Source organism: Leptidea sinapis, chromosome 6, assembly GCF_905404315.1.
Source record: "Leptidea sinapis chromosome 6, ilLepSina1.1, whole genome shotgun sequence".
NCBI lineage: Eukaryota > Metazoa > Arthropoda > Insecta > Lepidoptera > Pieridae > Leptidea > Leptidea sinapis.
Genome location: NC_066270.1, coordinates 7957998 through 8030086, shown reverse-complemented (window position 1 = coordinate 8030086; position 72089 = coordinate 7957998). Strand labels below are relative to the sequence as shown.

Genomic DNA, 72089 nt, shown 5'->3' with positions numbered 1-72089 from the left:
GAAAATAGTGGCCATTGAGTTTCTTGTATGTTCTTCTCACGAGCTCTGCTTTTTCGGGTTGGACTTAGTATCCCGTAGCACGAATTAGGTGGTAAAAAATATTGTAGTTGATAGAGCTTTAGTCCACGATTATAATGATACCGCTGCTCTTACAAGGTAATGCACCGTTTTCAAGAAAATAACGAAAAATATTCTCACCTCTAAAGCCTTACGCCGCCATTTCAGCGGTTATGTAGCGTTTTATTTACGTGTTTTAACCGTTTTAGGTTCGAATTTTTAGTTTAGTTATTTTCTTGAAAAGGGTGCATTACCTTGTAATAAAAGTGATAGCATTATAATTGTGGACTAAGCTTAAAGGCCGGCAACGCTCTTGTGATTCCTCTGGTGTTGTAAGAGAATGTGGGCGGCAGTGATCCGAACATATGGTGGATTCAGTAATTAAAAAGAAATATGTATAGTGATAATTCAAAAGCGCTTAACTTAAGCCTAATTAAATAAAGTTAATTTGACTTTGACTTTGAATACCTTTTGGACGTTAGTGGTTTGCTCTTGGGTTTTCACAAACAGCCTCTTTGGCAACAGTTCGAGGACCACAAACGGGTCACTCAGTCCGTTCGGGTCGAGAGGGATGACGTCCCTCGCCGAAAGTACCTCCACGCATAATGAGTCATGGTTGAAGTAAACCCTGAAAAAAAGATTAGTATCTAACATTACCCGTACCATATTAAAGATTACTTTAAATTTATTAAAAATATTTTGTTTAAATCACCTCACATACGAATTTTAAACTAATTTATCAGGCACATATTTGGGTGTATGTATTAAGAGTACACTTTATTATAAAAAAATAATTAACAAAAAACAACCGACTTCAAAAAGAAAAAAAAAATATAATATGCATTAAAATGTAAAATAATTGCGTATTCTTCTACAACTTAATAATCAAATAATGTAGTTACAATTATTGTTATTTTTTGGGGTTGGTGTCTTCCAGCCGCGGCCTCGCTCTCGCATCTCCACGCGCGACGTACGACACAAGCACATCTCACCTATGACTATGTATGTAGTTAAAAACCTACCTTGGCTGATACTGACTCCAAATATAACAATAATTGTAACTATATTGTTTAATTATTTAGTTGTAGAATAAAACGCAAGTAACTTACATTTTAGTGCATAATATTATATTATTGTTTTCCTAAAATCACCCAAATAGACTTTTCGCCATTGTTTTGAAGATCATTGAAAATTAAAATTTAGGAAACAGTTCCTTACTAATATTACTAAACTGGTCAATAACTTTAGGCACGATTGCAAATTTGAGAAATGGCCAATCCGCTGTGTCGGCACAGAATATAAATTGTGATGGTAGGTAATAATTTAATGAAGTTAAAAATTAATTTGATGGAAAAAATTTTGGGAAAATAAAAGAGGTTTAAGACTTTCCTTTCCTAAAGGTGAACGCGTTACAAATTATTTTTTTGGGGAGATAATAGAGATATCACCAGCACCTAAGGAGTCATGCGAGTGTTGAGGAAGAAATACCAGAATAGTTGTAGGAGTTATTACGAGTCTATATGGTATCGTATTCATTGCAGGGTTTAGTTGTAAGTACAAGTTAATTCCAAGCATAATGCAACGATGTATCCACGCAACAGTCATGCCTTTCATAAGGGCTGCGATGTGTGACAGGAAGCGGCAGTACAACACACATTAAACTGGCCCGCTTGCATCAAGTTCTTCATTCATCCACTCTAGCAAACTGGAGCTCAGAAAGAATGTAATCATATTTTATTAAACCGCTCTTTTTTATGACATTAAGGACTCCCACAAGCACACAGCCGGTCTGAGGTTCGAGTCTCCTTAGGAGACGCCCCGCGACTGTTGTTGCGTAGTCTTTGCGGCCTCCACGGCCCACGTTCTACTTCGCTGTGAAAGCCAGGGCTGCTAACAGCACAGAGGAGGTTTTAGTCGGTATGGGGTGTCCGCCTAAGTGGACACTCGAGTCCGACATATTACGCCCCGTTCTGGGGCGTAAATACGTAACAGTATTTCCTCCTCTAAAAAAAAAAAAAAAAAGACATTAAGGACGCGACGAGCATGTTGTTCAGGATTTTTGAAAAACCCAAAAATTCTGCATTCTTCATCTGCATTCTGCATCTTCATTTGCCCAGTAATTTCACTAGCTACGGTGCCCTTCAAACCGAAACACAATAATGCTTATACATTACTGCTTCACGGCAGAAATAGCCGCCGCTGGATCATGGGTACCACCCATAATCTAGGCGCCATGCTGTGCAAACGAGCTTCCGACTGATCTGATGTTCTAATCTCACTTTTAAGTTTAAGAAACGAACTGCAAACCTTATCAAAATGGATCCATATGGAGACGGCAGTGGGGTGCGCGCCTGTTCCTCCAGTCTGTCCGCCAGCCACAGCTCTATGAGCTCCTCAGTGGGCGCCTGGTGGTACTGCATACGTTGTTCTAGACGTTTCCATTCCGCGTTGTGGACTTCAGACATTGGCAGACCTTGGTTCAAAGTAATACAATGTTTTCATAGAGAAATAATGGTATATTTATAACTAGCCAGACAGACTCTGTTTTGTCTAAATAAAATAATATGATGTAAGTATTTTGTAATGATGTACCCCCTTATTCATAGTAGTCTGCTAACTTAAGGCATTGCTAATTCTCACTCTGTCTCCTTCTATTGACCTAAGTCAGAATGAGAAAAAACACTCCTTAGCGGCTGTTTTAAGTTAGCGGACCATTATGAATAAGGGGGGTAGTTTAGACTACCTTTATTAGTATAGACTATTCATAATGCCATGGGAAATATGCATTCAAAGTTAATGAGTTAAAAGAATAAAGATTTTATTCATTTTCTATTATTTTATTAATTTTAGAAAAGTAAGTGAATTGATGTTTTTTTTTAATGTTTTTTCTTCTTTTTATTTTCATTAGATGTTTAATGTAGGTAACAATGTAAATGTTAGTTTTTAATTGAACATTTGTGAAATATATTTAACGACCACACTTTTGATTTTTAATTTTAAGTGTGTGTTTAATTTTTATGGAACTTTAAGTTTGTTTGTGCTTTATTTAAATTTTACTATATTTTGTTAATAACTGTTTGCTTTCCTGAATAAATAAATAATAGTAGATTGTTAACCTAGGGTTGAAAGAATCAATTACCGAGGTATTTAGCCCGAGCGCAGCAAGGGAGCCTATAGTCCGAGTAGGAATTGATTATTTTACCCGTGTTAAACACTCTACTTTTCATTTAGAATATGAGGCAAATAAAACTAGTTATTTATCTAAACTATTTATTGATATTAAATCATGATATAAGCAGTACCTATTTAAAATTTATTGTCAAATTAAGACAATTTATGACGACTTTTTAAATTTTAAATATGGAACTCTCCGCGTAATTTTTGCGGCTTATTCCGCTCAAAAAAGTTTGCGTTAAGTTCACATTGGCTGTTTAGAAAGTCACATGGCCGCAGCTTTTTTTTAATTCGTTTTTTTTTACATAAAACTCTTCATAGCTGAAAGCAGTTCTAGTTTTGAAGTTCATTCCGGCCCTTAGGTGGAAAGTAATTTGTATGAAGTAAGCAGCATTTTCCACCGAATAATCAGATCAAGACAACATTACTTTCCGAGTATGAGAAATGAAAAAAAAAAAGGGGCTTTCCTCATCTCGATGGTTTGCATGAGTTCGCGTTTTTGATTCACGCGGCGTAGAAGTTCCACATTCGTGATCTTGTCAGTCCAATTAAGGGCCAACATATATCTATATGCCCACATTTTAAAGTTTCGATACTTTTTCTGAGGGATTCTAGAATAGTACACGCCTCACATCCGTATAAAAGTATGGGCCATATGTAACAGCCCAGCGTAAACGAGTGCGCAAGGAAATCTTAAAACCGCGGTTGCAAAGTACTTTTTCCTTTTTATACGCATTATATTAGCTTCACTTGTATGTTTGTATGTATGTTTGTAACTTTAGACGCGATTTTGACCCATTTTAAAAGGCCAGATTTCATTCAAACTTTGTAGATTTATCAAGGACCGATGACAATACACTAATTTGATAAGATTATTCCATTATTCAATTTGCAAACTAAGATTTTTGTCAATTTATATAATTTTTATCTATAGTCGATAAGGCAGGAATTGATGTTAAAGTACTTAATACTTTTAAAAATACGCTTTTATAGAAAATTTAACTAAAAATTAAAAATAAATAATAAGAAGGATTATTATTTTAATAATATCTTAAAAGCACCTCAAGCTTTTTTTTACAATATTTTAAATTTAAATTTAATAAAATTTATTTTCTATTTTTTAGTTGAAAGCGTGCTTTTTAGTTTTTTTAAGGACATTGACCGCGTATAGCCAAAAAAATTTAAATATGACATTACCAAATTTAATCCACAACAACGTAGAAGTTAAACAAATATTACAAGTCATATTTAAACGGTCTTAAATAGTATCAAAACCATCCATTGGTACACGCATTTCAACTAAAGAAGAAATTTATAGAGAAATTAACATTCGGCCGTTACCTAAAGTATTAAGGATAGACACGCTCCGTAGAGGATGATTGTACAATATTGTTAGGACGGTCTGCGGTCATGACGGGAAGGATCAAAGGATATTATGGTTTCATCAATTTTGTTGTTACGAGTTTCTGTCGAATAATAGTTCTCCCCATCGGATATGGGAAAGGAAAATGCAAGGAACGAATTTTTTAAACAATATTGCTTTAATCAGTCTCCCAAGTGATGAGCGTGAGGCTTGCTTAATGAAAAAAAATATTGGATTAGGCGTTTTTGTTTCCTATGGCAAATATTCAAAATGTAATTTATGCACCAAGTTTTCGTTTTTTGAGAAGTTAGGTTGCTAGTTATATAAAATAATCAATTCTTTACAGCTGTGGATAAGATAAAGACACCACGGTCCAAATATGATGCGCCCTGCTCATTACAATGCAGTGCCGCTCAGTATTCTTAAAAAATCCAAAAATTCCGAGCAATTGCGCTCGTCTCCTTGAGACATAAGATGGTAAGTCTCATTTCATCCAGTAAATTCATTAGGTACCCTTCAGACCGAAACATGGTAATGCTTACACATTACTGCTCCACGGCAGAAATAGGCACTCTGTGAACGGCTGGATCACTTGAAAAGGAGGAGAAACGAGTGGACGGGCCTGGTGTTAAGTGATCACCGCCGCTTACATTCTCTTGCAACACCAGTGGAATCACAGGAGAGTTGCCAGCCTTTAAGGAAGGTGTACGTGCTTCTTTTTAAGGCATTCATGTCGCATGGTCCCAGAAACACCGCACAAGGAATCTAATTCCACAGCTTTGTAGTACGTGGAAGAAAGCTCCTTGAAAACCGCACTGTGGAGGACCGTCACACATCCAGATGGTGGGGATGATATCCTATATTGTTAAATTATATCATCTATATTTTCCAAAAAATACATTTTTAGTTTCATTATATTCTGTACTTCTGTACTATTGAACTTATACTTCGTCAGTGAATTTCTAGCAGTACGAAAGTTAGTCACAAACAATATAATCAAAAATATTATGACTGTTTATTGTCAGTACATTTATGAAAATTTAATATATGTTCACAAAAATCGTCACCTTTTTGCTCTTAATAGTGATTTTCATTATTATAACACTAGAAATAAAGGATTGCTTCTAACTAGTTCTAGTAGGCTTCATAAGATACATAATAGCTTTCAGGGTAAATGTATACACTTCTATAATAAAGTCCCAGCCATTGTTCAGGCATTATCTATAAATAAATTTAAATGTTTTATAAAAAAATGGCTCTGTCGTAAATCCTATTACTCCACTGCTGAATATCTAAATGATCGGACAGCCTGGGACTAGATTGTGATTATTTTATAGCGATAGAAATGACTGTACAATATTGTATATTTTTATTGAAAAGAGCGCAAAAAAAGAATGCTGGGAGAGTTTCTTACGCCGCTTCTTCTCTCTCAGAGCGCCATTTGTTTCCGAAGCGGTAGTAGTAGTAGTATCTAGTATATTAGAAATGACATCAAAAAGAATTCTAAAGGAATCAATTTTGAGAAAATAAATGCCTTGTATGCCTTTAACATTTTTTAATTCTGGTAAATCTCTTCCTTACAGGAGAGATGATAAACAACATAATATTGTTTCGCTCAAAGTTGACACTCATCTTAATTTTAGTAACTCTCAATATTGTGTCATCTTTGTATTATTTTGTAAATGAAGAGTAGGGGCAAGATGAGTCATCTCATATGGGAGAAAAGTGTCCAGCTTATGCTGTGAAAAACAGTTCAAAAATCTTCCACAATGGCGCTGGTGTAGGCACAGGGTATGGTGTGAAGTATGGTGAATGTAACAATTGTAAATATATTGAAGTATACCGAATTAAAAAATTTAATATCATTGTCGACTAAAGTAGTTAATTATTGAAAATTTCAACAACTTACGTTGTACAAAATAATGTAGTAAATATATATAAAGAATGATTGTGGGGAAACGTGCACCTAGAGTGATTAGTATTATATTAAATTTGGCGTTACTTTTAATATTTATCCTGATGCTACTGTAACGCCACCCTAATTTAACTCATTTTGACGGACACTTTTCCCAATCTCGGATCGAATCGGATCAATCTGTTACACCCTCCAAAATAAGACTAGACACTGAACAAAATTTACAGATGATTTACCTTTTCCTTCAGCATGGAAGAATTCCGCAAGCAAATCGAGTGCTTCTTTCAATCTCTGATGGTACACCCTGGGTTTCTCTGCACCCCCTGAGTCTGCTTGACTTGAGACTTCCTTTAGCACAGAGTTCCAACAGGCAGCCAAGGATCTCGAAAAAGCGCGCGGCAGTAGCCATGTGTTTAGTGTAGATAAATGCTGGTCCAAAAACTCCAGAAGGGGTGTTATTGCCTGTTGAATAAAATGGATTTTTTTTAATTAGAAGATATAATATTAACTATGGTTGTGCAAGATTTTAAAGGTAGAAACTCGATTATCCGGCCATCAGTTATGCGGATTCGCGATTATCCGGACTACCAGTGGGAGGCTAATTTGCACAAGATGCCGGCTAGATGATGGGTACCATAACGGCACCTATTTCCTCCGTGAAGCAGTAATGTGTAAGCATTATTGTGTTTCGGTCTGAAGTGCGCCGTAGCTAGTGAAATTACTGGGCAAATGAGACTTAACATCTTATGTCTCAAGATGCTGAGCGCAATTGTAGTGCCGCTCAGTATTATTGGGTTTTTCAAGAATCCTGAGCGGCACTGCATTGTAATGGGCAGGGCAATTACCATCAGCTGAACGTCCTGCTCGTCTCATTCCTTATTTTCATTAAAAAGTCGCGCTATTAAAGAGATAATAGTATGCTTTATGCAAATTAAAATTTGTAGCCAAATTTTATGAACCATGCGGGACTCAAACCCGCACCTCTCGGGTTCCGTCCGAACGCTCTTACCAACTGAGCTAACCGTACGAGTGACGCATGGTTCGTAAATTTTGGTATGTCTTGTTCAACTCTCAGGTTGTGGCTCCATCAACAAGATCTACTTGATAACCTGCTCAACCTCATTAATTGCATACTAGGAAATTGACTTCATTCATTTCTTTACACGCTAACTTCAAAACTGACGTAGGAGTTTCTTTGCCCAAACAAATTTAGTGCGCTAAAATAATAAATTCTTGATGAACACCAATGACAGTGAATTTATTGAAGAAACTATGCACTTTATTTCAATTGCCATTAATTAAAATACATTAAATTTTTTATTATACTTAACATGTTACATTTAAACGGTTTAAAGTAGTAGGTAGTATTAATTTCTTTTAATAGCAAGAATACATACGCCATTGCTATTAACAAGCCGGTAAACTTGTAAATATATAGCCCCACGCACACACTTCCACTAATACAAGCCGACCGGCCGCCATTATGAGATTTGCCATTATCTGTGACAGATCAGTTTGCGTCGCAATAACATGTTTTAAAAATGCCGTTGTGCGTTGTGAAAAAGTGTAATAACAATAATATAAGAGTATTTGTGGATATATGATTATTTAAGGGAGAAAAAATTGTGTAACTGGTATACCCCGTAATCGCACACACACTAGCATAAAGGTGCTTCACTTGCTAATATCACGGCGCGGAGTCCTTCTTTTTTTACTAGTCCGTGAATACTAAACACGAATAAAATATATTCGTGTGTCTAACGAATATGTTTTATTCGTTAGACACACCTTAAACAAACTTGGACTCGTGATTTAAGGCTAAGCCATGTCTAAAGATTGTTGAACGCTAAACAACCGAAAGATACAGCTTTTTAATAGAACTTTTTTAAAAACAAGACGTGTTCAACACATAAATAAAATTAAAAAAAACAAAATTTTATGAACGATGACGACCTCCGGCGTTCCGTGCCGGTGCTCTAACCAACTGAGCCAACCGATCGAGTGACGTATCGTTATAAAATATTGTACGCTTTGTTCAACTCTCAGGTAGTGGCTTCATCTACAGGATCTACTTTACAGTTGATAACCTGCTCAACCCCAATATTTGCATATTAGGAAATTGACTTGAGATGTCGCTCTTGTAAATCTAAACAATTTGTTATGTTTTTAAAGTGATAACCCTCTTTTCTAGGATTAATACACAAATAAATATTTGTTTAAATAATATATAAAAAAAGATTTAACACATGTTTATCTTTTTTGTAGCACTTTAATACGACAATCACTGTGAATGGCATGTAGGTAGTCATATAAAAGTACAACCTCCAATGTCAAAACATTCACTTTATAAAGTTTGAAATAAATAAAAAATAAAAACTGAAAGATGTGACTTTTAAACGGTGAAAATTAAAAACACTGTTGAAGGCACAACGCTTTCAAAAACTTAAAATTGCTTTTCATTCTTGTTTAATGAACATGTATTGGAAAACCATAATCGAATTTACTTTTAAAAGCACGATGAAAAGCTTCCGTCAGAACTTCAACAATGTACAGGCCAATGAAGAAGTACTTTCGTAGAATAAAAGGGTTTTAGTTCTAGTATAAATTAATTTTGTAAATTAAATGTGGAAGCTCTATAAAATAATTGACTCCATAATTTACTATAACCTAGGTTTTTTTATTTATTTTTTATGACAATAAGAGACGAGATCAGGACGTTCAGCTGATGATAATTGATACTCCCTGCCCATTACAATACAGTGCCGCTCAGGATTCATTAAAAACTCAAAATCTCTGAACGGCACCTTGAGACATAAGATGTTAAGTCTCATTTGCCCAGTAATTTCACTAGCGACGGCAGCGACGGCGCCCTTTAGATCGTAACACAATAATGCTTATACATTACTGCTTCACAGCAGAAATAGGCGCCCGTTGTGGTACCCATACATCTAGCCGGCCTCCTGTGCTAGGGATGCTCCCATGGTACTCTATGATTTAATTTGTGACAATTGGCGCTATTAGAGAAAAGATTCAATATCCAAAAACTAAGGTATTAAGTAAAAGAACTTTATTTTAAACGTATTACTAACCCCGCTCGAATTGGCTTGCTCTAAGTAATAAAAATTTGCTCTTAATAGTGATCTTCATTATTATAACACTAGAAATAAGGGATTGCTTGTAACTAATTCTAGTAGGCTTCATAAGATACATAATAGCTTTAAGGGTAAGTGTATACTTTTATAATAAAGTGCCAGCCACTGTTCAGGCATTATCTATAAATAAAATTAAATGTTTTATAAAAAAAATGGCTCTGTCGTAAATCCTATTACTCCACTGCTGAATATCTAAATGATCGGACAGCCTGGGACTAGATTGTGATTATTTTATAGCGATAGAAATGACTGTACAATATTGTATATTTTTATTGAGAAAGAGCGCAAAAAAAGAATGCTGGGAGAGTTTCTTGCGCCGCTTCTCCTCTCTCAGAGCGCCATTTGTTTTCGAAGCGGTAGTAGTGTCTAGTAGTTATTAGAAATGAAATCAAAAAGAAATCTAAAGGAATCAATTTTTGAGAAAATAAATGCCTTTTATGCTTTAAAAGTGATATCATATTCTGTTTAATAAATAAAAATAGTGCCTCAACTACTGCGGTTGCGCTAATGAAGTCGATCGGCGTGGTGGTACCGATTTATAAATAAAATAAATAAAAAATAAAAGGTATTTATTTCAGGCATAATAAAACCCATAGCTACAAAAAATTTTAGACACTGTAAAGGGGTGCCAAGTTGAAATTTAGAGTAACTAAAACTATATACATTGCACATCTTTGTGGAGTCATTTTTTGTTCTTGTCATTTATTCTATTGAATTCTGTGCATTGCGTTCTGTTACGTGGGTGACACGGAAAATGTTTAGAACTGGCCAGTTAGAAACATTGCTAATGAGAACTTTATTTGAATTTCAATTTTAGAACTCTTTGGTAACCTTATGTAGTATATTGCATTCATTTGTCATTTGTTTTTGTGAATTGGCGGTAAATCTAAAACTCTTGTTACACGTGAAAATGTACCTAACGCGATTTTTGCCGTTTGTATTTTGCACCGAAAATAAAATCACGCGCATAGTCACTGCTGATGAAAGGTAGATATTGCTATGTTTCTATAAATATTCGGACGACCGAGCCTTGCTCGGATTTTTAAGAATGTACAAAACTTGATAAAAAAATATCACTAATAGGACATTTGGATTCAACCCGGGGTCTTCAGCTTTCCAAATCACCCAATGTCCCATCTTTAAGCCTAGCAAGATCGAATTTTCGCCCTCGAAACTACCTGTAGACTAAATTTCATTAAAATAGTTGGAGCCGTTTCCGAGATTCAGATTATTAATACATTTCTCGGTAAGAAACATTCATATTCATCATATAAATGATTGCCTAGCTCAGTAGGCAGGGTCACTAACCTCTGGGCTATAGGGGTTGTCAAATTAATTCATATATTTTTGCTAGAGAGTAATAAAGAGTACGAGCAGTTGAACCATTTGACCAAGAATGATATCATCGGTCAATCACTGATATAATATTATCCTAGTGATTTGGAATGCGGACAAGCCTCAATCTAAGTGATGTCATATTGGCGTCACACCCAACGAAGAGCGGCTCGAATCATCGATCTCTGATTGGCTTGATGCTTTGGCATTTCGTAGAAATGTGGGTTATCTCTACATCATTGGCCATTATGAATAATTATCACAAAATAAAATATTTAATCTGTTAAAAATAAAATTAATCGATTGAAGTTCCGTGGTCACTTGGAAGAGTAGGCGAAACTGGCCTCTAAAAAGCTTGGTGTACTCAGTAAGGCGGAACAGTACTTCCTTACAAGCCACTATATAACTACACTATAACTATATAAGAAGCAAATTCCGCCTCACATGGAGTACCTACTGTTCTCACCTCTGAGCGGGTGCTCCCCAGAACCAACTTCTTCCATTTGACCGCATACAACGAAGAACGGCTCGAATCATCGACGACCAAGTAAACTTTGATCGACCTAATTCTTAAGCGTTGCGTAGGGATGTGGGTTCTCTCTGCATCTCCTACCGCTTTTAACACGGGGAGTGGTCAAAGGAGTTGTCTGGGTTAATACCAACAGCTGAATTCCACCCGACATAACGTCAAACTGCTTCCACATTCCGCATTATGTTAACGTCCGCACTTTTTGCGAGTAAATTCTTGCCTAAAACACCTTTTTTTGTAATCAATTACTAACTGCTGTTTTCCAGAACCGATAGGATTAAGAGATCGTCAATAGTCGATTTTGCTTATTCCCCCTCTGATATAAAAAAAACATCCAGGCAAACACATCAACACTAAATCACTATTAAAACTGAAGCTGTAATGTTCAAAGAACATAATTGAATAAGAAAATTTATTGAAGTAGGCGTTACTTTGCGGAGATCCACAACTATACAAATGTTTTGAGTTTTCTTTGGTGTTAATTCCGCCAATTTATCTTTAAACAATTCGACACGTGTTTCGCCTCTAGACGAGGCATCCTCAAGGGATTTTGACTCGCCAAACTCTGGCACGAGACAGTCTTTGACAGACATCGTAGCCGTATATTGATGGAATTAACACTAAAAAAAACTCAAAATATTTAGATAATTGAACAAAGTCAAATATTACGTTACCTGCTCTGTGGGCAAGGAGTCTGGAGACCAGGCGAGATGAAACACGGCTTTCCGGAGAGGGGCGCGCGCTCGGACTGCCAGAGGAACCGCTGCCCGCATGGAGCGACATTCAAGTGTCCCCAGGGCTCCACGCACCAACTGACGAGAGTTCTCATCGTTCGCACTGTGTAACATATCGCAGTTTAATAATGGCTAGCGGTAGATTTACAGTAGCAGAACAGACTGTGCCTGAAACAGAGGCGTAGCATGTCTTGTCAGGGCACCGTATAAAAATTTGCGTGGTATGAAGATATCTCACAAAAGAAATAAAATAGTTTAAAAAAAAAACTAAAGAACACCCTTTATATAAAATTCAACTAAACAATAGAAAATAAATTTAAATTGAAAATAGTGTAAAAAATATTATTAATATTATTAATTTATTTTCTATTTTTAGTTGAATTTTATATAAAGCGTGTTCTTTAGTTTTTTTTAAACTATTATTTATTTTTCATTTTTTAGTTATTTTTTTAGATTGAATGAAGGGATTTTAATATTTGCGAATAAAAATATTTTATTTATATTGAATGATCACTTAATTCAGCTAGCCCGAGATCCCCGAACTAGCTCTTATAATAATTAGCTCAGTTAAATATTTAAAAAAAAAAACGCATTAATAATTTCTAATGGAAATATAAATTCACCGCCATCTATTCGCTTCTAAACGAATTAGATACTTTAATTTTGTGGAACTGTCTTGACATTTTTTTTATGGAATAGGAGGACAAACGAGCGTACGGGTCACCTGGTGTTAAGTGATCAGCGCCGCCAACACTCTCCTGCAACACCAGAGGAATCACAAGAGCGTTGCCGGCCTTTAAGGAAGGTTTACGCGCTTTCCTTGAAGGTACCCATGTCGTATCGTCCCGGAAACACCGCACAAGCAAGCTCATTCCACAGCTTCGCGGTACGAGGAAGAAAGCTCCTTGAAAACCGCACTGTGGATGACCGTGGGTGATATAAATGATATAAACCGTGACACATCCAGATGGTGGGGATGATATCGTAACTTGTGGTGTGTCGTGCGAAGGTGAAATTCGGCGGCAGGAATCAGGTTGAACAGCCCTTCGGAACACTCCCCGTGATAAATGCGGTAGAAGACAGACAATGAAGCGACGTCTCTACGCAACGCCAAGTGATCTAGCCGTTCACAGAGTACTGGGTCCCCGACAATTCGAGCTGCTCTGCGTTGCACGCGGTCAAATGGATCGAGCTGATACTCGGGTGCGCCAGACCAGAGATGACAGCAATACTCCATGTGAGGCCGGACCTGCGCTTTGTAGAGCGCTAGAATGTGGGCCGGCTTGAAGTATTGCCGTGCTCTATTTATGACGCCCAGTTTCTTTGAAGCCAGTTTGACTTTGCCCTCCAGATGGCCACGGAATACTAGGCGAGGCTTTAAGGGAAGTGTTCTCGAAGAGCGGTGATACGGCAAATGGGGTTTTTTTAGTGGTAAACGCGCAGACTTGAGTCTTCTGGGGGTTAAATAGGACAAGGTTCAACTTACCCCATTCCGTGACCTTCTCAAGAGAGGACTTGATAGAAGACACAGGTTTCTCCCGGCACTGGTCGACGTTTTCCCGAGAGAGACCTGCATGGCCCGTGTATACGGCATCACCAGTGCTGTCGTCCGCATAGCAATGTATGTTGGAGGTGTCCAACATATCATTGATATGCAGAAGAAACAGCGTAGGAGATAGCACACAGCCTTGGGGCACTCGAGCATTCACGGGCTTTGGGTTCGAGCAATATCCGTCGACAACGACCTGTATGCTGCGCCCAGTGAGGAAGCTGGAGGTCCACTTGCACAAGCTCTCGGGAAGCCCAAATGATGGAAGTTTTGCGAGGAGCGCCTGGTGCCATACACGATCAAAGGCCTTCGCTATATCCAGACCAACTGCCAGGCCTTCCCCCTTGCTTTCAATAGCCGCCGCCCATCTATGTGTTAGGTAAACTAGAAGATCGCCAGTCGACCGACCATGGCGAAAGCCGTACTGCCGGTCGTTGATCAACTGGTGACCCTCAAGGTATACCAAGAGTTGGCGGTTAATTATGCTCTCCATGATTTTGGATAGTAGGGAGGTAATAGCAATAGGCCTGTAGTTTGCCGGATCCGAACTGTCTCCTTTTTTTGGGATCGGATGGACAAGGGCTGACTTCCATGAATCAGGGACTACGCCTTTTGAATAAGAGTGCCGAAATAAACGCGTTAGCACCGGCGTCAACTCAGGGGCACACGTTCTAAGCACGATTGGAGAAATGCCATCCGGCCCGCTCGACTTCCTGACGTCCAACGAAAACAGAGCTCGCCTAACAGTTTTCTGTCGGAACTGTACTTCAGGCATGGAGCTCTGACACCGCGGGATGGTCGGCGGTGTTTTTCCGTTTCGTCAAGAGTCGAGTTGGAGGCAAAAAGAGTGCACAGGAGATCGGCTTTCTCTTTTGCCGTATGGGGCAGGGTGTCATTCCTTATGTGCAATGGCGGCATGGACGGCTGGTTGAAGTTACCAAGAGCAGCTTTCGACAACGACCAGAACTTACGTGTTCCGGTCGGGTAACTGGAAAGCTGCTCGCCAATTTTGACGACGTGTTTCGATTTCGCACGGGTGATTTGCCACTTAAAAAATCTGGAGGCACGGTTATATTTCCTCTTCAGAACTTTGCAGTTCGGATCCTTTGAGCCCAGCGCCGCAACCCAAGTTCGATACGCCTGTTTTTTGCAGTCAGATGCTGCTTTAACTGACGCATCGAACCAGGGCTGTGATCTGCCACCGATCGGTACTACAGAGCTTGGTATAAAAATATCCATGCCCTGCAGTATCACATCGGCTACTGCAACGGCGCAGGCACTAGGATCATCCGAAGGGAAACAAACCCTGCCCCAAGGGTAAGATGCAAAAAAGGAACGCATCCTATCCCAATCTGCTGACTTGTAGTGCCAAACGCGGCGGTTCGCTGGTGGTCTGCGACGTTGGCGTCGGATAGGCACTACACTCCTGACCAGGCAATGGTCGGACGTTCCGAGAGGGGCGTCGACAGAGACCTGGTAACCATCGGGATGTGTAGTCAGCAGAAGATCTAATAAGGACGGCATGTGGCTATCCACATCCGGGAGCCGCGTCGGCGACTCAACCAATTGGGACAGACCATACGCCAATGCAAAATTATGCACAGATCGCCCTGCGTAGTTTGTGGTACGTGATCCAAGCCATTGTGCCCGTTGAAATCACCCAAGACTACGATTTCAGCGGAGGGGATCTGAGCAAGCACGTCATCAAATGCTGCTTGAACGCAGCCCATGAGGTGATCCGTTTCTGCGTTACCACTATGGGACCTGTAGACACACGCATAGATGCGGACGCGGTCCTCTAATTCTACGCGGAGCCAGAGAGTAGACAGGTCCCTACCCTCAAAATTGCCGAGACGGCGACAGCAGATATCCTCCCTAACGTACACACATACCCCGGCATGAGGCATGAAATTATGCTCAATTTTGTACCCGGGGTACGTTAAATATGACGTATCGCTAGGTCGAGATATCTGCGTCTCCGTAAGGAAACACAAGGCCGGCTGCGCCGTCTCAAGGTGGTGGTGGACGGCGTTGAAGTTGGAGTGAATTCCCCGGATGTTACAAAAGTCCACATTAAGCGTGGAGCGGGGTGCCGTGGTGTTGCTGCCCTGTTTCTCCTGTGAGTACGCGGTACTGTGCCCTCCCCAGAATACGAGGGGCAGCCCGAGCGCGAATGCTCGGGGAGGGATTCTCCGGCTCTACAAGAGCCGGTACCCTCCTGGGGTAATTTCTCTTTAAATACCGCTCTCATATTTTGTTGGGGGGGGGGGGGGGGGAATGGCCTCCGGTCCTCGACACTAACCTATGCGAAACATAGCGGCACTAGGCCGCTACTTCACGCCGGTATTCTGTGCGAGTTTGGTAAATAACCCGGACGAGTCTGGCCCGATTGTGCTGACGTCATAAGACAGCAGCGTGACTCTCCCACTTTCAAAAAGCCCGTAGTCGCCTCTTACGACACCCTTGGACCTGGGACTACCCTATTCTTTTTACGCCCCGGGGCAGCACAGGGCAGGGACATGTCGCGCGTTTCCTTTGTAGTTTACAATAAATTACTGGATTGCGCTTATTAGTGATTTATTTATTTAAAAATTATATAAATTAACAAAAATCATATTTTGCAATTGAAAAATTTAATAATTTTATCAAATTAGTGTAATGTCATCGGTCCTCGATAAATCTACAAGTTTGAACGAAATCTAGCCGTTTAAAGTGGGTCAAAATCGAGCCCAAAGAAGTCGGTTACAAACATACAAACATACAAGTGAAGCTGATATAAAGCGTGTAAAAATTTTTTTTTGCTTAAAATCAAAAGAAATATCTATTCATCATAATTATTTATCTGTCACTTTTTCCAAAATTTTTTACAAACAATTCAAATTGTATATACACTCTCATTGCCATTTTTTCAGCAAGCAGCAAAAGTTTTATTAATTTTTGTTTACGCACGTCACCCTTCTCATTGCAGATACGGCGGTAGCTACGCCCCTGGGCTGAAAGAACATATTTTTATAAGCTGACATGAGCAGGTTACATAAGCCAGGTTTTTTTTAAATGAAAATAAGGGACAAGACGAGCAGGTCGTTCAGGTGATGGTAATTGATACGCCCTGCCCGTTTACAATGCAGTGCCGCTCAGGATTCTTGAAAAACCCCAAATATTCTGAATGGCACTACAACTGTGCTCGTCACCTTGAGACATAAGATGTAAAGTCTAAATTGCCCAGTAATTTCACTAGATACGGCGCTCTTCAGACAAAAACACAGTAATGCTTACACTTTACTGCTTCACGGCAGAAATAGGTGCCGTTGTGATACCCATAATCTAGCCGGCATCCTATGCAAAGGAGCCTCCCACTGGTATGGTACTGGTAAGTAATGCTTCCAACTATTTATATATAATGCAGAGTGTCCCACGGCTGTGCCACATGTAGGGGATATATATACCTTGAATTAAAATAATTCAAGAAGAATGTTCTTATCAATAATTGGATGTTTTTTTTTATGGAATAGGAGGACAAACGAGCGTACGGGTCACCTGGTGTAAAGTGATCACCGCCGCCCACACTCTCTTGCAACACCAGAGGAATCACAAGTGCGTTGCCGGCCTTTAAGGAAGGTGTACGCGCTTTTCTTGAAGGTACCCATGTCGTATCGTCCCGGAAACACCGCACAAGGAAGCTCATTCCACAGCTTCGTAATACGAGGAAGAAAGCTCCTTGAAAACCGCACTGTGGAGGACCGCCACACATCCAGATGGTGGGGATGATATCGTAACTTGTGGCGTTGTCCTGCGAAGGTGAGATTTGATTTGAAAATGGATGTGTTTGATAACCTTTAGGATGCATAAAAAATCAAATTAAAAATATTTTTAAAAATCATACATAAGACGCATGTAAGTAATGGCTTTCTTATATGGCCATAAAGTTTGATGAGTTTTCCTAATTACTAATAGATATGATCATCAAATCTGAATGGTATATAGTAATATTTTCAATTATTATATTTAATATAATATTTATCTATATACATATAAGAGATTTCCACGTATATAGTCACTCATCACAATATCTCTGGAACCATAAGGAGTAGAGACTTGAAATTTGGTAGAAATATTCCTTTCGCCGAGTAGAGATCAGCTAAGAACGGGTTTAAAGAAATTCCATCCGCAAGAGTTTATTTTTAACAGAACAACGTCTGTCGGGTCCGCTAGTAAATAATATTTGTTGTCATTAAATAACTAACTAAAATAATATTAGAAATTACAAATTTAAGCAGAATCTAAATCTAAAAACCTTAAAAATTATAATATGATAGCTTAAATTATTAAAAGGAGTCCCTTTTGGCAAGGTTCCGAAGGTACTGGCAGCGTTCCCCCTTTGAATACCTAGACTACCAGTCCGCTCAAGTAGATTTGGCACGTTGACGGTGACAAGGGATCGGCGTATGATCGTTAAGTGCAGCATGTCTTGAGGAGCGGCCAGCAATTGTTTAACCTACTTCAACAAAGGACCTCCTCCTTCATCGGTATGTTCTTTTAAATTTATGTTTGTTACCTCAAAATTTTCGACTGGGTGAGCCGATTTTGATAATTCTTTTTTTATTTGAAAGCTGATGTTTCCCGTGTGGTCCTATTATAATTTGGTCAAAATTATTGTAATTTTTGGAGTCGGTGTCATCCAAGATATAGGTGAGATGTGCTTGAGTCGTGAGGAGGCGAGAGGCGAAAGCAGGTCGCGGCGCTAGGGCACTGATACCAAAAAAAACAATAATCGTATCTAGAATTAGATTAATTAATTAGATTGTATAAAAATACGCCATTACTTTTATACTTTTTATTGCACATTATATCTATTGTTTTGGAATAGTGTATTAGAAGTCGGTTGTTTTTTGTTAATTTTTTTTTTGGCTTGACAGTCCGTGATGTCTCCTAGCTTGTCGACATCACTGCCACATGGACATTTATGAGGACCGCAGACCGGAACCCCAAGCCGTAGACATGTTGCGGTTCGGAGCGTGTCTGGCTCAAGAAATGTTCCTGTATTTGACGAAGGGTACGCGTGTAAGTAAGTTTTGAATATCGGAATTGTTTAACTAAAATATAACCATACTAATTAACACCTTAATTAATATCACCAATAAATTTCTGTGTACTGAGGTAGTAAACATAAAAAATACAATCCTATTTTGAATTTTTAAAATAGATTGAAAAGATAAATTTTCAAAAAATATTTACTATGTTAATGCAAATGTACTTTTTGTTAAAATAAATAAAAAGGACCGTCTCCTAAACGGATACAATAATGAATGCACGACACGAACCTAACATAGTTAGTTTAGCTTTACAAAGCACTCGACAGCATTGTACTGTTTTAAACAAACATTACATGAAAGCGCTTGTCCATTTTAAAATGAAGCGTTCATATTTTTTAATGCACTGACCTCTACTATATACCACTGTACTGGCGGCTGTCAAAGTGCTTTTGTGCCTGTTTGATATTCGCCATTTTGGCGCTGTTGGCTATGTAGCGAGAGTCTGCGGTACTAAAACTAGTGATGACAACCTCAGCAAACATCGATAGATGGTGGGAGACTATTTAAAACAAAAATTGTGTACTTTATTACGTTGCTTCTTGAATTGTAAATAGCACGGAAAACGAACAAATTTAATTCAAAATGCAAAAATACTTCAGAGTATTGTACGGTCCTTCGCAGCCATTTGAATTATACGTCAAAATAAGTTCTCTGGACGCTCGCGAGTGGCGCTTCAAATAGGCACATAAATTTGCTGTCAAACATATGGAATAGCCTGTCCAGTGGTATTTATTGACTCATTATAGTTTCCGTCGCAGCTTACAATATTTCAGTGAAAATACATTAATTGGCTGTTTTTTATGTAAAAATTTTATTTTTATATGTACAAAATAATCAATATTTCTCATGTAATGCATAACGAGGCAAATTATATATTATTATGTCGTAACCATATAATCATAAGTGAAGACCGATCGTTGATTCACCAACTTATAAAAAACAATTTCCAAAACATTCGTTGAAAATTAATCGCATAAGTTGTCGAATACGTATTAATATAAAAAAAGTTCATTATTCAACGCTTGTCAGGAAGCTATGCCACTATGGTATAAGAGGATCTGCACTCGATCTTCTGATCTCATATTTAAATTATTGGATTCAGAGGGTCGAGGTGAATGGCAGGAGATCTCCTGGGACTCCTCTCGATATGGGGGTACCATAAGGGTCTATTCTTGGACCCTTCCTCTTCCTAATTTATATAAATGATCTACCTAACCTTGTACAAAAAAAACACAAGGTGGTATTGTTTGCGGATGACACTTCACTTATATTCAAAGTGAAACGAAGCCAAGTTTTGTATGACGAAGTAAACAATGCTCTATCTGACATCGTCTACTGGTTTAGCGCCAATAACTTAATGTTAAATAATCATAAAACCAAATATATTAAATTCACCGCGCCAAATGTCAAAAATGTAGATGCGAATATTTTATTAAATGGAGAGGTGGTAAAACCGGTGGAATCTGCTATATTTCTTGGCATTACTCTTGATTCCAAATTGCAGTGGGGCCCCCATATTGAAGGATTGGCGAATAGGCTTAGTTCTGCATCCCGAGAATAACTTGGCAAAACGACTAAACTTTTTTTTACAATTTTCAGAATTAAGCAGAGGAAGTTCCTTTCGAAAATCACTACTGTACGCCTTCTCATTTTTTTTTAAAACGGAGGTGATTCGATTTTATTCGAAATTGATATAATGTTCACTAAAAAGTATAAAAATAATTGCGTATTTTTATACAATCTAATTAATTAATCTAATTCTAGATACGATTATTGTTATTTTTGGAATCGGTGTCCTTCCGCCGCGACCCGCTCTCGCGTCCTCACGACTAAAGCACATCTCACCTATAACTATGTTTGTAGTAACAAACCTATCTTGGATGACACCGACTCAAAAGATTACAATAATGGTATCTAGAATTAGATAAATTAATAAGATTGTATAAAAATACGCAATTATTTTTATATTTTTTAGTGCACATTATATCTATTGTTTTGGAATAGTGTTTTTGAAGTCGATTGTGTTTTGTTAAAATTTATTTTATTTTATGATTTTTAGTGAATTTGAAGTACACTAACTAACAATTTGTCTAAATATGTGTAGATATACTAAATTTTTCAATGCAGCAATGAACGTAATACATATTATAACGATAGCATAAAAAAGAATCGGCTGAGTATCGTTAATTTGCTCCTAAGAATTGAAGAGTTCCGTTACTTTGTCATAGATTATGTAATCAGAACCTAACCAAACTCTCACCAAAGTATCCTTGAAGTATACCTTTCTAATAAAAAAAGAATCACCGATATCGGTAGGCGCGATATTGAGTTATTCGTAAATTTATCATGTACTTTGCTATACGTATGTATAGCAAATTTAAGACTTTTATGGTTTTCTCATAGATGCCATGGACCAAATTACAATGGGACCACATGGGAAGCACCAGCATATAAATAATCAAATAAAAAAAGAATTATCAAAATCGGTTCACCAAGTCGAAAGTTTTGAGGTAACAAACATAAAAAAAGACATACGAATTGAGAACCTCCTCCCTTTTTGAAGTCGGTTAAAAACATCGTGCATGAGCGTTCGAGGCGTGCACTTTTGGATTTTCCATTTTTTTTTAATTAATTATTTACCGCGTGCATCAGTCATTAAAATGTCGGTGATATAAGATTTTCCTCTACAAAAATTGCCCAATGCGGCTAAAGAAATTTTCACTTTCAAAAATGTTACAGGTTAAAGTTTACTAACTACGTACTAGCTTAATATAATTCAGAATTAGTGGGGAAACAGCGTGCTATTGTCTCAACCAAAGACTAGAACAAGATTTAGTACGGTTCCTAATAATACGAAGTCGGCGGACAACAGAGCTGATTGTATCGAACATACAGTCTTTGTTCTATGTATTTAACACTTTCAATATTTAAAGGGTTAAGTAAAGGGTTACGCCAACAAAGGTCTGTTGTTTAAGTGAAACTTGATAAGAAGCTATGCACATGTTCAATGATTTGGAAAGGTGATAATGAAACATAATATAATGTAGTACATGTTAAGATGTCTAGAGCCATGGGTAGACGGCCATTTGACATATCATGTCAAATCAATTCAAGAAACTTTATTCATGTATATCTCGCAGGTATATTGTCAAAGCCGTGATATTACAATTCCACTAGTGATATTATAATTAACGGATCAATCGAATTCATTTCTTACAATTTAACGGCCTGGTTTTTAGTGACATTGTAATGTCACGGGTACACTTAATAGCGATATTGTAAGACAATGATATTTTGACTAACTTTAGTATATGAGGCCGATCTTTGATTGGTTTGTTTTAGTATTTATTGTATAGTGTTTATTTTTTGTTATGCATTAGTTTATTCAACCAATTGTCTTTTAAGCGAATCGGCCTTTTTGTCAATCAATTGCGAATCAGCCGTTGAGTGAACAAGGAATAATTTCAGATGGAAAATTGCATACGGCGTGTATATATATATATATATATATATATATCCGGCGTGTGTATATATATATATATATATATATATATATATATATATATATATCCAATGTTTACTATTTATTCTATTTATAGCTTTATTTCCTTACATCTATACATAAAGATATTTACTTATAAATTGTATTTGTTAGTTTGTGTTAGTATTTCACTGTTTTAAATAAAAATACAATTTTGTTAGTATAATTAGTTATTTATTTCGACATAAGGACCGCCTTTAGCGGTTAAAGCCACCTCCATTGATTTCCACTTGTTCCTGTCTCTTGCAATTCTTGTCCACATCTTTCCTGCTGTTTCTACTATGTCATCGCTCCATCTCTTATTAGGGCTGCCTCGATTTCGTTTCCTATTTATAGGGTACCAATTCGTTACTACTTTGGACCATCTTTCGTCTTTTGTTCTGTTATATTACTGTTTTGCAAATTGCGTATAAAAAAAAAATCCAATAAAAACGCTCGACGTCTCACGCCGCTTCATTCGTAATATAATTACCTTGATCTATAATCATCTTTCGTCTTTTGTTCTGTTATATTACAGTTTTGCAAATTGCGTATAAAAAAAAAATCCAATAAGAACGCTCGACGTCTCACGCCGCTTCATTCGTAATATAATTACCTTGATCTAATATAATATCACTGTAGTGTACCAATGATACTAAAACCTGGCCGATATATTGTAAGAAATGAAGGCGGTTGACAATATACCGTTTAATTATAATATCACTAGTGGAATTGTAATATCACGGCTTTGACAATATACCTACGACATATACATCGTATGTCTCAAGGTGACGAGCGCAATTGCAGTGACACTCAGAATTTTTGGGTTTTTCAAGAATCCTGAGCAGCACTGCATTGTAATGGGCAGGGCGTATCAATTAGCAGCAGCTGAGATTAGTTCTACACGTCTCGTCTCTTACTGTCATAAAAAATATCGGCAAAGGAAATGGTACTAATAAATGCCGAAATTTTCTTTCTATATTTACCACCACTTTAAAAAAAGTTGAGCTTTAATGAGAAGGCAAGAAACTCATTGCCTCTGTTTTATATCAACATTTACATCAATTTACAAATCAATATATGTAAAGTGATGACAAAAAACCACATAAATATATAATTTAATAAGCAAACCAAAACATTTATGTAACTGCCAACTTCCGCAGTAAAACAATTAACGTTCTACGAGGCGTTATCGCTTTGTGTTTACTGGTTCTAAGATTAAGTACTCCTTTTACTTAATGTTAATATGAACGCTTGTTAAGCAGCTACAATTGGACACTAAAGCTACACGGGAACTGTGGGCAACTTTACCAACAGTAGGCAATATATTTATATGACATTTATGTCATTTATTTCAGGTACTTAAAACTCTAACATAGAATAAGATATAACAATAAAATTACTATACATGACAGTACTTAATAAATAAACTGAAAACTAAAATTGCCCCAAAGGAGGTTCGTACAAAGAGTAATGATAAAACTATATTCGGTTAATGTCACGATGCAGCGAAAGCCAGTAATGGAGTATAATATTCTCTGGGTGGTCAGAGCATACACTGAGAATTTCGTTTTCGGATTCGCGAATGCGAGACCAAAAAGCAGCAACTCGTGATCTTATTACTGCGAAATAATCGAGGACTCTGGCGTCGGATAACATGCCCGATGCACTGCAATATTTGGGCAGTCTCATCAGAGTGCGGTATGCATTATTATACTGCACTCTGATGCTGTTTCGTGCACTTTTAGTGCAGTTGACCCAAAGCTGACACGTGTAGCAATAAACGTTGCATGCAATTTTTGTGCTTTTAAATACGTAAATATGATCCGAATCTCCCACCGATCTTAACAAATTAAAAACTGTACATTAATTTTTTAATGACAAAATTCTTGCAGTGTGTAAATACCCGACCCATATAGCCGAATGGTTAGTGACCCTGACTACTAAGCTAGAGAATGAATATGGATGTTTGTTTCCGAGTCATGAATGTTTATATGTATTTATGTATGTTTAAGTAAGTATATTGTATAAGATATATCGTTGTCTTGTGCCCATAGTACAGGTTATGCCTAGTTTGGGGCAAAATAATCTGTGTAAAGTTGTGTAAGAAAAAAAAAAGTATTGATTAGCCATTCTTGTAAGTACCAAACATATATTAATAAGAAGGATAAATAAAATTTGAAAACTAAATTTTATGAACGATGCGGGACTCGAACCCACGACCGACATCTCGACACAAGAGCGAAATCTCAAGTCAATTTCATTAAATGCAAGGATTGGGGTTGAGTAGGTTACCAACTGTAAAGTAGATGCTGTAGATGAAGCCACAACCTGAGAGTTGAACCAAGCATACAAGATTTTATGACGATACGTCACTCATACGGTTAGCTCAGTTGACAGAGCAATGGCGCGGAAAGCCAGAGGTCGAGGGCTCGAGTCCCGTATCGTTCGTAAAATTTTGTTTTCTAATTTTATTTGTGTATTAATCCTAGAAGTGAGGGTTATCACTTTAAAAACATAACAAATTAATAAGAATCTTTACAATGAAATCAAATCAAAGAGAATAAAGTGGATAACCCATGATTTCTGAGAGAACAACATGGACAAATCGTAATATAAACATTATCAACAAAATGGTAAAATTCTTTCAGTTACTCGTGTCAGATAAAACAATTATTATAAATTTTAAATACAAAATTTAATAGTGATTTTCATTAATATAACACTAGAAATAAGGGATTACTTGTAACTAATTCTGGTAGGCTTCATAAGATACATAATAGCTTTAAGGGTAAATGTTATACACTTTTATAATAAAGTCCCAGCCACCGTTCAGGCATTATCTATAAATAAATTTAAATGTTTTATAAAAAATGGTTCTGTCGTAAATCCTATTACTCGACAGGTGAATATCTAAGTGATCGGACAGCCTAGGACTAGATTATGTTTATTTATAGCGATAAAAATGACTGTAAAATATTGTATATTTTTATTGAAAAGAGCGCAAAAAAAAAAAGAATTCTGGTAGAGTTTCTTGCGCCGCTCCTTTTCTCTTAGAGCTCCATTTGTTTCCGAAGCGGTAGTAGTATCTAGTATATTAGAAATGACATTAAAAAGAATTCTAAAGGAATCAATTTTGAGAAATTAAATGCCTTTTATGCCTTTTAAACAATGTATGTCCAGTTTCAAAATGGTGGATCACTTGGCGCTGCGGAGAAACGTCGCTTCATTGTGTGTCTTCTACCGCATTTATTATGCGGAGTGTTCCGAAGAGCTGTTTAACCTGATCTGTCACCGGATTCCACCTTCGCACGACACCCCACAAGTTAGGATATCATCTCCACCATTTGGATGTGTGGCGGTCCTCCACAGTGCGGTTTTCAAGGAGTTTTCTTCCTCGTACTACAAAGCTGTGGAATGAGCTTCTTTGTGCGGTGTTTCCGGGACGATACGATATGGGTACATTCAAAAAAAGCGCATACACCTTCCTTAAGGGCTGGCAACGCTCTTGTGATTCCTCTGGTGTTGCAAGAGAATGTGGGCGGCGGTGATCACTTAACACCAGGTGACCCGTACGCTCGTTTGTCCTCCTATAACATAAAAAAAAAGATGGTGGACTCATTTGCATCTTCTTGCTGATACACACCAACATTTCGCACTTTTTGACAGCTGTATGTTCGCGTTCTCATAAAATGTTTGATATTCCTGGCACGTACGTTCCTTGCCGACATATTAAATATAATAATCCCGCTCTAGGCGTTCACAAAGCAGGTGTACAAAAGTATACAAACGGAATGTAATATGTGACTTTATAAGAAGCGTCTTGTTATTTAATATATCAGGACCGAATAAAAGTCACAATAAAATGGCAACTTTATATAGAGATCGCAAAATATTTCGCCAACACAAAAGCTCATTCAATCATGTTTAATGTAATAAATAATGTTGCCATATTCTGATACAAATTTTAGAACAATATCGCTATGGGTTTCGCTTTTAATATTCGATCGTTAATTGCATATATGGTCATGAGTTTTAATCGACTTCAAAAAAGGAGGAGGTACCCAATTCGTGGGTATTTTGTTATGCTTGTTACCTCAGAACTTTCGACTGAGTGAACCGATCTAGATGATTCTTTTTTTTGTTTGAAGCTGGTGCTTCCCGTGTTATTTTTGGAGTCGGTATCAGCCAAGGTAGGCTTGTAACTATATACATAGTTATAGGTGAGATGTGCTTGTGTCGCACGCGCAACGTGACAAGGCGAGAGGCGAGGGTGGGACCGCGCGGCGGTGGGAGGACACCGATTCTAAAAAAGAACGCAATAGTTTTTTACTTTTTAGTGTATACCATAATTATTGTTTTGGAATAGTTTTTTTGTTATACTGGGTGGCCGAGAAGTTGACGTCCAAAGCTAAAATTTGAACTTGGCTCATTTTATTGGGCAAAGTTCTGGGAAGTTTATAAAAATATTTAGAAGCCATAGGCTCCCCATTTTATGTTATTTTTGATACCTTGAACATTTTCATGAATTTAGCTGGAGCAGTTATCTTGAACTTACGACTCAATTCCAAACTAGTTCCGCATTGTCTAAACTATTCATAGTTTCTTATGTGGTTATTGCAACTGTAGTTAATAATTATAAACAATAAAATTAACTAGAAGTGTTCAAAAAAATTTGAAAAAAGTCGTAAACCACAATTAGGTGATAAAAGGGGAAAAAAAATATTATCTCCTAAACTACGCAAAATCGTAGAACATACATAGGGGTGATTCGGATACTCATCACCATGAGGCATTCAAATTTTAGCTTTTGACGTCAACTTCTCGGCCACCCTGTATGTAATCTGTGAATAGATCCTCAATCTGCATTTCAATCTTCATTTTCAAATCTGTTTTTAGTAATATTAAAAAAAAGGTGAGGTTTGTGAGGTTGTGAGAATCTGTAGATCTACTGAACCGATTTCAAAATTTATGTTACCAATAAAAAGTCACTTTATATGATGAATATGGATGTTTGTTTCCGAGTCACGGATGTTTAAATGTATTTATGTATGTTTAAGTAAGTATATTGTATTAAATATATCATTGTCTTGTAACCCATAACACAGGCTAGATAATTTGTGTTAAAAGTGTGTCAATATTATTATTATTATCAAATAACGTTCTCTATTTGTCAGTGAAAGGCACGTCAAAATTGGTAAAGCCGTTTCGGGGGTTAGCCGGAAAAATATAGAGACTGGCTAAAGTATAAAAACATGATATTTAAAAAAAAATATCTGAGAGACATAGGCTATATTATATTAACTCGTAAATGAAAAGATATATGACTATTTTGTAGGTATCTGTTGTATTAATAAACACGATGTAAATTTACTCCAACTTTAAAATTACTTCTCCCTGTCATGTTATTCTTAGTGAAATAGATTATAAATTTGGCGTATCGAGTATTTGGATATTGAAAGTGGCATTTGGAGAAGTGGAGTTATGCAAAAGACCTCGATCTGGTCTGATTATGAAGTCCCGGGTCCTAGACACTTCTGGGCTTACTGGAATTGTGATGAAACTTACCTGATTAACACCTGATTGCCCTGGGCTTCCCCGGGGCACAATAAGAATAGGGAAGTCCAATGCCTAATGTCGTAAGAGGTGACTAGGGGTATTTACCAGTAGGAGGTTCCTTTGCAAATAATCAATACGCCCTCCCCATTGTAATGCATTGCAACTGCATTGTAATGCAGTGCCGTTCAGGATTCTTGAAAAACCTAAAAGTGGCAAATCTTGAGACATAAGATGTCTAGTTTCATTTGCCCATTAATTTCGCTAGCGACGGTGACCTTCAGATCAAAACACAATAAGGCATTATTACTCCTTCACGGCAAAAAAAAATGCCGTTGTGGTACACATAATCCAGGCCGAATTATGTGTAAAGGAGCCTCCGACTGGTTTAAGTGATAAAGTCCAATTTTAAATAAAAGCTATTGAATCACCAGTGAGATGCTCCTTTCCACAGGATGCCGGCTAGATTATGGGTACCACAACGGCGCCTATTTCTGCCGTGAAGCAGTAATGTAAGCATTACTGTGTTACGGTATGAAGGGCGCCGTAGCTAGTGAAATTACTGGGCAAATGAGACTTAACATCTTATGTCTCAAGGTGACGAGCGCAATTGTAGTGCCGCTCAGAATTTTTGGGCTTTTCAAGAATCCTGAGCGGAACTGCATTGTAATGGGCAGGGCATATCAAGTACCATCAGCTGAACGTCCTGCTCGTCTCGTCCCGTATTTTCATAAAAAATAATTAATTTGAATATCGACAATGAGTAACAGTCTGTATACGTAAAACTAGAACAGCACAACATAAAAGTGATCAAGGCTGATGCACTCACACGTGTTCGTCGTCGTACTCAGCCAGGGAGCGCCTCACGTACTCCAAGTTATTCACGATCGTGCAGATCTCCCCCGTAGTCTTGTCTTGCGCTGAAATTTTTAAATCCACTTGATACGCTGTCGTGCACTTGAATTTATTTACACTTTACACAAACTTAAATTCACATTTCATTGCATAGAATCATTAACGTAAAAAAAGAAAAAATTATTAGATATATGAGGAGTTCGACAAATAACGTAAACCTACTACAGTGTTTTAGCAGCTGGGTAGAGATCTCATCGTAACCTGTTGATTTTGTATCTCTTAAAGATTTAATTGCAGTTGCTACTTCATAACAAATTACTTTATAACAAATATTGGTGTGAGTATTTTTGTTAAAAAACACGCTATGTTCTAAAATAACAAACTATTGTTTGACAGTTTTTTTTTAAATTTGGATAAGATTTTTCCTCAAATATATCTTTCGGAAAATCATTTAATAGTAGCGCATCCTCAAACTGCATAGTTTTCGTAACATAATTTGTTAATTGTAGTTTATGTTTGCCTAAACATCATTTTTAAAAAGGAAATCATCCGTCTTCGATTCACTCGATACATTCTATGCACCAGAAACTTTACTGATGTTCGCATGAATATTAAAAAAATTCAAGGCCCTACTTATTGGTTAATCAAACAATTACATAACAATAGGTGTTGCGGCTTCAGAACAATCCCTTATACTTGTCCTGAAAGCCATAAATTCAAAACATTTCAAACTTTCCCTCCTTATATGCACATCCGTGATGTGCGCCATCTGGCAAACTGTCAAAATCAAACTCTCTTAATGGCCGCGTGCGTAACCGCATCGTTGCTCACGAAAAGTATAGAAAACTAAGGTCCAAGATCGATCAATCGCCCGAAAAACTGTGTACGTTCAAGTTATATTGCTAAGTCTACCAGTAGTTATATAGGATTACCAAAACATTAAGTATTAGTTACGTGTGAATTGGCAAAAGAGGTGTGCTCCTGTCTGGTGAGTATTACTTCCAAAACTTCCAGTTTTGTAGCCACTATATTTATTCTTGTTTGAATCCAACTAGGTTTTGATATTCTTTGTTTCGGTGACTTAGGTAATCTTAAATATATCTAACATATGCACCAATCCATACACGTGTTCATGAACCAACAATAGGAAAGTGGTATTGTAGTTGTTTGATAACAACTGTGTTCAGCGACGTAGGTGTGCACTTGTGGAGAGTGCTTGACATAAGTGGTGCTTCATATTCTACATATATTCTACACAAAGCAGTCGGCAATTACTCTCTCACTGCTCATCACGCAACTCTGTTCTATGGAACTTAAGTTAATGTTGCATATTTAACCAATTTCAAAAAGGACGTGGCCGTAATTAGATTAGTTGTATGTTACTTTGTTGTTACAACTTCTGTTTTTTTGTTTGTTATTACTAGTCCTTTAGTCATTAGTTATTTTCGCTTAAATGTGTTAGAGCAATTAGAAATAATAAAACACAAAAATAACATGTTTACATTGTTGAATGAACAAACAAATTTAGTCCCATCACCTTTGTTACGTATCTCTTCCGGGGGTAATACGTCACAATAGCCGACCAATCACAGCGCGTCATTTCATAGGACGAGGGTGTAAAAGAGCGGCTTCCGGCTCACTTGACTCAGTCTCGTGCCAGATTTTGGCGAGACAACACGTCCTGAGGATCCCTCGTGTAGAGGCGATACACGTGTCGAATTGTTTAAAAACAAATATTGGCGGAATTAACACTAAAGAATACTTAAATCATTTGTATAATTACTAGTTACTACTACCTTATGCAGTATGACTTTTGCATATGTGAATCAAATGTAGCTATATACTTATTATCGCAATTGCTGACGATACACAAGACATGCACGAAATAATGCACTAATTAGGTCAAAATGTCGACTATTAATTTTGAGCAAATATGACCGTGCTGTAGAATTGAGTCACTAGGTAAATGATTCAATGAACTTGAATCTTTGAACATTAAAAAGCGATGTTGCCGTCCCGCGCGATTCAGCCTCAAGTCCAAAGTCGCTGGACGTTCGACATATTCAAAGCGACGTTGCCGTCTGTTTGCTTCTCACTCTTTGCCACATTTTGCAGTGACTACAGTACAGAGTAGTACAGAGAGTTTTTTCTTTCTAAATTTATTTAAATATTTATTTTGTTTGTAAATTTCACTGTTTCAATTTAAAGATTTTTTTATAAATAATTATTTTTGCATTACTTCTTTATTAGTTATATTTTTATTTATTTCATAGATATGCAATCGATACTGTATATGTCGTAGTCAAGAACGTCGAGCCAATAAGGGAATACGAAGATGATTCAGTATTCCACCGTCATATATATATGTATGTATGTATATATATATATATGTATACAGCGTGGCGTTACAACAGTGACATTAAATAAACACAGGGGTCGAACTACTTTTTTTATTTTATGAGAATAAGGGACGAGACGAGCAGGACGTTCAGCTGATGGTAATCGGTACGCCCTGCCCATTACAATGCAGTGCCGCTCAGAATTCTTGAAAAACCCAAAATTTCTGAGCGGCACTACAATTGCGCTCGTCACCTTGACAAATAACATGTTAAGTCTCATTTGCCCAGTAATTTCACTAGCTACGGTGCCCTTCAGACCGAATCACAGTAATATTTACACATTACTGCTTCACGGCAGAAATAGGCGCCAATGTGGTACCCATAATTTATCGGGTTCACTTCAAATAGCTACACTCACAAAGTACATTACAATCCTTAGGGCTGTTTGCCTAACGCTCGCGAAAAAAGATTCAAAAGCTGCACAGAAGCAAGTGAATAATGAATAATGTTTTAGTTGGAAATGTATTTCATATTAATGAGCCACCAGTTTTGTTTATTTATTTATTTCTAATGGACATCCAGTTTTATGTAACGTTTAAGAATGCCACAGTATGCTCAAAGGTAATATCTGCATTAGCTAAAAGGAATAAAATAGATATCTCAAAAATTGTGGGCAAAGAATAACAGTAGTATATCTATATTTATTAAAATGAATTGCTGTTCGTTAGTCTCGCTAGAACTCGAGAACGTCTGGACCGATTTGGCTAATTTTGGTCTTGAATTATTTGTGAAAGTCCAGGGAAGGTTTAAAAGGTGAAGAAATATGAAAGTGTTCGGAATTAAATAAAACCAACAATTTTGTTTTTCCTTTGATGTGTCCACCGTCGTCCGATATTTGTTTTGTATGGACATATTTTCTATGAGAGAATTTATTGACGCACGGTTTGACAGTTCTGCTGTAAAACAATAATTTCAATACAACAACAGGGAGCATATTCTACGAAATAATTCTTGATGTTATGAAAAATTATTGACAAATTCATAAAAGACAGTATTTTATTTATTATATACAGAACAATGTCTGTCGTGTCAACTAGTTATTATATAAAAAAAAACATCGCGTGCGTACAAAGTACACATGTCAGAAGTGAAACCTGCATGGTGCATGAATCTCTAAACTGCATATGAATTCCTGGTACGTGTTGCTAGGATGACACCTGATTTCAACCGCTATGAAAGACATTCCTACCACCACTAATATATATAATAATATGTTCTCCTGGTGTCTATGTAGTAATACGTCGTGCGCTTGGAGTCAGAATATATTAACGTATACTCGCGCCATACTTAAGACAATCTCTTCTTTAACTATGATCGCCTGGTACCAAAACATTGTGTTATGCTTCCTATCTCATTATCTCCCATGTTAAATATTATGAATTGATGTGACTGCTCTTTTTACTGTCGCTTTTTCGTTTCATCTACTTTCAAATCACAGCGATGATAAAGAAGTTTTAACTTCAATAGTATGCATATTTCTGTCTCATTCTTTGCCGGCTTCATCCTACACATTTTTGTATTTGTGTCTCTTACCTGTCGTGTTTTCCGTTGCATCCGGTTTGAAATCACAACGATTCTAAAGAAGTTTCACTTCAAAAAACTACGTTTAAAAAAACTGACTTCAAAAACTCAGTATAAAATAACACAATAGAGATTAAATTTAATACACCTCTTATGCAAATCTTATACCTTTAATATTAATAAAATACCTTTATTTTTTTGCATCAATAGGTAGCTATTGCTACGGTTTTTTTAAACATAGTTTTTTTTAGTGTCAGTAATCAGGTAAACTATAAGATTCGTTGCTTTTTAATGTCATATATTAAATATTTTTTTAAGTAGGTATGGGTAGGACTACCAAAGATTCCACGTGTCTTACGGTTGTTACCAATATACTATCTAAAGATAGAAATAAATAATTACCTTCTACTGTCAGTAATTAGATGTCAATTATCTGAAGCTGTCCCAATATACCCGATGAGTTATTCTTATCGCCTTATATTGGGACGCCTGAATTGCAATTTCCATACAAACTTCTATCACTGGTAAGTCGTCCCATTGACAGACAGCGGATAAGGTGAGTTACCGTCGATAAGTTTATTGGGACAGTAAAAGTCAACGATAGTTACGATTTTTATCTCAAGTAAAAGATAGACTGAATATTGGGAACGGCCGTTCAACAATATAGAGATCCCATATTTCACGTTCTTGTGAGACACTGAAATATTGTGAAAAACGTTTGTTAGCTATGAATGACAGGTACGCTAAGACCACTTATCGGCAAACGGGCTAATAATAATAATATGTAATCAAACTAAATGAAAACTCCTAAGAAAGCAGTACACAAACCATACTTACATCATCCACGTGAACAAAAATATCTATATAATGAAAACTACTGGGCCAGACTATGTCAAATTTTAATGGGACCTGGGACCAAACATTCTGCATCAAACTAAAGAAAAATCTCGGAAATCGGATCATAAACGTCAGATTAATCGGTGTACATACAAAAAAATACCAATTGAGAACGTCCTTCTTTTCGAAGTCGGTTAAAAATGGTTTTGAGACAGTTAAAGTAGTAGTTAGCTGAACTAATTATTAATATTAGTAGTAATAGATTATAGTTACCATGGTTTTCATAATATCCCTGGTCTGCCAGAGCTCCATGTACCAGATCAGCATAATGCAGTGCAGTTGCACAGGCTGCCTCCAACAATCGGACACTACCAACCAGTGTCCCCTCTTCTGCTCCCCCGATCGAGCGCCACACCATCCTCATGTGGTATAGGCTGGATAATTAGATAGTTATGATCAAATCTTGGATTTTACTACCACTGACAATTGTAAGAGTTGGTGAAATACGTACTTAGTTATTGTTTATTTTTAACATTTAATATGCTTACAATTTAATTTACTTCAATTCTTGCGTCAGTTGCCCCACTCAGATAGTGTGGTTTCATAATTTTTTTTTATGACAATATGGGACGAGACGGGCAGGATTGATACGCCCTGCTATAACAATGCGGTGCCGCTCAGGAATCTTGAAAAATCCAAAATTTCTGAGTGGCACTATAATTGCTCTCGTCACCTTGAAACATGAGATGTTAGGTCTGATTTGCCCAGTAATTTTACTAGCTACGGCGCCCTTCAGACCGAAACACAATAATGCTTACACATTACTGCTTCACAGCAGAAATAGGCGCCGTTGTGGTAACTATAATCTAGCCGGCATCCTGTGCAAAGGAGCCTCCCATTTGTTTAAAAATATTTAATATACGAGTATATTCTAATAGTTCTCTGAAATATTAAAATATTTTTGTATTCAAACTAAACTCAGCCACGCTTCATTGTTCATCCCTCCTTCATGTAGTATATAAGTAACAGAGATTAATTTTAATAAAAGCATTTTTATTTTTATTATTTCTATAATATCTTGTGGAAGCAATAAATTAGCAACCTTTTATTATGCTCACGGAATGGCAGCACGTGAAATACGAAGAATTTTAATACATTTAGATTAGATTTTAAATAATCTTTTAAAAAGTATGAGACTGATTCATAAAGGCCGGGATTCATTTGTTAGAGAATGCAATTCGTTTTAAATTTAATTTAATATAGTAAACTAGGTCTTGTTCTCGAGCACAAAGAGCAGTGCATTTATTTCAAAATATAATTACTGAGTGGAAATGATAAAGCAGAATATTATAACTTACTTCTATGCAACATTTTATCGAAAAGGAGGAACAAAGAGCGTACGGGTGTTAAGTGATTACCTAGAGGAATCACAGAAGCGTTGCCGGCCTTTAAGGAAGGTGTATTAGCTTTTTTTGAAGGTACCCATGTCGTATTGTCCCGGAAACACCGCACAAGGAAGCTCACTCCACAGCTTTGTAGTACGTGGAAGAAAGCTCCTAAAAAACCGCAATGTGGAGAACCGCCACACATCCAGATGGTGGGGATGATATCCTAATTCGTGGCGTGTCGTGCGAAGGTGGGATTTGGCGGCAGGAATCAGGTGAAACAGCTCTTTAGAACACTCCCCGTGATAAACGTGATAGAAGACCCACAATGAAGAGATACTTGTATGTACTTGTTTCTGGAGTATATTCTGAAGGATTTTTGGATATTTTTGTTATAAGAAGGGACGAGCAGGACGTTCAGCTGATGGTAATTGATACGCCATGCCCATTACAATGCAGTGCCGCTCGGATTCTCAAAAAACCCAAAAATTCTGAGCAGCACTACAATTGCGCTCGTCACCTTGAGACATAAGATGTTAAGCCTCACTTGCCTAGTAATTTCACTAGCTACGGCGCCCTTCAGACCGAAACACAGTATTAGTTATGCTTACACATTACTACTTCACGGCAGAAATAGGCGCCGTTGTGGTACCCATAATCTAGCCGGCTTCCTGTGCAAAGGAGCCTCCCACTGGAAGGAGAATCAAAAGATGTTTTTTAATTCAAGCAACTTGAATCCGTACGGTTGGGATAAAAAGTTTCTTTTATATTATAACTCTTTATATTTTCAAAGAATTTTTACATTTAATTTCAGCATATAACGTGCTATTTTTCTCAATGATTTTTTATTATCTTGTAGGTTAGTGACATGTTCCGGGGCTATAGATATCCTTGGGCCTTCTGTTTGGAAAACGCGATAAGTAGTTTTGGCAGGCCTCTTCAGCCTAATGAAACTCTCTAAGAAAAAAGCAATTCACTCGATTGTATGAAACGTGCAGTCATTGATAGATTGACAGAGACGGCTATAATCTTGCAAAAAACGGAGATAACCGAAATCAACTACGCTTAAAGCAACTGTTCGCTTTCAAACTTAGCCGGATTATAATTCGTCGCCAATCGCCATACTGTAATTACTACTATTTCAAACTTATGTCAAATCACTGCACGTTTCATACTAAACGAAATTTAAATTTTTACTAAGGCAGTCCCGTCTCTTATTACATTACATACTCTTTGTTCTTCTCTTGTTAACCTGACCTGACATAGAAGTCTAAAGCCAATCTCTCCTACTTTTAGCTGAGTGGCTAAAGATGATTGTCGTCTAGTCATTATTGTGATGAAGTTAATTTAAAAATATTGTATAAAATCACATCAAAATGTTGATTGTAAGCTTAGATTAAGATTTGGTCTCCGCTGCGTTCCAACTAAGTTTTTTTTTAATGAAAATAAGGGACGAGACGAGCATAACGTTCAGTTGATGGGAATCGATGCGCCCTGCCCATAACAATGCTGTGCCGCCCGGGATTCTTGAGAGCCCCAAAAATTCTGAGCGGCACTACAACTCTACACCTACGCTCTTCACCTTGAGACATAAGATTTAACTCTAATGTAAGTCACATTTGCCCAGTAATTTCACTAGCTACGGTGCCCTTCAGAACGAAACACAGTAATGCTTACACATTACTGCTTCACGGCAGATATAGGCGCCGTTGTGGTACCCATAATCTAGCCGGCATCTTGTGCAATTCTTTGCACAAGATGCCTTCCCACTGGTAAGTACCGCACGTTCTAAGAAGCATTGCATTTTTATTACGGCAACTATTAGATGCTTGTGTGCGTTGCAACTTGACACTCAATGGCAACTTTCAAATTTTGTATCATTCGCTTCGTTTACATTGAAATTAATAAAATACAAAATACTTACTGATGATATGTGATCACAGTGTCTTTCTTATTTCTTGTAGTATTATTATCACAAATTTTTACTACTCAACCCGGCATTTCAATTAGCAGAGTTTGACAGAACATGTGGCATGCCAACGTCACACATTGTTCTAGACTGGCTTTAGTAAGCCCACTTGGGCGTAGTATTAGATTTTTTTTTGTTTTTTTTTTATGGAATAGGAGGACAAACGAGCGTACGGGTCACCTGGTGTTAAGTGATCACCGCCGCCCACATTCTCTTGCAACGCCAGAGGAATCACAAGAGCGTTGCCGGCCTTTAAGGAAGGTGTACGTGCTTTTTTTGAGGGTACCCATGTCGGATCGTCCCGAAAGGAAGGAAGGAAGCTCATTCCACAGCTTAGTAGTACGAGGAAGAAAGCTCCTTGAAAACCGCACTGTGGAGGACCGCCACACATCCATATGGTGGGGATGTTATCCTAACTTGTGGCGTGTCGTGCGAAGGTGGAATAGTAGATGCCGCACTTTGCGACTACGCCTGCGGTATCTAGACCAATCCTTAATCTAAGATTCTAAATCTGTTTATTAATGTCATTGTTCTTTCCATAAAGTTCTAAATTAAATAAAGACAATTATAGAATATTTAAATACATTGAATGAAAAAAGAAAACTTATACATTCATTAATATTAAGTATTGACTATTGATAATGTAAAAATAAGCATAAGAAATGAAGCTATTTATATGACGTCATAAAACAACATGCACGCACACAACACTGAATAGGTTATTGGACATAAAAGAGACTTGATGGAATGATTGGATGAATATTGGATATTTAATAAAGGTCCTGTGTGTGCCCTTCAACCTGTGTTGATCACGGGATATTATTCTGTGATCATACCATTATGCTTTAAGATTAATTAACGAATAAAGATTTTACGGCATTTAAATCACAAGTTTTTTTAAAGGGTATTATTATTGACACTTTTGAAATATTGCTGTCATGTCTGTTGCGCCCCAGTAATCAGCTCGAACCATTTGACCGCGTGCAACACAGAGCTGCTCGAATTGTCGAGGATCCAGTGCTCTGTGAACGTATCACTAGGCGTTGCGTAGAGACGTCGCTTCATTGTATGTGTCTTCTAGCGCATTTATCACGGGGAGTGTTCCGAAGTGATGTAAGACCTGATTTCTGTCGCCGAATTACAATTTCGCATGACGTGACACAAATTACGATATCACCCCCCCCCCCCCCCCCCCCCCATCTGCATGTGTGGCGTTCCTCTACAGTACGGTTTTAAAGGAACTTTCTTCCACTTACAACCAAGCTGTGGAATGAAGATCCTTGTGCGGTGTTTCCACGACGATTACACATGGTTAGCTTAAAAAAAGCGTGTACACCTTTCTAAAAAGCCAGCAACGATTCCTCTGGTGTTCCATGGCCATAACACGACTCTTGGATGTCTAATAACTTATTCGCATACAAAAATTTTTTGCTGACGTCACTCGGACGATAGCATGACTTCATAGCTTCAGGCTCAATCGTTTAATTAAAAGAAATTCAATATTTTGTCTCTAAAGTGTACTCAAATTAAACGTTAAATTTCAAGTTGATGGATTCTGAATTGAAGCAAGTTGAGTAAAATGTAAGAAATAGATTCCATAATATCTTACCAAGCAGCGGTGTCTACCGATGAGGTGCTGTGTTTCACGATGTGTTCTCCTTCAACAGCACGATCTGCATGGAATATAATAAAAAATACTTTAATAGCAACATAAACACAAAACACCTTCAATTTACAATATTAATCAAAATCTTACAATACTAAATTTATAAAGGCTGCGCATGAGGAACACACAGGACACACTAACGGGGCACTGCAGATTAAACAGTCACATCTCAATCTTAGGTCTCAGAGATTGCAGAGCGTGTACATTCTGTAATAGTGCAGATGAAACCCCGTTACACATTCTCTGTGAATGTGGACTTTAATGCGTAAACGTAGCATCTCTTTGGAAAGTCCAATTCTACAACTACTTGAGATACGTCAGCTCACTGCAAGAGATATAATAATATTCATTAAAAGAATCAATCTTAGCAGTGAGCTATAGTTAACAGTGGCTATCACATTGGATCAAATTAGTTGCACCGAACTGTACTAAAGCCACTTTTCAAACCATAACGATAACACAGCACTTTTTTTTTCAGCAGTCATTCGCGACAGTTGTAGACGGTTGAGTTGACAGTTGCTGTAGTAAAAGGCATAAAAGGCATTTATTTTCTCAAAATTCATTCCTTTAGAATTATTTTTAATGTCATTTCTAATAACTACTAGATACTACTACCGCTTCGGAAACAAATGGCGCTCTGAGAGAAAAGGAGCGGCGCAAGAAACTCTACCACAATTCTTTTTTTGCGCTCTTCTCAATAAAAATATACAATATTGTACAGTCATTTCTATCGCTATAAAATAGTCACAATCTAGTCCCAGGCTGTCCGATCATTTAGATATTTAGCAGTGGAGTGATAGGATTTACGACAGAGCCATTTTTTTATAAAACATATAAATTTATTTATAGATATTGCCTGAACAGTGGCTGGGACTTTATTATAAAAGTGTATACATGTACCCTTAAAGCTATTATGTATCTTATGAAGCCTACAAGAATTAGTTACAAGCAATCCCTTATTTCTAGTGTTATAATAATGAAAATCACTATTAAGAGCAAAAAGGTGACGATTTTTGTGAACGTACTCGTGTATTAAGTTTTCATAAATGTACTGACAATGAACAGTCATAATATTTATTTCTTTAAATTTTTCTTTGAGAGACTGTCTATAACAAAGCTGATATATAGCACGGACAGCTCCCTTTTGTTTTCCCATTGTAACTAACATTAATACAGTTTTATAATGAATGTTCTGTAAAGCCGGATTTCATAAATTACGTTCGTCGCGGTAAACCAGAGTAAGCTCAATAAAGATGATTTTGCATTTATCACGGGGAGTGTTCCGATGAGCTATTCATCTGATTCTAATTACTTACTTAAATTACGATATCATCCCCACCATCTGGATGTGTGATAGTCCTCCAAAGTGCGCTTTTCAAGGAGCTTTATTCCACGTACTACAAAGCTGTGGCATGAGCTTCCTTATGCGGTGTTTCCGGGACGATACGACATGGGTACCTTCAAATAAGCTCATACACCTTCCTTAAAGGCCGGGAGCGCTCCTGTGATTCCTCTGGTGTTGCAAGAGAATGTGATGCGGTGATCACTTAACACCTGGTGGCCCGTACGCTCGTTTGTTCTCCTTTCCATATAAATCAAGAAACATGCAGTCATTAAAAGATTGACAGATAACGGCTATAATCTTGTAAAAACGGAGATAGCCGAATTCCACTAAGTTTTAAGGAACTGCACGCTTTCAAACTTAGCCGGATTATAATTCGTCGCCAATCGCCATACTGTGATTACTACTATTTTAAACTTATGTCAAATCACTGCACGTTTTATACTGAACTAAATTTAAATTTTTACTTTCCCGCCTCACATTACGTAGTATTTACATCCTCTCTGCGTCATTCCAACACAATTGGAATTGATTATCTGTCACATCGGATCACGGCCCACATCTTTTTCCTGTGAGTTTTTTTTTATGGAATAGGAGGACAAACGAGCGTACGGGTCACATGTTGTTAAGTGATCACCGCCGCCCACAATCTCTTGCAACACCAGAGGAATTACAGGAGCGTTGCCGGCCTTTAAGGAAGGTGTACGCCCTTTTTTGAAGGTACCCATGTCGTATCGTCCCGGAAACACCGCGCAAGGAAGTTCATTCCACAGCTTTGTAGTACGTGGAAGAAAGCTCCTTGAAAACCGCACTGTCGCGTGTGTAATTTATAATTATTTTTGAGTTATGAATATGATTAAGTAGAAGGCCTAGATTGTTATTTAACGATTTTTGTCGCTCTACTGGCATGTCTGCCTAGCTCGAACTTGAATTGGCTTTTGAATTGCATTTAATTATTAATTTCCTGTATTAAGTTTGTTTATATCGTAGATTAGATTATGGAGTAGAATCAATTGATTTTTTATCATTATAATATAATAATAATGAGCATCAGAACATAATATTTTTTCATCAATGTTTAATACTGACAAAATAAATCGTAGTTTATTTATTAATAATCATATCCTAGTGGTGCTTGTTTTACCACATCGTACCAAAGCGAGGATGTGACGTCATCGACGTTATGTCCAGAGATAATGTAGTACGGTAGTAAGTATGTATGTATGACGTGTAATAATAATTATGAATAAAAACTTGAACTTAAACTTGTTAAATATAATATATAATAATAATATAATATTGACACACTTTTTACACAAATTATCTTGCCCCAAGTTAAGCATATATAGCCTGTGTTATGGGTTAAAAGACAATGATATATTTAATACAATATACTTACTTAAACATACATAAATTCATATAAACATACATAAATACATTTAAACATCCATGACTCGGAAACAAACATCCATATTCATCATATAAATGCTTGCACCTACCGGGATTCGAACCCGGGACCTCTAGCTTAGTAGGTAGGATCGCTAACCACTCGGCTATACAGGTCGCCAAATTAAATTAATTAGTTAAATGTTTTATTATTGTACCGCATATTCAAATTTTCAAAATTTTCAAATATTTTTATTCGAAATAGGATATAATATCATTTATTGAAAGCTAAAAACTACCACCCATTCCAAAAGGAATGCCTCGACCTGAGAAGAACAGACGCTTGTTGCGTCTGACTCAGCGGGCTTTTTTTTTCATAAAAAATGTGTTTACATAGTAATATCGAACAATTTAACTTATTATTTAATAGCCTGAGGACGCACCATTCCCAATATATGGTATCATTAAGAAAGTCATTTATGTTATAGTAACCGTTACCACACAAACGTTGTTTAAAAATTATTTTGAATATCTTAATACTTTTGTTTTGAACATTTTTTGGGATCTTGTTGTAAAAGCATACACATCGCCCCACAAAAGACTTACAAACTCAACATAGCCGAGTAGTATGTCTGATCCTGGTGTTAACATTATAGTTATGACAGTTTCTAGCAAATTCACTTTTGTGCCTGTGTGCATACGTTACATTATCCGGAATATATTGAGAAGCAACAGTAAAGATGTTAATTACTTTAAGTATTGCTCTCAATGATCCTAAACTACTGCAACTATAAGGCATTTTAATTGGGAAGTATCAGTGCTGAGAAATACAACAAATACAGGTCTAAAACCTGTCTATAATCTATTTTCCGTTTAAAATAACACTCCATAATACTATAAAGTTGTTATGCGGTTGACATATTGAATGTAGACAAACTCGGGAGGCGTACTCTAGTCGTGTCCACAAACACATCAATCACGCTTATCTTTGGTATTATTTTCACGGCAACTGTCCTGGATCAATAAAAGCTGTCGTGTTACGCTACTGTAACATCCTGATGGTAATCTCTGGTGCCGTAGGGTGTAAACCTTCACCTTTCACTCCCACTACAATTAGATATTCATTCCAAACGCCTCTATTCATTCGAGTTCGCGTCATAGTTCTACACAAAGCCTTCTAAGTTTTCCCGTTCATCGTATCTCTTTACGACACACTTTCGCATTTTATTTTTCGTACATTTTTATAGACTCTTGTATTTATTTGGTAACAAAGGCGGCACTTGCTATAGTTACGACTTTCTACTTTTTCTTTCTTATTGTTTGTGTATTTTTTTATGATTGAGTTATTTTTGAAGTGAAACTTCTTTAGAATCGTTGTGATTTCAAACTCGATGAAACGAAAAATGGAGACGATAGAGTCACAAAAAGGTAAATGTATAGGATTCAGCCGGCGAGAGAATGAGACACTCTATTCTGTTCAAAATGTGTAATGTATTCTTATAGATTACATTTCGTCAGTCTTCTCTTTTTACATGCTTTTTATTAGTTTCACCTGTATGTATGTATGAATGTCTGTTTGTCTCTCAACTCAACCGACTCATTTGGGCGAGATTTAGACCCACTTTTAATGGCCAGAATTAGTTCAATCTTCGTAGATTTATCGAGGACCGATGACAATACATTAATTTGATAAAATTATTGATGTTAATATTAAATTTCAAAATTAATTTTCTATTTTTGAGTTCGGTTTTATATAAAAAACATGTTTTTTAACTATTATTTATTGTAGTGAAACTTCTTTAGAATCGTTGTGATTTGAAACTCAATGAAACGAAAAAGCGAGACGATAGAGACACAAACAGGTAAATGTATAGGATTGAGCCGGCGAGAGAATGAGATTGAGTTCAATACACGTTCTCGGTCTCATCTTTTTAATGTGGAACATCGATTGGCGCACTTTGGCAGTAATATACGACCAACATGCCATCACGGCAAACAAAAAGACGCTCTTCCATGCCCATGCATGCTAGATGGCTATCATGGAGAGCAATGCACATTATTGTCTCATTTTTCAAGTGATAAAGTTTATTTGTAATTTATGGAATAGGAGGACAAACGAACGTACGGGTCACCTGGAGTTAAGTGATCACCACCGCCCACATTCTCTTGCAACCCCAGAGGAATCACAGTAGCGTTTTGTAGGAAGGTGTACGAGCTTTTTTTGAAGGTACCCATGTCGTATCGTCTCGGAAACACCGCACAAAGAAGCTCATTAAACAGCCTGGTTGTAAGTGGAAGAAAAATCCTTGAAAACTCCTCTGTGGAGAAACACATACCAAACATAGTGGCTAAATTAATTGCTATTTTTTTTTGCAATTTTCATATTTTTCTTTATCATAATTGGACGTAGTTCCTAAAAAACGTTTATAGCCACAAACATCACATGTTAAGGAATTCGTGTTTAAAGTTTGAAAAATATTAGTGTATTCCATAGGTTTGGTCTACTAAGTCATGATGTCATTTAAAAAGTGACAGTACGGACTAGGCCTGCCATTTTTTGTCAGTCCGTTAATATGAATCACGTGACCAGTTTTGTGTTCTTAAGGCGACACTAAATGCCAGCGACCTTCAGCGATATGAGTTCACGGCTACCGGCCCGCCATCTATGTAACAAAGCCAATATTTTCAAAATTCTTGGGTGGAAAACAGTTTATATGATTACAATCCTCGTTATTCCTACTAATCTGACTAAATAAACCTACACAAAAAAAGTACAAGCTATAAGAATAACTTTTCTGAGAGAAGTACCAAATAAATGCGTCACGTCATGCCAAAAAACTTGTTTAACTTCAAAGAAAAGTGGTAGTTCAAAAAGGCTCGGCAGTGTTAACTATAACCAACAGCAAGCATTAGCAACCTACAAATAAGACTTAAGGATATGTGTAACAGGATTAAGTAGTGTTCATAGCTCGAAATGCTATACTTTCACCACAAAACTTGTCTAAAAACACCATGTTTGCGTGTTTTCTGCCTACTCTTCGCCTTAACTCAATTTCGACATGATTGTGGTTTGGAACGTTTTTCTGGAATTATGTTCAATGAGCTTTATAATACTATTTCAATAATTAAAGGTATATTATACCTTATTTATGTATTAATATGTAGCTGTTATTCAATACATTACAATATTTGTCGGTCAGAGGTCCGCCTGTTGTCCACCTACGGTTTATTGGCTAGATTTAGTTTTAAGCTTCACTCATGTCTTGAACACACATTGTATCTTTTCATTTATACAACCAAGCCGTCGAATGGGCTTACTTGTGCGGTGTTTCCGATAACGATATGGGTACCTTGTCTTTATCTGTTCCTTCCTTAAAGGCTTGTGTTCTTCCTCTGGTGTTGCAAGAGAATGTGGGCGGCGGTGATAACTTAACATCAGATGACCTGCGGGCCTACCATGAACTCTTATTGCGATTTAATTGACGACTTAAACTGAACTGCTTTGCTATTTCATACCACGACGTCATTAGAGCTTTCCAATTTAGGTTGACGTCAAATCAAGACGGAAATTGAATCGAAACTGCTTTAGTTCCTTTAATCATTTGTACCATGAGGTAATATTTCAATCTAAAGTGAATAGCTTGTGTCAAAGTGAGTGATTCAAAAAAAATTTGCTACTTTCTTAGTTCATGTACCTAAAGTGAACTGCATCCGAATTTAATCGCTAATTAAAAGTTGATAGTAGGCATGTACGCTCGTCTGTCCTCTTCATTCATAGATTTCATTTTAATCATTATTCATATTAAGCTCGGTAAATTTATTAGAAGTATAGTGGTCGTGAACACAGTTCCGTGGTGGGTATAGTACCACATTCAAAGTGATCATTTGGTTTGATCATCAGGTACATACCCAGTTCGACCGCCGCTCGGACCCTCTGCAACGCCATCGTCTTGGTTACCGCCAACCAGCGATCGATCAGCGGCTCGAACCACCTGCCAACATATCACACATCTGTCACACAACTCTAATATTAATATAATAAAGCTGAAAAAATTGTATGTTTGTGTGTCTGCTTGTGCGCGCTAATGTATATATAGGCAGGAATGGGAATGACATAAGGAATTGCTTAAGTTTTCGAGCATAATAACCTAAACACATGTTTGGATTTGGTACGGCCGGACCATCGGAAGGCTCGGCGGGCGTGGGTGTACGCCGCAATTGGTCCGCTGTCGGACTCGCTACGGACCGGTCGGTTATAATTATAAATTTGTGTGATGGACAATGCCACATACCATGGAATATCGTCCGCTACGTATTAAAGATCAAAAAAGTTTGTTCTCTTTTAAAAACAAACTTAAATCTTTTCTATTAGAGAAACAAAAGTGTTTAGAGGCACAAAAATAATAATAAAAAATGATGTGGTGTCGTGGGACACCAGGTAGGAACGAAGTTCATTCGGCTAATGTAGAATCGACAAAAAGAGGGAGAAAGAGATAGGTATTATACACTACTCGCTTGTGTATGCGACTGTCGCGCCTGCGCACGTCTCATTTAACGGTTTTATTCCACGCACTTTTTTCCACGGATTTTTTCTTACGGTTTTACTATCACATTTTTTTCAGTTCGGTCGCGCAGCAAAATCCCTATCCCCTCCAAGCCTGCCGTAAGGAACTTCGTTCCAATAATAATCAGAAAATAAACAGCTTCAATAATAATAATAAAAATATTCCCTATTTATTATGATAAAAAAACTTTTAAACTCCCATTAAATTCAATCTAGTTTAGTTTAGTTTCTTCTCTTTTTGTAATATTTGTAGACGGTCACTTTTAAGACCTATAAATAAAGGAACCGTGTTGTCTACTCCTGTCAACAGGTCGACTTGGTAGGTACCTACTGAAAATCAGTGTTGGGATTTAGGTGATCCTTATTTCAATTCCAAAAAATGCTGAGTGGGTGTCCTTTTCGTGACGCCGTATTTTTAAATTTGTTAATTTTACTATGTATATAACATTTTGTGTTGTCATGAATAAATGATTACTTTACTTTACTTTACCGGACCGCGTCCAATGGTTGAGCCGTACCAAATCCGATCATGTGTTTAGGCCTTAAGGCTACACCTCTAAGCTAGCCTTGAATGTAATTTGTTTGTAAGTCGAAGGAGTAAGTGGTCCCGAACTGCTTAATATATTTCGATAAAATGGATGATATGATATCTAAAATAACTCTGATAGTTGATATGATAATTATTATTAATGGAGAGTTTGGTAATAGTGACAAAATGAAATATGACTACTATGATAAGGATGATTGATTAATTCTAATGACTGAAACTCAATTCATCAAGATAGAAACAGAAGTCAATGTATGAAGATAGCTTGTATCTTGTAATAGAAAATAATTCAAAAGTTTGATTCGGATCTAGATATCGACTACAGCAGCAGTGGACAGAGAGAGAGGAGTGACGTCATGGTTATGATTTTTATTATATAGTTAATAAATGTCACTCATCAACAAATCGACCATATTTTTCTATATTTATCTGAAATACTAGCTCTTGTTTGACATTGTAAAAGAGAACGTAAGCAGTGTTGGATTATTCTTCAAATGGACCGAATTTGTTCTACATTTATCTGACATTCTGGCTCTTTTTTGACATTGTGAAAGAGAACGTTAGCAGACTTGGATTATTCTTTAAATCGATCATATTTGTTCTACATTTATCTGACATTCTGGCTCTTGTTTGACATTGTGAAAGAGAACGTTAGCAGACTTGGATTATTCTTTAAATCGATCATATTTGTTCTACATTTATCTGACATTCTGGCTCTTGTTTGACATTGTGAAAGATAACGTAAGCAGTGTTAGATTATTTTTCAAATCGACCATATTTGTTCTACATATATCTGACATTCTAGCTCTTGTTTGACATTGTGAAAGTGAACGTAAGCAGCGTTGGATTATTTTTCAAATCAACCAAATTTGTTCTAAATTTATCTGAAATTCTGGCTCTTGTTTGATATTGTGAAAGAAAACGTTAGCAGACTCGGATTATTCTTTAAATCGATCATATTTATTCTACATCTATCTGACATTTTGGCTCTTGTTTGACATTGTGAAAGCGAAATTAAGCAGCGTTAGATTATTCTTCAAATCGACCATATTTGTTCTACATTTATCTGACATTTTGGCTCTTGTTTGACATTTTGAAAGAGAAATTAAGCAGCGTTGGATTATTCTTCAAATCGACCAAATTTGTTCTAAATTTATCTGACATTCTGGCTCTTGTTTGACATTGTGAAAGAGAACGTAAGCAGTGTTGGATTATTCTTCTTCTTTTTAATGCGTTACAATGTTGTCTTAGCATACTGCTTAGTCTATGTCAACACTTTACCAAATCATAACATTTCCGTGCGTGCAGTGTACAAAAAAGGGATCTAAAGTTTTTTTGTTTGTCAATCAGATAATAGCGATACGAACTGAGCCTTGACTTTTATAAAAACGCATTAGTTGTTACTAGAAGCTCTTTTGTCATCAAGTTAGTTGAGTAATCCATTCATTACAATGTTATTTTTATTATCATATCAGATCATATTCTTACTGTCTAATAATACGTTGGTCGTTAGCTTTATGTCAGTGGGTGCCAAACAATCGAAGCGTAGGAAGCGTTTTTACGACATGTATATGAATATATATATACGGTACATACACCAAAATATTTTTTTTTACAATTTTTGTCTGTCTGTTTTTTCCGGATAATCTCTGAAATGGCATGACCGATTTTGACAGGACTTTTATTGGCAGGTAGCTGATAACTTAGGCTACGTTTATTTTAGAAAAATAAAGTAATGTTGCAATGTCCAAGAAACGATCTAACTCCAAAAATAATTTATACGGAAAAACAACGTTTGCCGGGTCAGCTAGTATGAAATAAATTCTTACAAACGTACAATTCCTGTAAATATTATTTAATTGCATATATTTCATGTACGTCGAAAAAGGCTTTAATGGTTTTGACGATTTCCTCCTCTACTCTCCTCTACAGCTAATGTTACAATTATATAATTGTATTTTTAATGTAGATTAAAATATTGATGTCTTCTTTTCAAATATTCCTAATTTTAACAATCAAATTTATATTGCTCTCCAAAATTTATAGATTTTAGATTTTAAAATATCACATGTATTTCGTGTAGTAATGTTGTGCCTACCTATAATTTAAGTACATTTAAACTATTTTATTATATTTGTTTAATTCTCAGTGCATAAGTTAATAAATTGTATTTAGTTGGTAAGCCTTTATGAATAAATAAATAAATATATGATTTAAGACCCCCAAATCACTCTTTTTAATGTAGCTGTGCCACTTTTCGCAGCAACGTTGGAACAAGTTAGAAGTTAGGCGAGCTATATATTTTTTATGATGGTGAAGGATGATGCTGAAGGTAACGATGATGATGATGACACGCCCTGCCCATTACAATACAGTGCCGCATAGGATTCTTGAAAAACCCAAAAACTCTGAGCGGCACTACAATAATTGCGCTCGTCACCTTGAGATATAAGATGTTAAGTCTCATTTGCCCAGTAATTTAACTAGCTACAACGCCCATCAGACCGAATCGCAATAATGCTTACACATTACTGCTACACAGCAGAAAAAGGCGCCGTTGTGGTATCCATAATCTAGCCGGCATCCTGTGCAAAGGAGCCTCTCACACTGCCCAGTACACCAGGTACCATAACCGGCTTATGAAGTATCCGGCCAAGAAAGAAGCATCATATGGAAGACCATTAAATACATTAAATCATTTAAATAATTCATTAGCAGATTCAATTATGAGCTACGATTTTGATATGAATGGTCTGACATTTAAAAAGTATATTGATAAACTCGAAGCATTGCAAATAAGGTTTTTATTAACCTCAGTCTAAAAATAACCATGGCTTTCAAGATCACAACTTGATGAGTCATAATCATGGCACTCGTTAGACGACATCAGGCAAACTTAAAGTACCAAGAGTTAACAATTATTACTTTGGTGATAATACTTTAAAGATAAGCATACCATATCTGCTAAATAGTTTGCCGAAGGACATCCGATCAGAACCAACCATAAATAAATAAAAAAAAACTATTATACGATTATTGTACCATTGGGTGACTCCTTTGCACAGGATGCCGGCTAGATTATGGGTACCACAACGGCGCCTATTTCTACCGTGAAGCAGTAATGTGTAAGCATAACTGTATTTCGATCCGAAGGGTGCCATAGCTAGTGAAATTACTGGGCAAATGAGACTAAACATCCAACGTGACGAGCGCAGTTGTAGTGCCGCTCAGAATTTTTGGGTTTTTCAAGAATCTTGAGCGGCACTGCATTGTAATGGGCAGGGCGTAACAGTTACCATCAACTGAACGTCCTGCTCGTCTCGTCCCTTACTGTCATAAAAAAATTACGGTTTCGTACACAAAGTGAAACAAAGTGATTCCTATCCTAAGCCCCTGGTGTTCATGTCTGTCGGTCTGTTGTATCGCCGCTACAAACTTTGAAACTAAGTTGGTCCCAGAACAGAGCCAGGCTAAAAAAAAAGAGTCAGGTACGAATCTGATTACAAAAAAAATCCGCCATCGTAAAAGATATATTTTTTAAAACTTGAGCGTGTACAGTTTTTTTTTGGTTGCCGTTGTTAAAACTTCGGGTTCGAAAGCATAACCTTTCTCGTCTTCATTAAAAAAAAAACAAAACGGAATCCTAGTGGTGCATTCCTTTGCGAATGTATTTACGTACTCGATTGGACAATTAAAGTGCGCTTCTGATAATGTCATGTAAATAAGATCACTTAAAACTCGTCAAGTAATCTTATGCCAGAGTTCGCGGATAACCTTTAGGGTTTTCCTCATAAACCCTCTATACCTGAGATAAACATAAGCTCGCCGACTTACCAAATAAAAAACAAAACCAAATATTTGACACATATTCATTTAAGTATGCTATCAGTGCCTGCTATTTTGTCATTATTATCATCATCATAAGCCGGAAGACGTCTACTGCTGGACAAAGACCTCCCCCAAAGATCGCTATGACGATCGATCCTGCGCTACCTTGACCAGATCGTCGGTCCATCATGTGGGGGGCCTACCAACACTACGTTTTCCGGTACGTGGTCGCCATTCGAGGATCTTACTGTCCCAACGTCCATCTGTCCGTCGAGCTATGTGCCCTGCCCACTGCCATTTCAGTTTCGCAATCATTTCGGCAATGTCGGTGACTATTTTTTTATGGAATAGGAAGACAAACGAGAGTACAGGTCACCTGGTCTTTAGTGATCACCGCCGCCCACATTCTCTTGCAACACCAGAGGAATCACAGCGTTGCCGGCCTTTAAGGAAGGTGTACTCGCTTTTTTGGAAGGTACCCATGTCGTATCGTCCCGGAAACACCGCACAAGGAAGCTCATTCCACAGCTTTGTAGTACGTGGTAGAAAGCTCCTTGAAAACCGCACTGTCGAGGACCGCCACACATCCAGATGGTGGTGATGATATCCTAACTTGTGGCGTGTCGGAATCAGGTTAAACAGCTCTTCGGAACACTCCCCGTGTTAATGCTTTTGTAAAGTGAAATTTAATTAAATTAAAAAAAGTGACTTTTGTAAAACAAATTTTTAGACTGGGCTTAATATAAGATAAAAAGCAACATTGTTGATGACCGTTAGTATGAAAACTTACACTTATGTTTTGGTGTTTAGTAATTAGGTGTGATATATATTGGATTCTATAATAAATAAAACTTATCAGTGGGAATCTACTTTTCACAGGATGCCGGCTAGATTATAGGTATCACAACGGCACCTATTTCTGCCGTGAAGCAGTTTTTTTTTTAAGGAATAGGAGAACAACCGAACGTACGGGTCACCTGTTGTTAAGTGATTACCGCCACCCACACTCTCTTGCAACACCAGAGGAATCACAGGAGCGTTGCCGTCCTTTCAGTAATGTGTAAGCATTATTGTGTTTCGGTCTCAAGGGCGCCGTAGCTATTGAAATTACTGGGCAAATGATACTTAACATCATATGTCTCAAGGTGACGAGCGCAGTTGTAGTCCCGTCAGAATTATTGGGATTTTCAAGAGTCCTCAATGGCACTGCATTGTAATAGGCAGGGCGTATCAATTACCATCAGCTGAACTTCCTGCCGTCTCGTCCCATATTGTCAAATACGAAATATATAATGTGCAAATACGAATTTATGAAAGTCGAAGTCGCGGGCAGAATATAGTAATCATATAATCTTAGATCATTTATACGTCTAGATAGACAGTGTCGAAAAAATTAAGGCTGACAGTTAACCTCTATTTTGAGCAATGCACGCACACTAATACGTATCGTAAGACGTATCTTGTCACGCACACTAAAATAATAAACCTGGACTGTTTTCATCGGCTGTCTAGCAGCAATAGGCTCTATGTAGATGTATAAAAACTATCCAAGCATAAAGCGACACACAAATCGAGATGGTAGGACGTATCTTGTCATGTACACTAAAGTAATAAACCTGGACTGTTTTCATCGGTTGGCTAGCAGTAAGAGGCTTTATTAGGTCTATTAGCAGCCGCTCCCAATATTCAGTCTATCTCTTACTTGAGATAAAAATCGTAAGTATCGTTGACTTTTCTGTTCCTACAAACTTATCAACGGTAACTCACCTTATCCGTACACGCTGTCTATCAATGGGACGAGGTATAGCCTACCAGCGATATAGAGTTTGTATGGAAATTGCAATTCACGCGTGCCAATATAAGGCGATAAGAATGACTTATCGGGTATATTAGGACAGCTTCAGATTATTGACAGCTAATTACTGACAGTAGAAGGTAGTAATTTATCTCTATCTATTAGATCACATGGTCTTTATATACACTATTCTACAATCAATATTAGACAATAGACGAATGATAAAACGCTTAAAATAAGGATTGATCTCCGCTACGCTCCAACTAGATACCGCATTACCTAAGAACAATAGATTTTTTATTATGGCAATTATTAGATGCTTGCGTGCGTGGCATCTTGACAACTTTCAAATTTTGTAACGTACGCTTCGTGTTATTTTACATTGAAATAAATAAAATAGAAAATACTTAAAGATTATATTATGTGATCCAAGTGTCTTTCTTATTTTTTTTATTTTTATAGAATAGGAGGACAAACGGGTACGGGTCAGTACGGGTCACCTGTTGTTAAGTGATCACCGCCGCCCACAATCTCTTACAACACCAGAGGAATCACAGGAGCGTTGCCGGCCTTAAAGGAAGGTGTACGCGCTTATTTCTTGTAGTATTATATTTACAAAGTTTATTACGCAACCCGGCATTTGAGTTTCAATTATTAGCAAAGTTTAACAGAACATGTGGCACCGTCAACGTCACACATTGTTCGTGACTGGCTCGAGTACAAACACTTGGGCGTAGTATTAGCTGTCGCACTTTCCGACTATGCCTGCATCTAGTTGGAGAGCAGGGTAGACCAATCCTTAATCTAAGTTTAAAATATTCTTAAATTTATATTTTTATTTCCGGGCTTTTTTTATGAAAATAAGGGACGAGACGAGCAGGACGTCCAGCCAGGATTCTTGAAAAACCCCAAAAATTCTGAGCTGCACTACAACTGTGCTCGTCACCTTGAGACATAAGATGTTAAGTCTCATTTGCCTTGTAATTTCACTAGCTACGGCGCCCTTCAGACCGAAATACAATAATGCTTACACATTACTGATTCACGGTAGAAATAGACGCCGTTGTGGTAGCCGTAATCTAGACGGCATCCTGTGCAAAGGAGCCTCCCACTGGTAGCCTCCCGATTTTCAATTATTAATAATAGTTGAGCGGAACCCTGAATTCTATAGGGATTTCAATAACGTAGCGGATAATTTAATTCTTACAAAATAGCAACAGATTTCGTCCGGTCAGACGTGACACGAATCCCGAACGAAAATTTCCAATAATAAAGTGTGACTTTTCCTTTTTCATATCCGCGCAAAAGGGACAGTTTCTATACTTTGATAGCGATGATTTTAGATGGAAACCTTTAGTTATTAAAATTACTTCTGAAAGCAGGGCTTCCAAAATTTCTCAAAGTTATAGATATTTATAAACATTTGAAAATATAACAAACACAGTACAATCTTAATATATATAAATTATGTGACACGTTGTTTGTCCGCTATGGACTCCTAAACTAATGAACGGATTTTAATGGTGATTACTTCATGGAGTGCAGTTTAGTCCAACTTGAGAGATAGGATAGTTTTTACTTCGATTTGGGACCCATAATTATTTTTATTTTCAATATTTGTTTTGTATGGACATATTTTCTATGAGAGAATTTAGTGACGCACGGTTTGACAGTTCGCTGTGAAACAATTTCATTATAACGACAGGCAGCATTTATTACGAAATAATTCTTGATGTTTTGAAATATTATTGGCAAATTCCTATAAAACAGTATTTTTTTATTATCTACAGAACAACGTCTGTCGGGTCAGATATTATTGTATATTTTTTATTAAAAAGAGCGCAAAAAAAGAATGCTGGGAGAGTTTTTTGCGCCGCTACTTCTCTCTCATAGCGCCATTTGTTTCCGAAGCGGTAGTAGTATCTAGTATATTAGAAATGACATCAAAAATAAATCTAAAGGATTCAATTTTTAGAAAATAAATGCCTTTTATGCCTAACAGGATGTTGTACGGACTATCTTCGTTTGTTTGAAAAATTAAATCAAATGTTTGATTCAATCCGACATATTTGTTAAAATACACAGCTAATAATCACCTATTTCTGCTTAAAATAGTCATCAATTTTTTTACGTAATTAATCTAAATAAACTTATTATCGGTGTATATATTCATCTGGTGTTGCAAGAGATTGTGGGCGGTAGTGATCACTTAACAACAGGCGACCCGTACGCTTTTGTCCTCCTATTCCATAAAAAAAAAAATCTGCTTTCGTTGAAAGGTTGTTGTTTTTTAATGTCTTTATATAGTATTTTCTTTCATTAACGCGAGTGTTACACATTTAAATAAAACACTTTTAAAGGATTAAAACGCGTGTTGTTACTGTGTTTTTAACCGACTTCGAAAAGGAGGAGGTTCTCAATTAGATTGGTTTTTTTTTTATGTTTGTATAACGATTACGCTAACGTTTATGATCCGATTTTTATAATTCTTCCTTAGTTTGATGCAGAATGTTTGCCATTTGGTCCCATATTTGACATAGTTTGGACCGTTTTTGTATGTGCATAAAAATCTATAATCACATCCCAAAGATAATAAGAGAGGTATCGGCAAATACGAATTTCTCATCTAAATTGAAAATATACCTTATTAAACTGCTTATATTCATAAGAAGAATATTATTAATTAAAAACTTGACTATATACTATATAATACTGCTACTAATATTTTGTTAAATAATTTAAATATCTTCTATATATATATATATAAGAGATTTCCACGTATATAGTCACTCATCACGATATCTCTGGAACCATAAGAGCTAAAGACTTGAAATTTGGTAGGAATATTCTTTTCACCGAGTAGAGGTCAGCTAAGAATTTCGGATTTTCCAAAATTCCATCCGCAAGAGATTTTTTTATGAACAGAACAACGTATGTCGGGTCAGCTAGTCTTTAATAATTTATTAAATTTATCAATTACAAGCTGACCCTGCAAACGTTGTTTTGCCATATAAATTGTATTGATCTTTTCCTTGCTAGTTGATAAGAGATGGCGCTAGTTGTATTCATTAGTAACAATCACACTTCTTTTATATTTTGTATAATTCACACTATAGTTTTATAAATTATAGCCTATTTGTTATTCTGGTGTGTAAGCTATATTATTGTAAAGTTTCATCAAAATCTATTCAGTAGATTTTGCGTTAAAGAAGTTCAAACATACATCCAGACATAGGCATAGACAAACTTTCACATTTATAATATTAGTAGGATTGATATTATTGTAACTAATGATTTAGAAATGTATTTTTAGGCAAATATGTACTTTATAATATTTATGTAACATTAATCTAACATGTTTATGCAAATAAAAACTTTGACTTTGAGCTCAACAACTTGAGCTGAACGTCCAGCTGATGGTAATTCATACGCCCTGCCTATTACAATGCAGTGCCGCTCAGGATTCTTGAAAAACCCCAGAAATTCTGAATGGCACTACAACTGCGCTCGTCACCTTGAGACATAAGTTGTTAAGTCTCATTTGCCCAGTAATTTTACTTGCTACGGCGCCCTTGAGACCGAAACACCGTAAAACTTACTTACTTACTTACAGCTTACACATTACTGCTTCACGGCAGAAATAGACGCCGTTGTGGTACCCATAATCTAGCCGGCATCCTGTGCAAATGAGCCTCCCACTGGTGGTGGTGGTCCCACTATTTTAGTGTCTCACAAGAACGTGAAATAGGGGATTTATATTGTTTTAGGCTCGCGGAAACTTTCGTAGGCCTACACATAGCTACTTAAAAAATACTAATTAACATATGTGACAATTAAAAGCAACGAAATCTTATAGTTTACCTGAATAATGATACTAAAATGTAAAAAATAAAAAAAAATACGTTTACTAAATCGATTTCGAAAACTAAAAAGCATAAAATAACTAATAAGGATTGAATTTAATATACCACTAATACAAATCTTATACGTTTCATATTAATAAAATACTGTTGAATACTGTTGAAGTCGGTGCCAAGCCAAATGTAATGGCAAGTACCTACACTCGCCACGCGTGACTTGAGCGGGCTAGCTTCGTCTAGAACCAAACCCAAGTGGCCAGTCACCGACTTAACCCCTATCAATAGGTAGCACGTACAAATAAAAGTTATTTATTAATATTAAAGGTACCCATAACATTAGATGTGTATTAAATTAAATCTTTATAAAGTTATTTTATACTTCTCAGTTTTCGAAGTCGGTTTTTTTAAACGCAGTTTTTTTATTACATTATATTTTTGCGTTACATTTTTATTATTATTTTAGTTAAGCTGACGTTTCAACCCAGATCACGTTTTCAGTGGCACAGCCCCATTTTGATCCTTTAAAAGTGTTTGATTTAAAAGTTCTTCAACTAATAATGTCCCTAAATTTAGTGTCATCCTTCAAATATATTTGAATTAATAATTCGTAAATATATTCTTTATAAACAATTACGATTCTACATACCGTTTTTTCCCTATGCAATGCACTGCGAAATAGTTTATTAAATGTCACCTGTTGTTATTGTCCATGGCATGTTATTGATTCACTCTAGGAGGCACAGTGAGCAAGAACTCTACAAAAGAAATAGCAATTAGTTCCACAGGTACTGACCACTGACATTCAAATTAAACTTTTTTATTTATACCGCGAATGATTAACTTTGTTGATTTGAGCTTTGTCTTGCCCTTGACGTGTGTAAATACCAGCTTCCTGGAGCATGCTCTGCACCGGTGACAGTGATCTTAATTCGTATAAAAAGGGATCTCCAAGTTGTTGGGGCATCAGTCGGTCTTCATCCGTGCAACTATAACCAAATACAATCAAGATGTTCAAGTTAATGGCTCTGTGTGCTCTTGTGGCTTTGGCAGCGGCTGCGCCGTCTCCGGACACCATCATCAGCTCTCACCTATCGTACCCTGGCCTGAGCTTCTCCAGCCCACTGTACAACACCGCCGCATCACCTCTGCTGTACTCATCTTCAATCTTCCCCAACGACTTCGCTCACCTCATCAAGAAACGGTCCGTTCCTCTCATTGACACCTTCTACGGCGCATCTCCATTGGCCTACTCAGCTGGCATCGGCTCCCCCTATATCACATCTGCTTACGGCGCTCCCCTCCACTCTTTAGGACATCTCGCTTACCCTACTTTCATTAAGAAGTAAATAAAGAGCTTCAAAGAAGATACCCCAGAACAAGATCATGAAAAAATTCCGTTTCCAAAGTGATAAATACATTCTGTAAATTTAACTTCTGTAAATACATCATTGGCATTTAAATAAACTTTTCATACATAAATTGAATATTATTAAATAGTAATAAGTTAATATTATATAACCTTTATATCATCTGTACGTCTAGATATGACTATGACAGCTGAGAAAACGTCGAAAGCAATTGAGTTTAGATCTAACCTCTATTTTGAGCAATTCACGCACCTACACTAAGTTTCATTCAAATCGCGAGTGTAAGACGTAGCTTGTCACGCACACTAATCTAATATACCTGGCCTGCTTTTATCGGTTGTCTAACAGCAAGACACTCTGGGTATGTTCCGATATGCACTGCGAGCACTGCACAGTGCTATCACTGTAGAAGAATTCGTTCCGGTTGGACTGCCATCTTATTACTTTGCTGTACGTATGTATAGCAAATTTAAGACTTATATGGTTTTCTCATGGATGCCAATGTCAGATCTGGACCAAATTACAATGGGACCACACGGGAAGCACCAGCTTTCAAATAAAAAAAGAATAATCAAAATCGGTTCACCCAGTCAATAGTTTTGAGGTAACAAACATAAAAAAACCGACGAATTGAGAACCTCCTCCATTTTCGAAGTCGGTTAATAAAATTGGCTTAAATACCAAAGAATAAACCAAGAATATGCAAAATGTTTACAAATAGATATTTGGTTACGATTAGTGTATTAGGACGTATAACGTTTCCCGCGTTTATTTGCAAGGCTGCCTGACTTTCGGTAAACTTCAGAATTATCATTGTCTCTTATTGTATTGACAGTGTAGTCAGCGATATAGGTACTTAACATTTTGTATATAATTGGTTCACTCAGTTAACTGTATGCCAAGTTTATTTGTAAGGCCGCTGATGTTTAAAGTTTACATCCGACCCTTATATTTAGGATTGGTCTCCGCTGCTCTACAACTAGATGCCGCAGGGGTAGACACAAAGTGCGGCAACTAATACTACGCACAAGCGGGTGTACACGAGCCAGTCTCGAACAACAGTACCGTCTGCTACGCTCCAACTAGATACCGCACTACCTAAGAACAATAGCTTTTTTTACGGCAACTATTAGATGCTTGTGTGCGTGTAATCTTGACACTCAATGGCGTCTTTCAAATTTTGTAACACAGGCTTCCTTTTATTTTATTAATTATTCAGTAATACTGATGATATGTGATCCCAGTGTCTTTCTTATTTCTTGTAGTATTATTTTTACAAAGTTTTACTACGCATCCCGGCATTTTAGTTTTAATTATTAGCAAAGTTTAACAGAACATGTGGCATGTCAACGTCGTACATAATTCGAGACTGGCTCGAGTACATTCACTCTAGATATTATGAATATATATTAATGATTGAATAATAATAAATAATATTTATAATATTCACAAAAAAAATCAATTAGTGTCATTCCGAGAACCTTGGAAATGCTTCTCCTTCCTTCCATCGATTTTTGCGCCGTCATTCGCATTATTCCCCCAAAATCTTAACGTAATCTATGTCCTTTTCTTTACCATCTATTACACGTGCATGTACTTCGTCAATAGTGGCGTGCCTGAGGCAGCACCCAACAGTGGTGACTCTCATCACTCATTCAGTCTTTTCTTTATAATTCATAATATTATGTCAGTTGATTCGTCCCTTTAATAGGTCAGCAACGCACTTGTGTATCCTCTAGTTTTACGAGAGTATAGACCGCGGTAATCACATATGTTATGTCGTCACTTCAGCCGGTAACCTTTATCCAGATCTATCCAAAGATCTCCACGACAATTGGTCCTGTAATGCCCACACGTGGTTAGATAGATTATTACAGCGATCTTATTGTGGAGGGCTTATTGATACTGCATCTTCCAGTACGTGGTCACCATTGACTTAACAGCCTCAACGGCTATATGTCAGTTCAGTTTCGCAATCATACGGGATATGTCAGTGACTTTGATTCTCCTACGAGTCTCCTGTTTTCTAACTCGATCTCGCAGGGAAACTACGAGCATAGCCTCTCCCTTGCCCTTTGAGCGACCATGAGTTTTCTCATAAGGCCATGGTTACACACTGGTTAAAAACCTTGGTCTTGAGACACCGTGGACACAAGATTATACGGGGCTTACCGAACGTTGCCCATTCGAGTTGGATTCTATGAGTTACCTCTTTTGTGAAGTTCGACCGGCCTAACTGGATTGTTTGTCTAAGGTAGACGTACTCGCCAACAATTTCTAGAGTACAGTTCCCAACTGTTACGGGAGTAGGTACGAGATTATCATTTGAAGAGGGTGGCTATTTGTCTGGCCCTAATGATTCCTAATAGCACCGCGTCGAAAATTGAACAATTGTGTTCGCCACTCATACTTATAGCTCGTCGGCAAGCCCTGCCGCCTTTACGAACCGCAGTATCTTTTTGACGCGAGTATTACAAACAACATCTGGGAGCAAGTTGTAGTCACTAAAGATGGTGTTACGCTTATGCATTAGTGGGCCGCAATCACAGAGTATATGAAGAGGCGTCATCAGCCTCAAGGCAAAATCTGCAAGTTTAATCGTTTTTGATGACGCACTGAGGTGCTTTGTATAAGCGACAGTGCCCAGTTAGAATCCTGGTATGTATGCATAGATTTTTCCTGTTCAATGATAGGGCTTCAATCGCGTATCTGCTGTTGAATGCCGTTATGAGTGCTTTAGAATTGTTTAAACCTGTTGAGCTGTTCCAGCGTTTGAGTGTTTCTTGTTGAGTGCGACATGGACATTAAACAAGATTTTCGTATTGAGCGTATGGTGTCGCACCAGATAAGCACCACCCCATCTCCTCCCGTGGGAGGTACGCGGTAAGAGGCAACTAACGGATACAAAGAACGGAGTATAGGTAGCAGCACCTTTCCGAAAGAGCATCAACATCTACTGCTATCGCCAACCCACCTTCTAAGCGTGGCGATCATGCCAAAAACACATACAGATGACTCGAATTTATCCTATGTATATTTGTCGTACTCTAGCAAACAAAAGTACTACATTGTGAGGTTATAAGAAAAGTCTGTACTTCTTTACCAGTGGAGGCTTTGCACAGGATGCTGGCTACATTATGGGTACCACATCTGCGTCTATTTCTGCCGTGAAGCAGTAATGTGTAAACATTACTGTGTTTCTGCCTAAAGGGCACCGTAGCTAGTGGAATGACAGGGCAACTGAGACTTAACATCTCATGTCTCAAGGGGACGAGCATAATTATAGTGCCGCTCAGAATGTTTAGGTTTTTTAAGAATCCTCAGCGGCACTGCATCTTAATGGGCATGGCGTATCAATTACCATCAGCTGAACGTCCTGCTCGTCTCATCCCTTATTTTCATTAAAAAAAACTTACTGGTATGCATCTGCGATCATTGGAGGGGGCTCGTACGAGGTGCTGGAGGGAGGAGTCGGTACAGCCGTGGCGTATAGCTCCCTCACCGCCGCTAATACTTCGAACGGCAATGTCTTCGCGGACACCACGCAAACTGTGCACACAAAAGAAGCTGTCAGGACCGAGTCGTACAGTTACTATTATTTTAATATTTATGTACCTAAACAATTTGTTATGTTTTTAAAGTGATAACCCTCACTTATAGTTCTGTGCGAGTGCTCTGAGCGCAAGAGGTCGTGGATTCGAGTCTCGCATCGTTCATAAAATTTTGTTTTCAAATTTTATTTGTGTATTAATCCTAGAAGTGAGGGTTATCACTTTTAAAACATAAGTAACAAATTGTTTAGATTTACAAAAGTGACATCTCAAGTCAATTTCCTAACATGCAAATATTGGGGTACAGCAGGTTATCAACTGTAAAGTAGATCCTGTAGATGAAGCCACAACCTGAGAGTTTAACAAAGCATACAAAATTTTATTTCGATACCACACTCGAAAGGTTAGCTCAGTTGGTTAGAGCACTCGCAAGGATAATAACTTACCCAGGACACCGTTTTCGTCATATCCCTCTTCCTCCGCCACCCCGCACCATCCCTCAGATATCCAGATTTCGACACACTGCTTTACATCATCAGATACCTTAACATAAATTATTTATGAGAAAATTATTACATAATTTTGAAGATATACTTCATTTGGCACGTAAGGGAAAAGTTATCAAAGTGAATTTTTACGATTCGCGCGCACACCGTCATGCAAATTCGAAACCCTGACCTTAGCTGGTCAACCAGACCATTTGTACCATATTCATACATTCAGCTACCAAGCCTCTTGTAACTCATATGTCTTCTGAACCACAACCAACGGACGAGGATAATATACGCGAAATAATAGCAATTGTGACGACATTACAAGAAACCTACCTACAATCTGAGCAAAGGTATTTTTTATATAAAAAAAGAATTGTAATTTAAATTGCTTACCATTTTGTCGATATGCGAGAAGATAACGTTAAAGTATGGCACGTTATTTGACCTGCAAACAAAGAAATAACTTAAAAAAACTATACATGGATTTGTAACGGCCGAACCATCGGACGCGGCTCGGTAGGACCATATACCAAAAAGCAAAATAAAAAACTACACCAACAGATTGTATGTCTCTCTTTCTCAATGATGGAATAGTACTATAATTACTAATTCTACAAATGAGCGCATATTTATTGAGCAACGTAAATATTACAAAAATTACTTTTTGGGAAAGTTACGAGAACAATCACGAGAAGTAGTAAGTACCCGTCGTGAAGGCGCGCGCGGTCGCTGGTTTTTGTGCGGAAGAAAATGCAATAAAAACACACGTATATCTTCCAAAACCTGCGCCAAATTTACTTGCCAAGATCATTGCAAGTATATGTGCAAAAGTTGTTACGAAAATTACAGCTATGACCCTTTTTCTTAATTGACTATAGTAGTTTAGTCAAATTTTGAATTTAGTTCCAAAGAATTTATAAAGACTTGGTTGTCTGATCCTAATTTGCAAAACAAAAGAATTTTTTATTACCTTTATCTTCTGTTATGTAAGTTATTAAATTTTTGTTGTATCCAATAAATAAATACAAAATAAGTACTGATAATATTATTATTAATCGTTGTAAGAAAATGGATGTCGCCTGTCATCCGCGCGACCTCTAATGGTATGATCATATGCGCGATCACTGTAGGGTTAATCTACATAATATATACCGTTTGATTATGTACATATTAAATAATTTAGCAGATCTTACATTTCGAAGATCGGGTGATAGTAGGTGAGACCTTGCTGCAGGTCTATTTGCACCAGGGTGATGAGGTTGACCAGGTCCTCGCCTCTCTCCGACTCAGTGTCCTGAGCGCAAAGAGCCTCGTACCACTCCGTGGTGCCCTTCCGTAATGCGCTCACTATTTCGCTCCTGAAATTAAGATAATTATTCAAGACTATCTGACGCGACAGACCTTGTTCTGTACATAATATTTATTATGTAGAGAACATTTATATTTAAAAAAAAACTAAGTTTAAAAAAACTGACTTCAAAAACTCAAAGTATAAATTAATCACAAACGATTAAAAAAAGAAGGACTCCGCGCCTTGATATTATCAAGTGAAGCACCGTTATGTTAGTGTGTGTGCGGTTAGGGGGGATACTACTTACACAATTTTTTCTCCCTTAAATAATCATATATGGCCACAAATACTTATATAGTATCGTTTTTTCACCTTTTCACAACGCACGACGGCATTTTTAAAATATTTTATTGAGACGCAAAGGCCGCCTATCGACCTGTAGTAGTGTAAGTGTGTGCGTGGGGCTATGTATTTACACGTTAATCCGCTTGTTTTGGTGCTACACTGTTATAGAAGGTGACATGGAGTCCTTATTTTTTTACTAGTCCGTGAAATTAATATAGATTTAATGTAATACACATTTTATGCAAATCTTATACCTTTAATATTAATAAAATACTATTGTTTGTATGTGCTACCTATTACTAGGGTTTAAATCTATAATATATATAGAAATAGTTACAAATATACTTAAAAAAAACAAATTAGTTATTCATTTTAAACTATTCTTTCAATTTGATTTCTGAACGACGGGCGACACATCAAAGGAAAAACAAAATTGTTATTTTTATTTAATTCCGAGCATTTGCATATTCATTCACCCTTTAAACCCCCTCTGGACTTCCACGAATAATTCAAGACCAAAATTAGCAAAATCGGTCCAGAGGTTCTCGAGTTTTAGCGAGACTAACCAACTGCAATTCATTTTTATAAATATATAATTGTACAGAGGGAGTTCAGTATAAGGTCCATCCGTACTCTATTTACCAAACTGTAGACCCTCAAAGAAGAGCGGACGGGGTGTCCGCTCTTCTTTCTTCTTCTTCAAGGAGGCGGTGATGACTTACCACCATTATGTTGAATTGTCCTCTTATATAAACGCTTTTAAATAACTCAATTAATTCATTAAATCTTATTCCTTTCCTAAACAGTGTTAATCCAGATCAAATCAGGTTTTTCTTTTATGAAAATAAGGGACGCGCCGAACAGGACGTTCAGCTGATGGTAATTAATACTGCCATTACAAAGCAGTGCCGCTCAGGATTCTTGAAGAAACCCCATAATTCTGAGCGAAACTACAACTGCGCTCGTCACCTTGAGACCTAAGATTTGCCATAATGCCCAGTAATTTCAATAGCTAATAATAATAATAAATAAATAATTTATACGTCTCGACAGACTGCGACAGATGTGAACACGTCGAAAAAAAAAACGCGGCGAACAGTTGACCTCTATTAACAGCACTCACACTAAAACAAAGTGAAATACGTATCGCAAGTGTAAGACGTAGCTTGTCACAAACAGTTAAGTAATAAACCTGGCCTGTTATTATACTCACCTTAGCTTAGAAGAAAATATTATCTTAAAATATTTTGTAAATTTTCAGTGTCAGTGTTGTCCAGACGTTGTAAGCCTTCAAGTATAAGTTTTTAATCATTTTGCAAGTTAACTCATTGTAATTTTAGTTCATTATTTATGTTATTGACCAGAATATTAAATGGGAAAGTAAAGAATGTTTTAGATTATAAACATGGAAAACATTAAAATTAATAGGTATTTTGTTTCCGAGTCATGGATGATTATTTGTATCTATGTATGTTTAAGTAAGTATATTGTATTAAATATATCGTTGTCTTGTACCCATAGTACAAGCTATGCCTCATTTGGGGCAAGATAATTTGTGTAAGAGTGTGTTAATATTATTATTGTTATTATAAATTATTAATACTTACGTGAGACATTATAAACTTTATTTATTTAAAACGGCTTTTTACTTATAACGCAACTCGGAACAAGACTCTTAGTACCGATGATTAGGTAAATTATAAAACACATTATTTTTTCGTGTCTGTATAGGACTTTTTTTTTTTTTATGGAATAGGAGGACAAACGAGCGTACGGGTCACCTGTTGTTAAGTGATCACCGCTGCCCACAATCTCTTGCAACACCAGAGGAATCACAGGAGCGTTGCCGGCCTTTAAGGAAGGTGTACGCGCTTTTTTTGAAGGTACCCATGTCGTATCGTCCCTGAAACACCGCACAAGGAAGCTCATTCCACAGCTTTGTAGTACGTGGAAGAAAGCTCCTAGAAAACCGCACAGTGGAGGACCGCCACACATCCAGATGGTGAGGATGATATCCTAACTTGTGGCGTGTCGTGCGAAGGTGGAATTCGGCGGCAGGAATCAGGTTAAACAGCTCTTCGGAACACTCCCCGTGATAAATGCGGTAGAAGACACACAATGAAGCGACGTCTCTACGCAACGCCAAGTGATCCAGCCGTTCACAGAGCACTGGGTCCCCAACAATTCGAGCTGCTCTGCGTTGCACGCGGTCAAATGGATCGAGCTGATACTGGGGTGCGCCAGACCAGAGATGACAGCAATACTCCATGTGTGGCCGGACCTGCGCTTTGTAGAGCGCTAGTATGTTTGGCATTTTGTCGTTGTCAATATATCAGCCTTCTAGAAACCCAGGAACCGAGGACCTAGAACAATTTGGGGACTAAACAGTGGAAATTTTGAGTATATTTTGTGCACCCGTAATACACCAATAGTGACATAAAAGTTTCAGTGCTTCTGTGCGTGTCAATACAGACGGCGCACCCCACGCCCCCGCCATGTTAAGCCGCGCACTGCGAGCGCAAATCCCCAGCATGAGACGGAACATCACTTTGAACTCACCCTGATGAAGAACCTGTGAATGGTCCGAAATAAGTCAGTACCTAATCCGGCAAACCGTGAGTAGGTTAAGCCGTCTTAAATAAATCAAGTTAATAGGTGTATATTGGGTTTCATTTCTATTTTAATCGTAGCAAATGTATCTCTGAATGAAATAACATAAGATATATTTAGTATATGTAAGGTGAAATAAAATTATAATCATTTAGTATGTTATGTTGTAGCATAAGTTAAAAATGTACCTTTTTACTTAGCTTCATTTATTCATTAATGATACAAGAATGAAAGGAATTGACTGATTATGCGAATAGCTTCTAGTGTGATCAAATGCGCTTTCGTAACCTCGGTCTCCACAAGTGTGAACACAGCACTTAATTAGAGATTCGCACAAAGCATTGTAAATAATCTCTATAAGTCTTAACCTTCCGAAATCGGCAATTACCCCAGGGCACTAGATTTTTCAGGTACATTCGAAAGTGCCGTACGGCACACTACACCCTGACCACGTTCTGACCCGTATTTTGTTTTGAGATGGTTTATTTTGCATAGTCTTATAGCTTGTTTCAATAGCTTTGTAATACATTCACTCAAATCATCCTAATTATCTATTAATACAAGTAAAATAATACGCATTGACAGACCGCTGCACGCGCGCTAGAATAACAGAAGGGTTTTCCGGAAGGATCTATCTTGTACTTTTTTGTCAAGTAAGCTCAAAGACTTGGACATAAGTAATTGGCAGTGTTTTCTCTTATAACGAATCGATGAACTTGCTACGAAGTATTCTTTCTAATATTTGAGAATAGGTGGGGAGGGGAGAATGGCAATAGTCCTATTTTGACAGTTTGCACTCAGTTTTATGGATTGGAGTTATAGCTGATTTCTTAAATACATGTAAAATAATATATATATTTTCATGCGAGCAAGAAGTGCAATTGATGGTAATTGATACGCCCTGACCATTACAACGCTCAGGATTCTTGAAAAACCGAAAACACCCTGAGAAATAAGATCTTTAGTCTCATTTGAACAGTAATTTCACTAGCTGAGGCGCCTTTCAGACCGAAACACAGTAATGCTCACACATTACTGCTCCACGGAAATAGGCACCATTTTGGTACCCATAATCTAGCCGGCATCCTGTGCAGAATAGCCTACCACCAGTAAAACGTAAAATAAATCAATATTTTTTTATGATATATAATTATAAATCAGAATACACAGTTATGATTTTATTATTTTATGTAAGAAGAGCTCTACGTGCAATTACTGAAGACTCACATGTCAAAATTTAATCTTATTTGAGTTCAGAATAAGTTTATTATATTATAACATTACGTGGAACCGCTCTTTCATCAATTCTCAGTACTCATACAAAAGCAAATAATTTTTCGCAATATTAAATATTGTTCTATATCCAAGATATCTATACATATAAATAAAATTGGAGTGTCTGTTTGTAATATTGAAATAACTGTTTTTTACTATGAAAATAAGGGACGCCAATATATATACGGTACTTACGCCAAAATAACATTTTATACAATTTTTGTCTCTCTGTCTGTCTCTTTGTTCCTGCTAATCTGTCAAATAGCTGGACCAATTTTGACGAGACTTTTATTGGCAGATAGCTGATGTAATAAGGAGTAACATAGGCTACGTTTATTTAAGAAACTATCTTTCATTTTAAATATAAAGTTATGTTGCTATGTCCAAGAAACGGTGGAACTCTAAAAACAATTTATATCGCAAAACAATGTTTGCCTGGTCAGCTAGTCAGAAATATATCCATAAGTCCCTGATAAGGAATTAAAGAATTTGAAGGTTAGTAAACGCGTGTAATTTTTATAATATTTAAATTAAAACCCAAAACTTTAAACACACTTTTATCACAAACTAGCTGACCCGGCAAACGTTGTTTTACCATATAAAGTATAATTCACGCGATAGTTTTATAAGTAATAAAATATTGCCTATATTATAGTCTGTACATCATTTTGTTCTATTGTCAATAGTTTTTGCAGCGCACGCAAAAATAGGTTTTCGATTTTACACCTTGTGTTACAAAATAGCAATTTTATTACGGATCCCTAATTTTGAAAAAAAAAAAAACATAGCCTATAGCCTTCCTCGATAAATGGACTACCCAACACTGAAATAATCATTCAAATCGGACCAGTAGTACCAGAGATTAGCGCGTTCAAACAAACAAACAAACACTGCAGCTTTATAATATTAGTATAGATTGGTTTGCATGTGCATGCCTTCAATTGTCGGCTTAGTACTTTTTCCCCATGCACATTTATTTCCACCACAGTAATTATGGCTTAAGCTCCCCCCTACAGCTAATGTTACAATTATATAATAATACTAGCTGACTCAGCAAACGTTGTATTGCCGATACTAAAATCACGATACAAAAGTAACTGTTGATCGTAGATGGGTTAAAATTTGAAGTTGTATGTATTTTTTACTGCTGCTAATAATCAAACAAATTTAAAAAAAAATGTCAAAAATATTAAAAAAAAATCGTGTGGACCACCCTTAACAGTTAGGGGGATGAAAAATAGATGTAGTCCGATTCTCAGACCTACCCAATATGCACTCAAAATTTCATGAGAATCGGTCAAGCCGTTTCGGAGGAGTTCAAAGTTTAACACCATGACACGAGAATTTTATATATTAATTTGTAATACAGATGAAAACATTGATATCTTTCTAAAAATTGTTGATTTTAGATTTTTAAAATAGCACATGTATTTAGTAACGTTGTGCCAACATTTAATTTAAGTACATTTAAACTATTTTAATATATTTGTTTATTTATATAATTCTCAGTGCATAAGTTAATAATAATTATAGGTTAGCAACCTAAGTTACCCGTTAAGTTTGATTTTTATACAACTTCAATATTTAAAATAGATATTTACCAGTAGGAGGCTTCTTTTGTACCGGATGCCGGCTAGATTATGGGTATCACAACGGCGCCTATTTCTGCCTTGAAGAAGTAATGTGTAAGCATTACTGTGTTTCAGTGTAAGGGTAGCTAGTGAAATTACTGGGCAAATGTGAATTGACATCTATATCTTATGTCTCAAGGTGACGAGCGTTTTTCAATAATCTTGAGCGGCGTATCAATTACCATCAGCTGAACGTCTCGTCCCTTATTTTCATAAAAAAAGGTATAACTTCTATTTATCTCCATAACGATTACATCAAGAGGCTGTTAAGGAACAGTGACAAGTAAAACGAATGGCAAGAATCACGCCAACTCCATCTGATTCCAAATCAAATTAAGACTTATTTAGATAAAGCGATTCTCCAATTCAATGAACTGTGGATTCACGAAAGTGTATTGCTGAAAAAAGTCGATTTATTTGGGTTTCTAAAGAGCAAAAACATAATTTTAATCAAGGTCTATTTTTTTCATGTCCATATTGTGCAAAAAAAAAAATTTTAAAGTACATATAAAAATACTTAACAACTTGAGAGATACATAAGTTTTGTAATAATATATCATACTATCTGTTTTTTTATGGAATAGGAGGACAAACGAGCGTACGGGTCACCTGGTGTTAAGTGATCACCGCCGCAGACATTCTCTTGCAACACCAGAGGAATCAGAATCAGCGTTGCCGGCCTTTAAGGAAGGTGTACGCGCTTTTTTTGAAGGTACCCATGTCGTATTGTCCCGGAAACACCGCACAAGGAAGCTCATTCCATAGCTTTGTAGTACGAGGGAGAAAGCTCCTTGAAAACCGCACTGTAGAGGACCGCCACACATCCAGATGGTGGGGATGAAATCCTAACTTGTGGCGTGATATCTATATCCTTCTATCTGATCCGACAGACGTTGTTCTGTACATAATAAATAAAATACTGTCTTTTATGAGATTGTCAATAACATTTCATAGCATCAAGGACTATTTCGTAGAATATGCTCCCTGTTGTTATAATGAAATAGTTTCTCAGCAGAACAGTCAATCCGTGCGTCACTAAATGCTCTCATAGAAAATATGTCCATACAAAACAAATATTGGAAATAAAAGTAATTAAAAAAAATCCGAAATTGAAATAAAAACTGCCCTGTCTCTTAAATTGGACTAACTGCACTCAAAGAAGTAATCCCTTTTAAAATCCGTTCAATAGTTTAAGAGTTCACTGGAAACAAACATCAGGACATTGGATTTATTTTGACGACCCATATAGCCGAATGGTTAGTGACCCTGACTACTACGCTAGAGGTCTCGGGTTCGAATCCCGGTAGGTTCAATCATTTATATGATGAATATGGATGTTTGTTTCCGAGTCATGGAGGTTTATATGTATTTATGTATGTTTAAATAAGTATATTGTATTAAATACTTGTCTTGTATCCATAGTGCAGGCTCTGCCTGGTTTGGGGCAAGATAATGTGTGTAAAAGTGTGTCAATATTATTATTATTATATAATTTAAGGTTATAAAAGTAGCTAATGTAATAAATAACAAACCTCATTTCCTTACTGAAGGGACAGCACCGCCAGAAGGCTCTCATTTGTGACACGAAGCTCAAGCACCGCAGTAGATATTCTAACCTGTGCAATAATTAAAAATGTATTTATGTAGAGTTACTCTTGTACCCACTCGGAGGGCTGTATATAGTCAGAGGTATGTCGCACCCCCATTTAACTGGCCTTATATCTATCTCCTATGTGCCCAATGTCAGAACAACCCAACACTACTTATGGTTATGGGTTGCGGGTTTAATACAGTGCTCTGTGAACGCCTGGATCATTTGGCGTTGCGTAGAGACGTCGCTTCAGTGTGTGTCTTCTACCGCATTTATCATGGGGAATGTTCCGAAGAGCTGTTTCTCCTGGTTCTATCTTCGCACGAGATGCCACAAATTAAGATATCATCCCCACCATCTGGATGTGCGGCGGTCCTCCACAGCGGCGTTTCCGGGACGATACGACATGAGTACCTTAAAAAAAAACGCGTACACCTTATTTAAAGGCTGACAACGCTCCTGTAAATCCTCTGGTGCTTGATCACTTAACATCAGGTGTCCCGTACGCTCGTTTGTCCTCCTTTTCCATAAATACAAAAGTTCTGCCCTGATTCACTGCAACCAATTTGATCTATTGTGATAGCCTCTGTTAACTATAGCTCACTGGTAAGATTGCTGGCGTATAACAAGTGGATGAAGAATTGGACTTCCCAATGATATGCTACGCTTACGAATTAATGGACCACATTCAAAGAGGACGTTTATAGGAGTTTCATCTGCACTATTACAGAATCTACACACTCTACAATCTATGAGACCAAAGATTGAGAGATGTTTGTTTAATCTAATATCATACGATTAAGGCCCGGTATCCACTAAAGCGGAGAGGAGAGAAGATGTCTCATTTGCCTATAGAATTTTGTATCACGTCGAGGAAGGGGTGCGCCCTTTTCCCGCACATCACACACCCGAACCGTTGTTGTGCCTCTCCGTTTTGGTGAAAATAACCAGCCAACTCCGCTGCTTATCTCCTCTCCTCTCCGCTTTGGTGGATACCGGGCCTAACACTACTTAGCACAACTCGGAGGATGCGGCGGCCATACGCCATCTGTCCGTGGAGCTATGTGCCCTGCCCACTGCCACTTCAGTTTCGCAATCATCCGGGCTCTGTCGGTGACTTTGTTGACTCATTTATTATTCGATCTCACGGGGAAATAGCCTTCTGAGCGAAGATGAGCTTTGTCATAAGCCATAATGCCCATAACAACCACGTCTAGGCTTAATTAATATTGTATTTATGTTGCTCTAGTAGCAAGAGTCTAGTAAATGTTGCTCTTAGTGATCCCGTTCCCTTTGCTATTGGACCCAACTTTAACCAAACAGGCGTTAAAGAAAACTAAAAAAAATGATTTTCTTTATAATAAGTATGTGTCATGGAGATTCAATCGTACGTCATACTTTTTTGCTCTACCGGCACCTCGAGAGGCATCGGTAAATGGCCTGCTGAGAAGAAGTGACAATCTGGTCAAGATCGCTGGAATACTTTGGATGAGGGCAGCGCAGAACCAGGTCATTATCCAGCAGTGGAAGTCTTCCGGCTGATTTTATCAGCTTAAATAGCTTGAGTCATATCACCCAACGTACTTGTTAAGGCTGAGATGGTGCAGCACAGGATACAAGTCTCTGTGCAGCCGCAGCTGATGCAGCGCTCTGTCCACAAACTCTCCGAAGCAGTCCGCCAGCCAGCGTTCCTCGTCCCGGGAGGCGCAGGCCGCATCCCCGCTGCCGCTCCCCACCAGTGCCTCACTGGCACGCCATTCACTCTCCAACTCGTTGAGCTGTTTGAACATGTACCTGAACAATACAAACTCTAAGTGAAATACTTTTAGGACCTCAATGAGCGCGCTCCACTCGACCGAATTCGACCACGTCAAAATTCACGTTGACGTCCTGGCATCCCGCAATCGCATGTTTTGCAAGAAATTTCTTGCTTCGCCCATGTACCACTTTGTGGTATCAATTACTGGCTGCTATTTTCCAGAACCGATGCGATTCAGGGATGT

At 37.2% G+C, this 72089-nt stretch overlaps 1 protein-coding gene across 1 annotated transcript; it reads right to left on the bottom strand.

Annotated features, from left to right (window-relative positions):
• Positions 1-22885: 22885 nt before the first annotated feature.
• LOC126965188 (protein unc-13 homolog D-like) lies at positions 22886-70102 on the bottom strand. Its single transcript, XM_050808629.1, has 11 exons — positions 70028-70102; positions 62537-62701; positions 61737-61788; positions 61296-61392; positions 60715-60847; positions 45247-45329; positions 38553-38616; positions 33863-34023; positions 28807-28897; positions 25436-25510; positions 22886-22937 (listed from the first exon to the last, which is right to left on the bottom strand). The coding sequence occupies exons 1-11, from the start codon at positions 70069-70071 to the stop codon at positions 22886-22888; spliced, it is 1017 nt and encodes a 338-aa protein (XP_050664586.1). The 5' UTR covers positions 70072-70102.
• Positions 70103-72089: the final 1987 nt, after the last annotated feature.

Excerpts from the sequence above, each read along its gene's own strand:
- LOC126965188 (XM_050808629.1), bottom strand. The coding sequence starts at position 70,071 with ATGAGAGCCTTCTGGCGGTGCTGTCCCTTCAGTAAGGAAATGAG. Across the intron at positions 38,617-45,246 it reads CCGAGCGGCGGTCGAACTGG|ATCGTGCTGTTGAAGGAGAA; the intron begins GTATGTACCTGA and ends TATTCCATGCAG. Across the intron at positions 22,938-25,435 it reads GAAACTCTACCAGAATTCTT|ACGAAAGATGATTATAGATC; the intron begins TTTTTTTTTGCG and ends ACAGAACAAAAG.